This window comes from Microcebus murinus, chromosome 9, assembly GCF_040939455.1.
Source record: "Microcebus murinus isolate Inina chromosome 9, M.murinus_Inina_mat1.0, whole genome shotgun sequence".
Taxonomy (NCBI): Eukaryota; Metazoa; Chordata; class Mammalia; order Primates; family Cheirogaleidae; genus Microcebus; species Microcebus murinus.
Window position 1 is genome coordinate 97,965,902 of NC_134112.1, and position 60,948 is coordinate 98,026,849.

The window sequence follows — 60,948 nt, forward strand, 5'->3', positions numbered from 1 at the left end:
CGAATCCAGGTGCCGAGGCATCCGCACAAACCCAAACCGAGAGCGCACGGGCAGACCACCGGCCGCTACAAGAGCAGCGTGGCGCTAGCGCGTGCAGGAGGAAGAGAGGGGAAAGAGTCGGGTCCCTGTGGGCCGGGAATTCCAGCATCACAGCCCACCGGCCTTGTCCCAACGCTCTGCAGCCCAGCTGCACAGCGGCCAAAGCTGGGGAGGGATTTGCAGGCTCGAAGTCACAGGCGAGCACAAAGAAACCTCAGTACGCTCGAACTGCGGGAGGAAAGGGAAGAGAAGGCACAGTTAAAGGTGGGGAGGGGATCGGAGGAGACAGCTCTCAGAAGCAGAGAGGCTGGACCTTACGGACCCTTTTGAAAGGACAGAAACAGGCTCTAGAGTCATAAAGTCCAAAAAAGCTATGCTGGCCCAACCTTCTTCCCTGAAAGTGCAGAACATTTGTTTTACTTTTTTTTTTTTTTTGAGACAGAGTCTCCCTCTGTTTCCCCAGCTAGAGTGCAGTGGCATCATCCGAGCTCACTGCAACTTCAAGCGATCCTCCTGCCTCAGCCTCCCTAGCAGCTGGGACTACAGGCATGAGCCACTACACCTGACAAAAAATATATATATTTTTTTTTAATTAGCCAGGCTTGGCAGTGCACATCTGTAATCCCAGCACTTTGGGAGGCTGAGGCGGGAGGATTGTCCAAACCTAACAGTTTGAGACCAGCCTGGGCAACACAGTGAGACCCTTGTCTCTGCAAAAGATTTAAAAAAATTAGCCAGGTGTGGTGGCACACACCTGTAGTCCTAGCTACTCGGGAGGCTGAGGTGGGAGGATCGTTCAAGGTCAGGAGTTTGAGGCTGCAGTGAGCTACAATTGAGCCAAGGCCTGGGTGACAGAGCAAGACCCTGTCTCTAAAAACAAACAAACAAAAAAATTAGAAAAGCTCCAAAATGAGATGATTGAAGAAAAGGATGGTATGAAAGAGAGGGGAGACTCAGACATGAAATAAAAATTATTTTAGAATGAAGGCTAAACTAGAAGAAATATGAATGCAAATAAACACAATGGGTAATGTCGTAAATGAAATAAAGGATGAACAAGGGAATCGTTTTAATAGAAAGTTATGAATAAGGCAATGAAAAGAATTCAAAAGAAAGTAACAGGAGGTAGACTGAGAAGATCAAATATTCATATAACACGAATCCCCAAGAAGAAAATGAAAGCCATAAAACAGAATAATCTTGAAAACTAAAAGTTAGAAAAATTTTCCTGAAATGAAAGTACTTAAAACCGCATACTAAGTGGCATGCTGTACAACGAAGAAAGTCACCCCAGGACAGCTAACACTGAGACATATGCTAGTAGAACTACTGGACTTTAAAAAGGAAAACAAACAAACAAACAAAAAAAAAAAACAAAACTCGTTGGGCATCTGGTTAAACAGATCCAGCCACTTTTGGAAGGAAGTAAAGGAAAGACGATTAGGTTGCGTTTAGGCTTTTCAACGGCCACGCTTTATGCCAGAAGACAATGGAGTGAAATATTTTAGGTACTCAAGGAAAGAAGACGTGAGCGAAGACAACCTCTACGTGGAAAAACCACAGACGATGTTAGCTGTGCTCTGCAGGCGTTTGAGGACTTGCTGACGAAGCCACTGGACAATGAGCTCAAACGCCTGCAAGGTCGTTGGTTCGTGGGCCAGCTGTGAGCTCCGCGCAGGACGGGACAATCATTGTAAGAGAGACCACCTAGGCGATGGCTGTGTTCTGACCCTGTGGACAGATTACAACAATCAAAAGCAGCAGAAGGAAATAATAAGGAAAATAATAATGAGAAAGAACACAAAAGCTTGCTAATTGCCTTACCTATAGAAACAGAAGGGCAAAGAGTATGACGACAGAGGATTTGTGGGGGAGAGCTGACTGTCTAACTTTAATATGGCTCAAAGCAGGGAACCAATGGAAAATCGCCAACACTAGGGAACTGAAAGTGTCATATAAAGGTATTAGAATAAAGGTACTCACTAGAACAAAATTTCAAACCTTTCTAAACACCAAAAGAGAGCTAATAGAATGGAACCCATTGGTATGCAGATAGACATAGATACATGAATATGACAATATGTATAAGAAAGCAACGTCACAGAACTGAGGTCAAACACAGAGATCAAACCAATAAATGTAATTGCACTCAGCTATTGAAAGAAAAAGGCATTCATATTGGCTAAAAAGGCAAAAAAATCTAATATTATGCTGTATGTCAGAGACACTCCTAACACAAAGAGATTCAGAAAGGGAAAATAAAAGGACAGAAAACTATAAACACAATGGAAAGATATAACAGGCAAATAAAAGCTGAAAGAAATCATGAGTTACTCCTCTGGTGCCCGCAAGGTAGGGTTCAGACGGAGACAGGAAGCGAGGCAGAGAGGGGACTGTGCGGCTCCAATGGCCGCAGTCACGGCAAAGATGTGCCGTGAGGACCGCTCGTGTGTGCAGAGAAAGAGCAACAGCTTTCACAAAGCGGAAACTGTAGATGACAGTAGAAATATACAGAAACATGTTTAAAAAAAAAAACAAGAATATTTAACACACCTATCTCAATCCAAGACTGATCAACCAGAGAGCTAGATTCGATAGAAATAAGGAGGCCCGTAGAAAACCTAAAACACAAAATCATTAAAGTAGATCTTATAGATAAATTAAGAGCTGAGAGCGAATGCTGTGATGGGACGCCCAGATCGTCCTCCAAAAATGAAAGACTTGATTCTCCTCCCGCTACGGTAAGTGCCACCAGAGGACGGCCCTCGGTTGTCAGCCCTCCCGTGGGTTTTCTTTGGCAGAAAAAAAAAACAACCCTTGCCCAAGGTCACACACCCTTCCCGAGCAGCCCACATCCAGTGACGGATTCTCGTGGGGATGGGACAGCCAGCCCATCCTTCCCAGTGCAGCCACCCCAGGGAGCCCAGCTACGCTCTCCGCTGAGACCTCATCATAGCCCAGCTTGTCCCGCTCGTCCCTCCCTCCGTCCTCCCTCCGGTCTCCGTGCCCGAGCGGGCTCCCAGGGAATTCAACCTGGGACGGAAGCATACAAATTAGAAAGACACTGATAGACCATTTTTCTCATCTATCAAATTGGGCACAAATCCCAAAGTGTGACAGCACACTCTGTCAGCAAGGTGAGGGAAAGAAGGACTCCCACATTGCCGATGGGAAAGTTAGCAATAGCTTACAGAATTACATATGCATTAACCTTGGACTCGACAGATCTGGGAATTTATCCCAAAGGTATACTCACGGAAACAGGAAAAGATTTATGCACAAGGCTATTTATTGTAGCGCCGTTTTGTAATAACAACAGAGAACTAGAAACCGATCACTATCAATAGGGGACTGGTTGAACCCACAGGCTGAATCCTGTGTCGCTACGAAAATGAATGAGGACTAGTTCTTCATACCAATGGGGACCACACTCCAGGTAGTAAATGAACAAAAAGCAAAGAAGAAGAAAATGTGTGTGGATGCTTTCGTTCATCTAAAAATAACAAATTGGGAAAGTAGATACCTACAAACATACATTTGCTTATTTTCTTTCTTTATTTTTTTATAGAGAGGGGGTCTCACTGTGTTGCCCAGACTGGATTTGAACTCCTAGGCTCAAGCAATCCTCTTGCCTCAGCCTCCCAAGTAGCTGGGATTACTGGCGCACACCACTGTGCCTGGCTCATTTGCTTATTTTAAAAAACAGTGGAAGGATGAAAAAAATGGTTATCTACAGGGGTAGAAAGGAATAGACTATATGAGAACAAGGATCAAAGTTAGAGTTCTTTGAATATGCCTTGCTTTGTAGATTCAGCTTTAGAATTAAACTTGAAAAGCAAGCCCTAAAAATGAAAAAGGAAATTACACAAATGAACCATAACTATGTAACGTAACCATCGAAGAAGGAATTATTCCAACTAACTTAAACACAGTGATTTGCTTAAACACATATCCCTAACTTAAACACATATCCCTAGCAGGATATACTCTAAGGATAAAAAGAACTTCGAAAATATCACAAACTGTTTCCAGCAATCATACTGTTCGTTGCAGTGGTCTGTGTTATTACTCTGAGACTGCATGTGTGTTTGTTGTGGGCTAAAGCAAATGCTAAGGATGTTGGTGCCACTCAGAGTTGGGATTTTCAGTGGGGGAAAGGGAGATAAAGATGTAAGATCAATGAAGTTAAATTGAAACTCTGTAGTTCTGAATTTGAATTAGTAATATCATCATGGACACATTATACATTTAATCTCTTAAAAGTAGAACATATTTCCTAGCAATCACTGCTGAAAGGACCTAGGCCAGTCTGGTAGCAATGAGAACCCCTGTCTATAAATAGATTTCCCATAAAAAGAACCAGGACTCATTGGAGAAATGGCTATTTCCAAGACCAGGACAGGGAATGTACAAAATGATTTGGTTTGGAACATCTTGTCCTATCATAAAACAAGCTACCAAGATCTCATGTTAAGTATTCGTAGCCACAGAAAGAGACATGAGGAAACTGTGGCAGGTGTTAGATCTATACCTTGATTGTGGTTATGGTATGCAGGTGTTCGCATGTGTCCAAACTCATCAAATTATACATATTAAATATGTGCAATTCTTTGGCAATTATATCTAAATAAAGCTTTTAAAAAAAATAGTCGACTAGGCTCATGTCAAAATAACTCAGGAACCAACCTGAATATAAGTTCCCACTGGCCATATATGTATTAACAAGGGCCATAACTATAAAGGACTGAAACACATTAGTTTTTCCAATTCGTGAGTTTACAGTGCTGTTCAAGGAAACTCATTCTTCACTTTTGGGGGATGCCAAGAGAACCATATTTTGAAAATTTGGCAAGTAAAAGGAAAGAATCACATGTTTATATTGCCTTTACTCCATGAACTGTACCTCTGGGTAACCACATAGTTGCTGATAGTTAGTTTCTTACTAGAAAAAAATTGCAGCTAACAAACGAAAAAGGAAGGTAGAAATAGAACATTACTATTTTTCAACTCCTAATAAATTAATAGTTTTAAGCAATGGTTGTTAGTAGTTGCTAATATCACAAAAAGAGAGGCAACCAGCTATTTTAATGTCTCCTGTTGGAATCACACGCTACCAACTAACAAATAATCTTTTGTTTTTAATTTCAAAATTTTTACAGGGGTACAAACACTTGTGAATAATCTTGCCAAAAATTAAACCTGGGTCTGATAAAGGCTCTCGATGTAACTGTCAACTTATAAGAAATATAGGTGACAGAGAAAACTGTAGAGTGATCAACCATTCTGGTTTGCTCAGGACTTTCTTGGTTTCAGCGATGGCTAAATTGGGTCTGTTGGCCACCTAATGTTAAGCCACATCACAAGGATGCAATCAGCAAAATTCAGATTGTAGAAAACTCTACAGGTGAACAACCTGGATTCTTCAACCAAAACAAACACAAGGAACAACTATGGAGGAGGAGAAGGCACTTAATAGTCATATCTACCGGTTACAATGTATGGGTCTTATTTGGTTTCTGGTTCAAAGGAAGAAAATTTTTTCAAAAACATGAAACAGGCCCGGTACGGTGGCTCACGCCTATCATCCTAGCATTCTGGGAGGCCAAGGCAGGTGAATCGCTCAAGGTCATGAGTTCGAAACCAGCCTGAGCAAGAGCAAGACCCCATCTATACTAAAAATACAAAGAAATTAATTGTCCAACTAAAAATACACAGAAAAAAAATTAGCCAGGCATGGTGGCGCATGCCTGTAGCCCCAGCTACTCAGAAGGCTGAGGCAGTAGGATTGCTTGAGCCCAGGAGTTTGAGGTTGCTGTGAGCTAGGTTGATGCCACGATACTCTAGCCCGGGCAACAGAGTAAGACTTTGTCGAAAGAAAGAAAGAAAGAAAGAAAGAAAGAAAGAAAGAAAGAAAGAAAGAAAGAAAGAAAGAAAGAAAGAAAGAAAGAAAGAAAGAAAGAAAGAAAGAAAGAAAGAAAGAAAGAAAGAAAGAAAGAAAGAAAGAAAGAAAGAAAGAAAGAAAGAAAGAAAGAAAGAAAGAAAGAAAGGAAACAACTGAAGAAGTTTGATCACTAACTGAATATTTGATATCAAGGAATTACTATATTTTAGGTGCAGTAATGCCATTGTGCCTGTGTATTTCTAGGATTTGTATCAAAATGATTTGGTGTGGGAGAGTGGAAGGTGCAGAGGAGACAAGATTGGATGATGACTTGATTGCTGTTGAAGTTAGATGACAGATACATAAAGGTCTATTATAGTCTTCTTTGTACTTTTGTATATATTTGAAATATTTAAGTGGAGCCCCGTAAACATCACTTTCCTCCAATTATTTATCTGTTTTGTGCTCAGAGCCGCACCCACCTGTCCCAGTTCCCTCTGGACCGCGAGGGCTGGAAGCCTGAAAACTACGGCCCTCCGGCTCCCTCGCCACCTGGCTCTGGCGAGGTTTCACCAGTGGGCATCAACGGCAAGAGAGCAGAGGAGAGGAGGAAGGGAGAAGCCACTCTGCTCCTGCTATGGCTGCAGCAGGCAACTGTGGCCTTCGGCAGTGCCAGTGGCTTTGTGGTGACCCCCAGAGGGGCTCGAGTCCAGCAGCTCCTCCAGCGGCCGGCAGTTACGTGGGCTTGTGGGCTCTAGCCCAGGGGCAGTAGCAGCCTTCTGACCCATTGGCATCCCACTCTCCTCCCATTCTTCCAGCCCTTCTTCGGCATTTGTAACCAACGTTTCCACTATTTCCTGCACTAAAGCCCTCTTTGATTGAAATATCTAGGGCAATGTCTGCGTCCATGGCTGCACGGCGGCTGACACGCCCTGACACCGTGTGACGGGCAGCTCTAGCAGGTGTGGGGTGGATAAGGAGCTTATGCAAAGAGACGTTGCTATGGGATTGACAGGCGCTGAGGGAAAGGGGCTGATGGCCATGGTTTCAGGGCAGAAGGCCGTGGGTGAGCTCTGGAATAAGCCCCAGGCATCATCCAGTGTGAGTGGCTCGTGGTTCATCCACAGACCCAGGAAGAAGCCCTTTGCCTTCCTCTGCTCTGGACAGAGAAAAGGGCGCTTAAGGAGGGAACGCCCATGGTTGGGCACACACGCTCCTCTCCCACTTCTCCTTGACAGCCTCTGGCCGTGGGGGTCTGGAAAACAGCACGTCTCTCATAAAATCAGTCTGAGATCGGCAGTCAGGGCCGGTGTGGAAGCTCTGCAATCATTAGAGACCCGGGGTCGTGTTGTCTCGTGGCTCCCCCATCCGTAGCATGACACCTCATGCTTCAGCCAGCAGGAAGGAGGAGAGGGGAAAGGGAGAACTTTCTTCCCCTGAAGGGCACCTCTCGAAAGTTACGTACGACATTACACTCCCATCCTGTTGGCCAGATCCTAATCACATGGCAACACCAAGCTGCCAAGGGGGCTGGTGAGTAGTCCTTATTCTGGGGAGCCACAAGCTTATCTCAAAATTGGGGGTTCCGTTTTTCTTTTCTTTTCTTTTTTTACAGGGTTTCGCTATGTTACCCAGGTTGGAGTGCCGTGGTATGACCATAGCTCACTGCAGCCTCAAATTCTTGGACTCAAGCCATCCTCCTTCCTCAGCCTCCCAAGTAGCTGGGACTACTGGAGGGCAACAGTGCACAGCTGGGCTGTGCAACATGCCCAGCAAATTTTTCTTATTGTTTTAGAGATGGGGTCTTGCTATGTTGCCCAGGCTGGTCTTGAAGGGTTTTATTATTAAAGAAGAAAAGAATAATGGACATTGGGGCAGACAATTAGCCTCAGCCATGAAGGGTTGTGGTTATATGTGTGGTTTGTGTGTCTGCAGTCTGCAGGGCCCCAGACCTCCAATGTTGAGATTGGTCTGTCTCCCCCATTCCTCCCAGCAGACCCCTTGAGAAAGTTACCTTCACTAGTATATTTGGGGGCCACAGGAATGGGAACGTGCTGCAGCAATGGCCTTGTGATGTTGCCAGCTCCTAACAACCTCTCTCTGCCCGGCCTCAGTTTACTTTGCAGCTGTGGGCTCCATTTCTTGGTCTGTGCAATGAATGGGTCGAGCCACGTGCTCTCCAAGAGGCCTCTGCTCTGCCATTACCGGCCCCACAGTACCTGGCCCTGTGCCCGTCCCACCCCTGGGGAGTTACTGCTTGTTCAATCTTCAGAACAGCCCACTTTTCCACCCCTGAGCTGTCAGCCAGCCAGCCTGCACTGAGCTCCGTGACAAGTGACAATGACAAAAATGGACAAAACTGAAGCCTCAGGTTTCTATTTCCTGTACTCAGGGACAAGGGTGCCCATCGAGATACCTTTAGGCAGCACCGTTCTGTTCTGGCCCTTCACGCACACCTTTGGTGAGAGACTTGCTCACACGGCCCTCACTTCACTCCAACTTCAATCTCAGCGCTGGCTTCAAGGAATGATAGTCGTGTTAGGAAGACAAGACTAACACACTTTTCTATCTTATTTCGCCAGGGATGAAACATGCCACCTTCTCCACAACAGCAACCAGGGGAATTTATCCCCAAAATAACTTGGCTTATAGCAGGTCTGTTTCATAATTTTTAACCCTTACCCTGAGCTTTGAAAATACAAAAAGAGCAAATCCGCTATTTTGCTGGCCGGCAGGCCCTCCCCTCTGCCTCTGGCCAGGGAGCACGTGGCCATCCGTTCACCTGGCTGTGCCGGCCGGTCTGACCAGAGCCCATCCTGGCCCTTCACGCTCCCCCGGGTGCTGGTGGCTGGACACCTGTTGTCCCCTCCACTCACTCCCAGGTGCTCTCACAGCCACGTCTCCAAGAGTCAAGGCCCCTTCCCAAACCTCCGGAGCCGCAGTGGCGAGCGGCCCCACCCCCACTTGCTGCTGTGCAGCGGTGTACGGCGTGAGCTGAATTTTCACCAGGCTGGCCCTGTGTGGGGACCCAGGGGAGAAATGGAACCCTGCCACTCTCAGATTCCTCCTCTATGTGGCTGGATTTTATGCCTTAACGACTTCTGAAAATGAAAACAACTCGATGAAGTGGCCATTGGTGGGGCTGCCGAGGCCCCGTGCAGCTCTCCTTTACAGCAAGGAGAGTTCAGCATCAAAACCACAGCGTGGGTAAGGGCTGGACTCCCCTCCCGCCCAGAAGGCCTTTGCCCCCTGCTGGCTTTGCGGCAAGACCTGGAAAGTTCAGTGCTTCCAAAAGTCAGCCTGGGCCGGGCGCGGTGGCTCACGCCCGCAATCCTAGCACTCTGGGAGGCCTGGGCGGGAGGATCGCTAAAGGTCAGGAGTTCGAGACCAGCCTGAGCAAGAGCCAGACCCCGTCTCTACTAAAAATAGAAAGAAATTATCTGGACAACTAAAAATATAGAGAAAAAAAATTAGCCGGGCATGGTGGCGCATGCCTGTAGTCCCAGCTACTCGGGAGGCTGAGGCAGGAGGATCCCTTGAGCCCAGGAGTTTGAGGTTGCTGTGACCTAGGCTGACTCCACGACACTCTAGTCCAGGCAACAGAGTGAGACTCTGTCTCAAAAAAAAAAAAAAAAAAAAAAGTCAGCCTGGAGCCCACCAACTTGACAAGGCAGCACACAGGTGGCTCTGAAAGGAAATTGCATCTAAATTGACCTAACTCCCAAGCTGGGTCTTGCGTGGGGCGGCTTCCAGCTTTCCTGTGGGAAGAAAGGCTCACAGGAGTTGGCACGCGGGTGGGCCCCTGAGAGAGTGAGCGCCCAGAGTGACCTGCGCTCCTTGAGCAGCACAGAGCGCTGCTGGGGGCAGGGGCAGGACACTGAGGCTCCTCCCGCGCATCAGGGGCAGCCCACAGCCAGGGAGAGGAGCGGGAACTGGGAGCACGGAGGATAGGCGCGTGCACAGGGCCGAATGAGCTCTCCCGCCACGCTGGACAACCGCCCCAGCCCAACGCAGAGTCCCACGTTCAGCAAGAAGCCAGGGAGTGCACGCCGGGTCGTTATTGCAGAGGGCGTCTCCTCAGTACCATCATCCACGTGAAATATCAGCCCTGTTACACAGGCAGTCTCCCGGTCCAGCTCCGCTCGACAACGCACAGCTCCTGCAGCTGAGAAGTGTCACCGGGCAGTGTGTCTCGGCATGCCAACAGAGGCTGCTGTCTGCAGACTAATATGGATTCATGCAGAGGCCCCATGGAGAAGCCACCGGGACCCGGGACTTGGAGAATGAGGGGGCTTGAACAGGAATAACAGAGGCTCTGTTGTGCAGAGAAGTGGGACCATCGTGATTGTCTTACATTTCTCCCGTGTGTTCCCAACTAAACTGCAAGACTCTGAAGGGCACGGTCGCGTCCTACACAGTCACCTTTGTACCCAACACAGCTCCCCGCCAGCAGCGGGGCTGGAAATTATGAAGCCCTGTTGCCCTTACCTCTTCAGCCTTCGGCAACTTTGGGCCTCGTCCTCCTCCACTGAAAAATGAGGGAGATGGGCTGTGCTCTCTAAGAAGACCCATGACTTGATTCTAGGTGATGCTCTAGGGTCTGGCTCTGCTGCCCAGGCTGGAGTGCCATGGTGAGGCATCTCCCTCAAAAATGAGGGAGATGGGCTGTGCTCTCTAAGAAGATCCATGACGTGATTCTAGGTGATGCTCTAGGGTCTGGCTCTGCTGCCCAGGCTGGAGTGCCATGGTGTCAGCCTCGCTCACAGCAGCCTCAAACTCCTGGGCTCAAGTGACCCTCCTGCCTCAGCCTCCTGAGTAGCTGGGACTACAGGCATGCGCCACCATGCCCGGCTAATTTTTATTTTTTTATAGAGATGAGATCTCACTATGTTGCCCAAGGACGGTCTTGAAGAAGGGAGATTCAATATTCTAATTGAAAATGATCCTGCCCTTGGTTGAGGCATAAAGCCAAGACATGGGACCCAGGGTTGGGCTAATCACCCACGCAGCCAGAGTCTGCTCTGCACAGAGGGAGACAGCAGGGCAGGAACCTCACCCGCACCGCGTCCGGGCTGCCAGGGCTGGGGGCTAACCCAGGGTCTAGAGCCAGGGAGCTGTCGTGCAATGAGAGAAGTATCTGTCCTGTTGGCGTCAGTCACTTCCAACTTGCTAAGCATTTTAGTTAAAGGAGCTGCCTCTTCGCCAAAGTCACTTGCAGCCGTTCTTCGTTTTATTCATTTCTGAACCACAAGTTTGACAGTTACCCAGAACATGCGATGTTTGCCAGTCAGTTGGCAAAAAGTCAGCAGGAAAGCTTGAGCAGTCTGTCCTCAGCAAGCAGCGCTGTGTGCCAGCCCCTGCCAGGCCGTGTCTGCCGTGCGCTGGGTCTCCAATGAGCAATGGCACTTATAGTCCCCTGGGGACCCCGATCCTCCACCAAAGGCCTGAGAGTCCAAGAGGGTGGCCCTGGCTAGCGCTGCTGCCATGCCCACTAGTGGGAAGCCACCGGGCTCGTGAAGGGATACTCGTAAGACCTCAGCTTTTCTAGCCCTGAGCAGAACAGCTCAGCCTACAGCCACCCACCACCTCCTGTGCCCTCTGATTGCCCGTGTCAGGGACGGGACAGGAGCCACCAAGGTGAGCCCGCCCTCAGGCCTGCACCATGCTCTGCTCTCCCGGGAGGCTCCACGGCCCCCATTCCTCGAGCTGCCTCTGGGTCTTCCTCACCTCGGCGCTACCGCCCCATCTCTGCAGCAAGATGCCTCACTGTGAATAAATAATTATCACTATGGAAAAACTGCTTGCTAATCAAATAAAACTTTACTACAGCCGTGTCTCCCTTCTAGGGGCATGATGGAATTCACCCCTGGGGTCCAGCAGAAGGACCGTGGCATGGCGTCCGGTGTTCTTGGCAGGACTGGGGAACAGGAGGCCTGCCGGCGAGAAAGGCGCTGGTGGGGGCTAAGAACTCAGGGCCAGGATGTCTGGGGTCATCTTTGAAGCTGTTCTGTGGGCTTTACCGTGGGATAACTCCCCCAGGGCTCACAGTGGTCCCCCAAATCTTCATTAATCACCTGCTGCATGCAACAGCCTCTGCCAGTGGTGCTCTGGGATGCCAGAGGAGGAGGGGAGTGTCCAGCTTCAGCCCGGGCGGCGTCGAAGAGGGGTGGCCGCAGTCACGGGGGTGTGCCGCATGCTGAGGAGCCGGGGGCCTGCAGAGTCACAGGGGCACTGACCCAGAACAGAAGCCTCGCCCCTGCCCCTCGGGCATCCCCAGAGATGCCGGGCAGCATTATGCGCCCCCTGCCCTGCGCGGGCGGGCGCACACCCGCCCCTCAGAGTCCACAGGGAAGGGCTCCCCAGGGCTGGGGACAGAGGGCAGGCTCCGTCCCATCCATCACTAATCGCTGCTATTTCGCCTCATCCTCATCCCCCACCCTCCTTCCTCCAGCCCTGAGGATAACTGTTTTTTAAGGTCACTCAGAGGCCCACAGAAAGCCAAACTTCCCCGCAGAACAGCCATCAGCCCGGAGCGCCCGCCCGGGGCAGCTTGACATTAAGTGAAGCACTCATTCTCCCATCTGCGAAGAGTTCCGTTCCCCTTGGGCTGCTTGAGACCAGGAGACCACCCTCATTTGACCTCCCCGGCGTCCCTAATCAGCGAGTGCCATCTGACTCTCCAGCTGTCATCACCTGGTGGAGCAGAGGCGGCTGCAGCTGTGAAAGCCCTCTCCAGACTGTCTCCCCGATGACGGATTCTCTTGCCAGTGAGCGTCGAAGTCTTTTGCAGCCAGACCTTATGCTATTGCTAATTTTAAAATAATGGCAAGACAGTCATGCTCAATTCTTCTGCTTCTGGTTTCTTAGCAATGTCTCTTTCAGACTTCCGTCTCACTTATAAGGTGTGATTGTAAAATAATGAAGCCGATGATTTAAATGAACGCTTCAGAATGCATTCCTTTTCTCAAGACAAAAGTTAACAACAACAACACAACAAAAAAGCTGGAACCGTACTTAGACTTTTAGGTCATAAAGTATTAAGAATCACTTCATTTAAAATGCTACTGCTGCCACCAGGTGCACTTTGGGAGGCCAAGGGGGGAGGATTGCTTGAGCCTAGGAGTTTGAGACCAGCCTGGACAACCTAGTGAGACCACAAAAATTTTTTTTAAAAATTAGCTAGTGTGATGGTACACGTCTGTTGTCCTAGCTACTTGGGAGGCTGAGACAGAAGGATCACTTGTGCTCAGGAGTTTGAGGTTACAGTGAGCTATGATCCTGCCACTGCACTCCAGCCTGGATGACAGAGCGAGACCCCGTCTCTAAAAAAAAAAAAAAAAAAAAATTTTAATTAAATAAAATGCTACTGCAATAAGATGATCAAGATAAATGGAATTTTATGGCTTAACACCATGCATATATGCAGCTTTAAGTAAACAATTACTATGAAATCTTCTACTAAATCATTAACTTTCACACTAACCACTTTTTTATAATATATGATTAGCTAAAAATGCCTCAAAACAGTCACGTTGGAAGGTCCTGTGTTGAAAATCTATTTCAATATTTTTGAGCACTTGAAGGAGACTGACACACCACGTGTCCTCTTGAGGTCCTCGTGTTGCCAGACCAGCAGGACACCTGCAAGGAGAATACCTCTCCCTGCAGGACAGCGTGAGCACGCCCTGAAAGGCAAGGCCCAGTCTCGGTTCTCGCAAGACTGTCCACCACCTGGGGAAAAGCGTGTGTCGCACAGACCTGAAGCTGGAGCTGCAAAGCCCTGGGCGTAGCCTCTCCCAGGCTTGACCACCAAAGGCCACGTGAGCAGCCACAGAGAGGACAGTGAGCTGGAGCCCTCCACACAGAGGCCACCTGGGAGCTGGGAGCAAGCCCAGTCCTCTCCAGCCCCACCACGGAGCCCTCTTGGAGCGCGGGAATAGGACGGAGCCCATGGGCCTGCAGACCGGGGCCGCCGCAGAAAGACACACACGTTCACATTGTCAAAGGGGTGGTCTCCAGGCTTTTGGTCCAAGTCCCCAGATTACCATCACCGCCTATCCCATTTTTCTCTTTCGCATATTTAATCAAGGCATCCTGAAAATGCCTGCCTACCTCAGCTGTGCTAAAGTGAAAAAGCAAGAGAAGCATTTGCACCTATGCTTGCTAGTGAAGGCATGCAACCTGTACCCCGGGGGACCGTGGGCAGGGGGAGGCAGCCACAGTGCAAGAGGCCAAACCCCCAGGAAGAAAGCTCCAGAGACAGAAGCAAGTCTCAGCCCAGCCAGCTCTGACCAGGAGACATTTCTCTGCTCAGCACAAAACCCTCAGACACTGGGGCCTGTGGATTTCCTAGTGGCCACATCAGGTGCTGAGTGCTGTGCTAGATGCAGGGCAGGAAGGACACAAAGATGACAAGCTCTCAGCCTTTTCCCTTTTCAGGGGACAGAGAAGAGTGCAGGCAGCATGTGGGAAGGGCGATGACAAAAGCATGAGCAAGTGCTAGACGGGGCCACAGCAGCTGTGAAGCCTAGAGAAGTCTTCAGGATTAGGGGACATCTGAGCCTGTCCTTGGAAGATGGAAGTGTCTCTCCAGGCCAAGAAGGAGGGAGTTTGCATCACAGAAAGGGGAAGACTAGGCAGATGCAAGAGAAAGAGAGCGGGGGCACAGGGCACGTGGCAGAGGAGGGCTGAGGGCAGGCAAGTCCGGAAAGGAAGTTGAGAACCCCTGTGCCAAGCTGGCATGGAGGGCTGTGTCCTCCTGGCAAGGAGGAGAAGGCCATCTGTCCCTTCAAGATCTGGGCATGCTCTAGTTCATCTGCTCATGGGCAGGTAGGTGACAGAACCGACCCTGGGAATAACAGCCGGGCTGCAGGGGCTGCCTCTGGAGGCAAGGCCAAGCTAGTGGCCTGGCTCCTGAAAGGGTGGGACCATAGCTGTTGCCGTCACAGGTGTCCGGCCATGCCCCAAGATGCCCAGTGAGAGCATTGCAGCCCCAGGGGGCACCAGAAACATACAAAGGTCTTCTGGCCACTCTCCCTATAGCAAGGGGGGCAGTGTGCCTGAAGGTTAAGCCAACAGCTTGCAATTGAGGCCACCTGGGTTCACACAGCGGCTCCACTCCCAGGAGCAGTGGATGCTCGGGCAAGTGGCTCAGGCCTCGGGCTTTAGTTTCGGCAGCTGGAATGGTGCTTGCCGCAAAGAGCGTGCTCAGTGAAGAGCAATCCCTGTTATTTGTCAGTGAAATGTGAGAGCTGCTCCGCCTGGCTGAGCGGGGATGGAAGTCCAGGTCAGGGCAGGTGCGGGGCGAGCGTGCACCTGGACAGGTGGGCGGTGGCCGCCCGCGGCTCCTGGAGCTCTGAGGGTGGAGGTGGAGGTAAGAGAGGGTGTGCCGCCCTTCCGTCGCCACTCCCAGCCCTGGCTACACCCCAGCTCGGGGCTGTGCTCCAGGCCTCGGTGGGACCCTGCTCCTCACTGGCCACAGCCCCCTCCACCTCCCCCCTACCCCCTGGCTCTTGTGGTTGCGAGATCCCCAGCTCTGGATGACAGTCCCCAACAGCTGGGTGCCCACGCCTGCAGGAGAGGGGGCTGCACCACCATAGCTTGCCACTGCCCCCACCACCAGTGGCCCCGTGGCTCTGGGAGTCTGGGTGAAGAGAGGAGGCCAGGGAGCAGCCCGAGGCTGAGCGGTGAAGGCCCAAGGAGGGGTGTGGAGGAGAACATGGGAGTTAGTCATGCTTGCCACCTACCTCTGGTACAACCTCCGGCCCGTCACTGAACCATCCTGAGCCTGACTCTCCTCCTATGGACCAATACTACCCGCTCCGTGATGGTAGGAAGCAAGGACACTGGAGCAAAGCACCTAGCTGCAGTCTGGCAGGTAGTGACCACCTGGCAAATGGAGCCACCCACCCATGCTCCAACCTCGGCAGGTGGCTCCTGGCAGGGACCTGGCACAGGGCGTCTAAGCTAGACTGGCCGATCTTCTGTCCAGACTGAACAATTGACACCTTCGGACAGCCACGTGGTTCAATTGAAGACAAGCATTTACAGGTTCCCCACTGCCCAGTCTCCATCCCAAGCACAGACTCACGCACACACACGCATGCACAGCCATCCCTTGGGCACACCAAAGTCCTCCACGGCCCAGGCAGTGCCCTCACCCAGTGGCAGGCAGCTGCTGCCGTGCTGGCATGTGCCCCAAGGAAATTGCCAGCATCACGATCTTGATCCAAAGCCTCAGTGGGGACTCATAGAAGCAGGGGCTCTTTCTCCCTCCCCTGTCTGTGCCCCCGACTTACCAGGCTGCCCTGGCTCCTGGACACTGAGTGGTGGACTCCAGACTGAAACCCCAGGATGACAGTGCTCTAAGGACAAGGACAGACCGTGACAAGGAGGCAACAGTGCCAGGGAGCAAGGACTTGGCATACAAAGCACACGGAGCCTCCCACGTACCTTCCCTTCTCACCGCCAGCCACTGCCTGCGCTGTGTCCTGCCCCAGGCTGAGGTCCCGAGGTGCGGCTTCATCTCTGGAGTCCACCAGCAGAGCCACGCCCTGCTCACACTGAATCTAAGCCACCCCCAGCTCGACCCCCCACCCACGTTCACACACACGCCAACCCGCCAGGAAGGCCTGTGTTGAACTTGCAAACCAGGAGCAGAGGCACGTTCACAGTCACGTGTACACACGTGTGCAACAGATCCTGATGCAAGAAGCCCCCCTCTCTGTCTGGCCCGCCTTGTGCCACCCCTCCCGCTCTGACCCATGGGTCTCGTCTCTTCCCCTTCTCTCCCAGGCCCAGCCAGGCCCTGGGCTGGGAAGATCCTGCCCGTGTCCTGCCTGCTCTGGGCACCAGGAGAACCCTCTAGGCTGCTCAGAGACCAACTCCCACCCCATCCCAGGCAGGGGCAGTGAGAAAGCCACATTCGTCTCTGAAGCAGAGTTAACAAACCCACCCCAAAGGGTCAGAGGTCGTGAAAGCACTCTGAGAGCTCCGGAGGCCTGTGGCAGCACCCCACCTTCAAGCCGGCCCACCTGAGTAGCACCTGCCCTGCCCAACGGCTTCCCCAGCTGGCCGCAGCCACTGCACTGCGCTCCCCCAATGCCGCGTGTCCTCGTGAGCCCAGCGGCACAGGTGCACACATGTGTACATGCACACACACGCACATAAGAGCACGCATGTGCACACACATACATACACAGATGAGCACGCGTGCACATACACAGATGAACAGGCATGTGCACACACAAACACACCGGTGCACATATCCCTCATGGTCGCCAGAATGTCTGCTTTGACTCAGTGCCCCAATAATGGCAATGAGTCACCCTGAAAGTTCTACCCTCTTCAAGCAGCTTCTCTTGTGATCAAGGATCACAGGGGACCATGGTGATCAAAGTGAGGTCCGTCTGCAGCCAGCCACCAAGTGAGCTCTGGTCAGGGCTGGGCAAGCCAGCGTGTCCGGAGTGGGGTGGGGTGGGGCCCAGTTGCATAGACTGAGGAGAAGGCCAAGATGGGGGTGCAGGGCTCGGGCCAATTACAGTCCCAGGTTGGGGTCGGTGCAGGGCGGGGCCCATGAGTGTGCAAGGACACAAGTGTATGGCTGCGTTGGCAGTCAGGGTGGGGCCAGTTTGGGGGCCAGTGTGCCAGCAGCAAAGCAAGGCTGGCAGGACTGGTAGGACTACCTCCAACTCAGGCAGGCCAGGTGGACCTTTGTTGCCACGAATGCAGGGCCGCACAGAGGCATCTGGAGATGACCCGCGTCAGCCCGCAGGGAGCACCCCACTGAGCACACAGACGCCGGATCCCGGGCAGCCCACAGGCCCTGTGCACACAGACAGACCCGGGCTCCTGCTCGGAGAGGCCAGTACCTATGTGTGTCCAGATGTGAACACAGGACACATGTGACAGCTGCACGCTCCCAGCACACTGGAGTCTCCTCAGGATAATTATTTATTATTCATAGTCATCAGCATCTTCATTAATTATTCATATGATCCTTAATTATTATCCTTAACAATAAGAGCAGTAAATAGCAGAAAAGTCCTTGAGGTGCCTAAGGCCCAGGGCCGGGTGCCTCCGGGCAGTTAGACCAGCTAATGCCCTCGGGCGGTGGGGGGACCACAGGCCCCTGTCCACTGCCGGCCCTGCCCCCGCCCCCTCACTGGGGCCCAGGGGACTGCAGGAGGAGATGTCCCAAGGGCTGGAGGAGGAGCTGTTCCTTCGACTTCCTCTCCCCTTCCACGGCCACGGCCTCCTGAGCAGGACCTCCTAGGGGAAGGGCCCGGGCGGTGCCCTGATCCCTGGGTGAGCCACGTGTCCACACTGGGCAGCCCCACTAACTGCCAGGATCTGAGCCGTGTCTGTGCAGGGGCTGGGAGGTGAGGGCCCCCAGCTGGCCCGGCAGGGAGAGGCGTCGAGCGGGGCAGTCTTGGGGGAGCTCTGGGGCCCCCGGGGGAAGCTCCTCGCACGCCATGAACTGGGAAACCTGCAAAGAACACAGAGCGTGAGCAAGCACGGAGGCCGTGGGGGGCGGGGAAGAGCAGGAGGCAGGAGAATCCCAAGGACAGAGGACAGACAGGAGGACAGGAAGGAGGGGAGGAGGGTCAGGTGGGCACAGGGCGGTCAGGAGGGGACAAAGCAGGCAGAGCAGGACAGGGATCACCAAGAGGAGGCCCTGAGGTGGGCAGTAGAGAAATGTACTCTCGGAATGCAGGAGCCAGGGGCGCTGGGAGCAGCTGGGGAGCTTCTCCCTGACACGGGGGCCCTTGCCCCCAGCCCAGGGAACACTCAAGGCCATGGCCTCTTCCCCAGGGAATGTGGCAGCTGAACCCAAACCCAGCTCTGGGACAGAAGCTGGGACAGAAAAAGACAATCTAGAGAGAACTTGGAGACCTAGAAACAGAGGCAGGCTGGCAGCCAGGCATCTGAAGGCCAGGGAGAGGGCCGGGCCCGGGGGGCGGGGGGCGGGGGGGGGGGAGCTGCGGGCGCTGCCGAGCCTGCTGGTGAGAGCAGTGCGGGCAGGCTGTGAAGGAAGACTGGCACATTTGCTGACGTGGGCCCTGGTGTCTGCAAACAGGAGCAGGCAGCATATGGGAGGGGAGAGAATGCCAGGGGAAGGGGGGGCCGATCCCAGGCTGCCTCTGGCAGCCAGAGAGTCCCTTCAGGGCCGCCCAGGAACTGGTGCAGGGGCACAGACGCAGCTATCCCGAAGAGACCAGGAATGCGCACATCCACTCAGGAGGGGACAAAGGGCCCATCTCTAGCCGAGGACAGAAATGCAGGCTCTGGGGGTCCTGCCCTCAGAGCTTGGCCTCGGCACCTGGGGAAATGCCAGAAGCCTTCAAGACAACCCTTTCCGTGGCTAGTGCTGCGTGAAGGTGGCGGGACAGTCAGACCAGGGCAGTGTCCGTCACAGCAGGGACCTGGGACCCTGTCCCTAGACACACTGACACACAGCCACCTCCCCAGGCACTCAGGCTTAGTCAGTTCTCCTTGGAGGCCACCCACAGCCATGACACGAACATCATGGTTAGACCTGGCCCTTCAGGTGACACTAGGGGAGCCCAGGCCACTCGGCCTGCTGGTTCCCTGTGCCCAGCTGTCTTGGTGCTTGGACTGGGGCTCTCCTGCCCTGCCCTGAGCCCCCAGCTCCTGAGGCAGCCTCCTCTAGCAGTGCAGGGGAGAGGGGAGGCAGGAGCAGGGTGGGGGAAGGGGGGGCAGAAAGGGCAGCACAGCAGGTCTGGGTGGAGGCTTGGCAGAAGAAGCAGGGATGGGAGTGCCCTGGGGGAGGGGGCTCAGGAACTTACCTGAGAAAGCGAGTCCAGGGTGAGGGTAGGGAGGGGGCTGACGGGTAGTAGAGGGGAGGAGGAGGCGGGGCAGGGCCCCGGGGTGGTCACAGCACTGTAGGCGGGTGGGACCAGCGTCATCTGCCTCTGTAGCAGCTGCAGCACGGTGGCCATGTCCGCACTCAGCCGGGTCTCCAGCCTGGGGCAGGAGAGGGAGGAGGATGCTCAGGGAGGTGAGGACACCAGTGACTGACTCCACCGGAGGAGGGGCAGCCAGTCACCACAGGCCCCCTCTGCACTCTGGGTGGCAGCCCCGGGCTCAGCTGCGAGTGGAAGGAGAGGAACCAGCTGTGGGACACACAGACAGGCCCGGACAGAGCAGACACTGTGCCCTCCCGGCACCGGGAAGGGCACGAGCCGCACCCGCGCCGCGCGCACCTGTTGAGCTGCCGCTGCAGGGCGTCCAGCCTGCTCTCCACGTCGCCCCGCGGCCGCCGGCCCGGGCTGGAAAGGGGGATGTTGAGGAGGCTGGGGGCGGGGGCGGGGCAGCGAGGCAGCTCCTGGTACTGGCGGCCGCGACTGTCCCCCCAGAAGCTGAAAATGTTGGACACTCCGGAGAAGGCGCCTGGAGCCAGAAAGTCGGGGTGAGGCGGCGCACAACACCCGCACCCCGCCCGCACCCCGCGGCCGCCCGCCGTACCTGACAGCGGGTTGCAGGTGTCGCTGCTCTTCTCGCAGTCCTCCGTCAGGGGCTCCCCGCCCGGCGGCTCTCCGGGGGGCCTGGGGCTGGAGAAGGGCACCAGGCGGAGGGGGCTGGAGCTGCGGCCTGGGCCCTCATCCTCACTGCTCTCGGGGCTGGAGGGGCCGCTGGACGGGCTGTCCCCCCACGGCCCCCCCGGCCGGCCCCGGCTACTGGGCCCTGCCCCCGCCCGGCCCGGCCCCAAAGCCGACACCTCCCCTGGCTGCTCCGTGTCTGTGGGAAACAGAGAACCGGCCTCAGAGAGGCGAAGGGACGCGGGAGAGGACGCGGGGGAGGGGAGGGGACAGGAGTGAGCCTCCGGGAGGACTTGTCCCCAGCTGTGTCCTCTGCTAGGCTCCCCCCTCAGTGAGACCCCTGGCTGCAGAAGCGCTGGCGACGGCCCCTCATCTGTTTAAGGCAGCGCCCACCGAGACCACAGCCCTGAGAAAACCAAAAAGCCTAGGCATGCCCTTGCCCTGGAGAGTGGGAGAGGGCTTCCTGGAGGAGGTGGCAACTCAAGCGGGCCTGGAGCGCAGGCTCTGGACAGCTGGGGTGAGGAGTGGGCGCACTGGAGGAAGGCATGGGAATGTCTGGAGGCCTGGGTGGAGCAGACACCACCGGACCCGCCCTCCGCTCTCCTCCCCCTCCCCTCGACCCGCCACTGCGCCGCCTCACCCTTGTCCGTGCGCCTGCGGAAGGACAGCTTGCGCTTGCGCTGCCGGTTGAAGCCGCCCTCCACCTCCGCGCTGCCAGGGGAGCCCGGGATCATGTTGGTCTGGAACCAAGAGCGCCCTGAGGCGTGAGGCGCGGTGCTCTCCCGCCCCGCTCTCCCGCCCCGCCCAGCTCAGCCCACCGCCACGATTCAACATAGAAAGGGTGGGACTGCGCACTCCTCGGGAGAAATGTGCTCCCCCAACCCCAACTGTGTGACCTCTGCCCCAGACAAAGGCTGAGGCTGGGACTTTCATAGCCTGGTCTATGATACCACTTGACAGACAGGGAAACTGAGGCCGAGAAGCATTCCCATTCAAGGCCACACAGTGAAGGGGCAACTGCACATTTGAGAACAGAAGGCAGGTTTCCTGGGGATGGGGACCGGCTTGGGGTGGCCCACTCACGTCTCGCAGGTTGAAGGTGATCTCGAGGCTGGACCAGAAGTGGTCCGAGAACTCCGGGTACATATCCAGCACCTCCAGCAGGTCGTCCCTGTGGATCTTGTGCAGGTCGCAGTAGGTGAGGGCCCGCACATCCCCGTTGGACTTGCCGGGCCTCGCGTACAGATTCAGCGGCTCTCCAAAGATGTCATTCTTCCCTGAAGAGGGAGAGGACAGAGGGCTCAGCCCCATGGGGCTGGCACTGAGGCAGCAGGCACCTTCTCCAGGCACCCCCTTCAGCCAGGCCACCCACCAGCTGGCCTGAGCCCACACGGCCAGGGGAGCATGTGCCAGCCCATCCTCCCTCAGCTGCCAGCGGGCAAGACGGGTGTTGGCAGTGCCTGGGGAAGAAGGCGCCAGGAACCTCGGGTCTCCATGCCACCAGCAACGGGGACCTGGACAGCAGGACGAGCCTGGATGCCCCAGCTCTGCCCACGGCCCTGACTTGCTCAGGTTGTAGCTCCACTTCCACCCTCAAACCCCACATCCCAAACACCCTTCTGGCCAAGTGCTGCACCCTCATGAGCCATGTCCTTCACACTGTAGCTCAGAACACAGTAGTGAATCAAGTCCAGCATTTTTTTTTTTTTTTACTGAAAGAAAGTGTAATAGCATAGCTTAGCACAGCAAAAAACAGAAAATACCGGAATACCAGGTAGTACATGTACTAAGGCTGAGGGCCGTGTGGTGAAACTTTGGTTTCCGTTGCTGGGGGGAGAGGTGTTTATGGAGTGAGCGTATGTGTTTGTACCGAACTGAGAAATAACAATCTCGAATATCCCGCCTTATCCGCCCTAAGGTGTGCAGGGCCCAGGGAAGGAGAGGCAGAGAGCAAGGGGCCCCAGCTCCCGGGCACACCTCCCCATGTGTACAGGGAGTGGAAAGGAAGGGGCTGGAGGGGAAGGGGGCAGGACACCCTTTGTTTTGGACATGGCAAGGGGACAGGCGTGCTTATTTTGCATGAGACTGCGGGGAACCACATGGCACTTAGTAAAATCAGACGCACAGCCACCATGTCAGCCCACTGCCCACCCTGGAGGGTCTAGATTTGATGATACTTTAAGAAAGAAAGAAGTGTCTGTCTGTGGGGAGATCCTGAAGGGAAGCAGAATGTGGGAACCCTCAAATTCAGCAGCCCTGCCCCGAGTGGGGCTCCTCTCCGCTGCCCATCTCGGAGGGCCTGTGCTTGAGCAAATTAAGGAGCCCAAAGACCCTGCAGGCAGCGCCAGGTCCACAGCCCCAACACAGGCGTCCTCAGAGGGCTCAGCCCTCTCCAGACCGCCGCGGGCATTCCCAGTCCAGTGCCCTCGCCCCACCCCATACCCAGGATGGCCACAACGACGTCACCCCGCAGGATCTCGATGGAGCCCCGGGAGATGAAGTAGAGAGCGGTGAGCAGGTCCCCAGCATGCACCAGCGTGTCCCCAGGTGGTGCGTGTGTGGTCTTGAACTTCATGGCCAGCGCCCGCAGGCAGCCCTTGGTGGCCCCTCGGAAGGGCTTGCAGTGCTGCAGCAGCGAGCGGTTCAGGTGCAGGCAGATGTCAGCCTGCAGGCACTCAGGGAAGCCCTTCAGCACCTGGGGGTGGGCGGGGCCAGCTCAGCACGCCTTCCTTGGGACCCCACCCCAATGCCGCCCCACTGCCCCACTCCTCAATCTCAGGGAAACCTCATCCTCCAGGCCTGGAGGCTACCACAGAGCAGCCTGGTGTTTCAGGCAAGACTCCCGCTTTGCCACCTCTGGCCAGGCACCCTTGGGCTGTAGACCTCCATGTTCTTATTATGTTTGTAAAGTGTGGAAATCAATTCCTGCCTCTGGTGTGGAGGGCCCCATATATAGCGCCTGCCCCTAAAGGGAGAGCTGTCCAGTGAAGGGGCTCCACGGGCTTCAGCTTCCTCGTGAGCAAAGGGGGAGCAATGTGCCCCTCGGGGTCCTTTTTAGCTCTAACCAGGACCAGCCGAGACTTGCTCACTGCACCAGGAGGGTCCCCGCCACCACTCCCCGCTCCAGCCTGCGGCCGCCCGCCTCACCGCATTCATGTCGATGCCGTTGGTGTAGGACCAGGCGTGCTGGAAGTACTCCTCCAGGCGCTGGCGCAGCGGGTTGGGGATCTGGTGGAAGCGGATGAACTCCCGCACCCGCAGCATCTGCGTGTGGTAGCGCGCCGTGCCCGAGTACAGCCGCTGGATGATGGCCGACACGTTGCCAAAGATGCTGGCGTACATGAGGGCTGGGGGCACAGAGGAGGGGCCGTCAGGGTGCGCAGGCCCCGCCCGCCCACAGGGAGCCCGCTGGGGCCCTGCACCAGGTCAGCGACCCCCCAGAGACGCCCGCGTACACACGTGCTCCGCCCTCCGGCACGTCCCGCCCTGGCGTCCCAGCCCCCAAGCCGCATCACGACAGTGGCCCCAGGGAGGCCTCACTCGGGCCCCTGCAGCAGCCTCAGGCGGCTCCCCCTGGGGCTGCCCCGCACCGCCCGGCGCCGGGCACACTCACAGCCAATGAGCATGACGCAGATGGAGAAGATCTTCTCGGAGTTGGTGTTGGGGGACACGTTGCCGAAGCCCACGCTGGTGAGGCTGCTGAAGGTGAAGTAGAGGGCGGTCACGTACTTGTCCTTGATGGAGGGGCCGCCCAGGCCGCTGCTGTTGTACGGCTTGCCGATCTGGTCGCCCAGGTTGTGCAGCCAGCCGATGCGCGAGTCCATGTGCGGCTGCTCCATGTTGCCGATGGCGTACCAGATGCAGGCCAGCCAGTGGGCGATGAGCGCGAACGTGCACATGAGCAGGAAGAGCACGGCCGCCCCGTACTCCGAGTAGCGGTCCAGCTTCCGCGCCACGCGCACCAGCCGCAGCAGCCGCGCCGTCTTCAGCAGCCCGATCAGCTGGGGGGCAGGGAGGGGGCACGCTCAGTGTGGGGGTGAAGGAGGAGTGGGGGCACTGTGGCCCTGGGAGGGGGCATCAGAGGTGAAACCCCCAGACTTCCTCCCCGAACCTCCCTCCTCTCAGTTGAAGCCACCTGGTAGGAAGCACCTCCCACGCCAGGCCCAGCACAGGTGTCTCATGAATCTCTGTGCTAGCTTCGGGACGAGGGGTCCTGGTCCCCAAGGTGAGAATGAGGAAACAGGGGATCCAACAGGTGCAACAAGCACCCTGAGGTGACTGGCCACAACTCCCACTGGCTGCTAGGGCACTTCCGTGTGACTTAGAAAACGGTGGCCCCTTTCAGTGGACAAAGCAGCAACCTTCTGGCCTCCAACACCCCGTGAGCTCATATGGAGAGCGGCGGGCGGGGAGCATGGGTCTGCTGGGCCACCTGCCGTGCCTCTGCCCTGCCCCCACCTTCTCTCTCCTCTCCCTCTCTCTCTGCACCCCTGCACCCCACTGCCTCCACCAGCTCTCTCCCTCTGCCCACCCTCCCATCCTCTCCTCTCCCCTCCTCTCGCCCCACCTCCCTGCCATCCCCACCTCCTCAGAGCCAGAGCCGAAGATGAGCAGGTCGAAGGGGATGGCAGCCACCATGTCGATGAGGAACCAGCCCTTGAAGTAGTGGACGGCGATGCGGCCAGGGTGGCTGACCACCTCCTCGTTGGCGTTGACGTAGGTGGTGCGGAAGTTGATGAGGATGTCCACGATGAACATGATGTCCACGATGAGGTCCACCACGGCCAGCGGCTGGCAGGCGTAGCCGCAGTCGGGGGCCGGGGGCCCCTCTTCTGTCTCCTTCAGCAGGAAGGCGGCCGAGTAGGGCGTGAAGACGGCCGTGTAGATGACGAGCAGCAGGATGAGCCAGTCCCACACGGCCTTGAAGGGGCTGTAGTGCAGGATGGTCCAGCGGTGGATGCGCGGCGCCTGCAGCTTGTACTCGGGCAGCACGTCGGCGCCCAGGGACAGGACCTGGGCGGGAAGGGAAGGCGGAGGGGAGGGTGAGGGCAGGCCCTGGGACCGCAGCGTAGCAGCAGGTAACATCTCTGCTGCGGCCAACCAGAGTGACGGGGTAGAGGCCAAAAAAGTTTCCGTCGGGACGTGCTCCCCTCCGCCAAGCGACCACAGCAACCGACCACCCCTAGACCTAGGGGTACAGCTCCCGAAATGCCACGTAGCACAGGACCCGACAGACCTGTGCCGGTTCCCGACAGTCCCAGCCGGTCCCAGCAGACCTGGACGCTGGGCTTTCTGCAGTGACACCCAGCGCTGCCCCACCAGCCACGCAGCCCCAGCCCCACGGACGGTGACTGGCACCAAGCGATCGTGCCACAGCCCAGACGGCACACATTCTCTCTCACGCCCCGTGGTCTCTGTCCAGGCCCCCAGCCCGGGCAGGGGCCTCGCGTACAATGGTAGTCACTGCAGTTCCCTGCCCGTCCCTGTCACGCCACTGGCCCGAGGACACCAGCCACCCAGTCCCAGGCCCCTTGGCCTTCTTGGGGGTGGTGGGGAGAGATCAAGACATGCCCACCCTCTGCTCCCCCAGTCCCCCCTCCACCCAGGCCTGGGGCGGCCCACTGTCCTCCCCCTCCCTCACTCTCACAGAGGGACACGGAAGACAGCACGACCCAGAGGAGACGCGCCCAGGGCACACAAGGATGGCTCGGGAGAGACACACAGCCCCGTGCAGGTGCACACGAGCAGACCGGAGGCAGGCCCGCCATCCAGACCAGCTGATGGCCACCACGGCACTCTTCTCCCGAGCCTAACTAGGGAGAGCTCAGGCCAGCTCCCCCACGCTGTCCCAGAAGCCCCCGTCTGACCCTCGGTGCCCCTCCCCCAGAATCTTCTCCCGGACATGCAACTTACCCAAGAGCCCCCTCCCCAAACTCTCCCAGCCTGGCCCCCGCCACCCCGGGCAGCCAGCCGAACCCGAGGCCTCACCCAACCCCCTTGAAAGCCAGAGCTGCCGGCCCAGCCCCCGGAAGCACTGGCTCGGGGGCCACACAGCCCCAGCTTCCATCTTGGAGAAGACCGTGATGCACAGGGTCCCAAAGACTCCCCTTCATGTTTAAGCTGGGACATCCTCAAGCCACCTTCACAGATGGCACATTTGGAGAACACATCCTTAGAGGAGTAACGAGGAGTTAAGACAGGTCATAATTAGGGGTGTGACCACTCTGCGATGCACGCAGGGCTTCCAGAGGTACCAGACTGGGTGGGGGGCAGCCGGGAGGAGCCCGGAGCAGGCTCCTAGTTCCCATTTCTGCTCTGCCTTCAACCCCAGCAGCCTGCTCCTTAGGGCAGAGAGCACACGCTTACGGGGTGGGGGCCTTTCCGCGGTCAAGTGGAGATTGAGAAAAAGAACTGCAGACAAGCGGGCAGAAGAAGGTAGCTGCGCCTGGATGCAACGCCTCCCTGAGCCCGAGGCCGTGCTGGAGCACCCCGGGCGGCAGCACCCCAGGGCACAAACTCACACATGCGTGGGGCAAGCCTGGAACACTAGCCTGGACACGCAAACCCTGTCGTTGCAGGGTTTGACCATATGGCTTTGGGCCAGGGACGCACCCCCCCTGACCTGCTGTCCTATAGAATACTGAAGCCAGTACATTTAAGCCAAGCCCTAGGTGCTCACCTGAGGTAGGAAGACTCCCACCTGTACCTGTCCCCTGGCTGGGAGGAGCGTAAGAGCCAAGACAGAGAGGGCTGAGGTGCCGGGGCAGTGGGGCGGGAGTGGGATTCTCAGACTCTCCCCTGAGCCACCTCCCACACCTTCTCCACCACCACCCAAGCCTGCTCCAGGCTCTGTGATAGGAGAGCCACTAGGGGCACAGAGGTGGCTCCCAGGAGGTAACAGAGCAGCGCACGGCCCAGCCAGCACCGCAGGCCACCCCTGAGGAGGACAGCCAGACACCCAGCTCGGCACGCCCTCACCACCTGCACGGTGGCTGTGGCACCCCCGCAGATTCCAGCCTCCTGGACCCCCGATAGCAGCCGGAGCCTCCCTCGCCTGCCACAGGGCCCACCCCCGGCACATAGAGCGAGGAAGCCCGGGGCCTCTGTGCCAGGCCTGGCTGCTGCCCGCCAGCCCTCTCACCAGCCTGCCCGCTGGCTCCTTCTCCTCCCTCTGCCCCCCTGCCATCCTCTCCGGGCTCCCGTCTCACTCATGTTGTCTCTCCTCCTTTGCATTCTGAGCTTGAAGGCTGTGGGCAGCGGAAGCCCCAGGACAGGGGAAGCACCAGCAAGGGGACCACTGTGATCCTAACCTGGGAGCACTGCGGGCAGGAGCCCAGAGTGGACAAGCAGGGAATGGACCCCACGGACCCCCAAACCCTCTTGCTGCCCAGAAGCATTCTTCCCGGCCTGGAGCCAGAGCCCTCCAGGCTGTACCCCCACTTGCCAACTACCTGCCTGGTGCCCCAGCCCCGGAAAGGAAGGGGAGGGGCCAGGGGTCACCTACCTCCTGGGCCACGAGGCTGGAGATGCGCACGGCCCGCCTCACCCGGCCTTTCTGGGCCCTGGGCCGCAGAGCCCCTGTCCCGCTCGCCTTCCCTGCTGGGGCCGCCATGGAGGACTTGGTTCCCCCCAGCCTGCCTGCCCTGGGGCCTGGGGGCCCAGCCAGAAGCTCACCTGCACCCCAGCAGCAGTCCCAGCCCTGGCTGCACCCCAGAGGCTGGCCGACTGGCAGCCAGGGCAGCCTCTGGCATGAAGCCAGCGTGGCTAGGGCTGGACCCCAGGCTGGGGTCACCCTGGCAGGGAGCGTGGGCAGCAGCCTGCCTGGCCTGGGCCACCCATAGCCCCCGGTGCGGGCCCTGCTGCCAGGGTACTGCGCTCTGCCCGCCCGCCTGCCCAGCAGCCGCGGCCGCGGCCAGCTCCTCCAGCGGCCCCTCCTTCTCCCGGGTCCCCACCCCCACCCGCCACACTGGGCTCCCCCGCCCTGCCCGCCCCCTCCCCGCCCGGGCTCCTGCGCCGCTCCCGCAGCCCGTGCCCCTCCCCCTCTGCCCGGCAGCCGGCCTGTCACCGCAGATTAATGGTCTCCCCGACACCCCCGCCCGGCCGGTCCAGTGCTGAGCCAGCCAGAGTCAGACAGAGACACCCAGAGATGGAGAGACCGCCGGTGACTGGCAGGAACACACGCGCACGCGGACACATACAGGCGCACACGCACCAACCCACCGGGACACGCACGTCAGGGCACACGCTCGGGCAGGGGAATGGCAGTGCCAGGGGCTCAGGTGGGAACCAAGAGAGAGGCAAGGGAGGAGGGGGAGAAGTGAGGCAGCCAGATAACGGCCCGGGGTGAGGGGAATGTTCCGGAGTCAAGGCCAATGGGCTGGAGCCCTGGCAAGGGCCCAGAGAGCTGGAGGCGGCGGGAGCAAGGCCAGGAGGCCGCCTGGGGAGTGGGGCAGCGCTCACATGGGCCAGCCCAGGCATCTGCTGTGGAAGTGGCAGGAGGGGACAGGAGTCCCCGGCTGCACTCACTGCATGGGCCACTCCTGACCCAGCCACTCCCACCCCCACCCCCAAGGCCAGGATGTAAAGGAGCGGGCGGGAGGGGGATGACTGGGCAGTGGAGGCGTGCAGACCATCTTGCCACCAGGAAAGCTCCAAGCCTAGGAGGGGACAGAAGACCAGACTGGCCCTGCCACTATATGGTGCTGGCCAATGCCCCAGAGGCTAGCGGCCTCCGGCCCAGGATTCAGGGTGTTGACCTCTCCATGTCTTTGTGCCCCCGCTGCTCCACTCTCCCGACATGAGAAGGAAACTCTCTAGCTTTCAGACATCTCCAAGCCATCCTCCTAGTACCAAGTGCCTACCCACTGCCCAGGTGGGCTCATCACCTGCCCTAGGAGCAGCAGGACCCTCCTGGCCTGACCTCTGTGGCCTCTCCTAATTTGAAGCCTCCTCCTGTGGGCCTGCCCCGCAGCACTGCCCTCACATACACCCTGTGACCAGTCATGTCCCTGAAGCTGCCTGGCCCCCTCTCATGTCCCCTACTTCAACCGCCCTGTCCTCCCCCTATGGGAGGCATGCCCCTCATCCCCCCGTCCTCTGCATCTGCCTGCTCCTGGCACCTCCCAGCCCCCTCTCTCTGGGACCTCTCAGAGGGTCCCCATTCCCCACCCTGGCCCGTAGTCTGCCCCCCCAGGAGGCTTTTGCTGGCCGCCCCCCCACCTCTGCACCACAGCCACTCCTACCTCCTCCCCTCCAAGCTCCACCAAGGTGAGGGGAGAGCCAGGCCCACTGGGCACCTACCTGGGTGACCTTCTCGGTGACATTGTGGGTCCGATCCTTTATCTTGGGTGCTATGATTTCCCGGTCGCTGGTGGGCGAAGCCAGGAAGGGGTCGCCCTTGAGGTCCACAAAGTTGAGGGTGATTTGGGGAATCTTGCTAATGGTGCGGTAGCGCACGAGGTCCGAGTCTGAGGTGGAGTTAAGCAGGCCGCTACGCAGGGGGTGCATGGCCCCTGGGTGGAGAGGCAAGGCGGGGTCAGGTCAGCAGGCCAGGGCCTAAGGGTGGGCAGGCCCTGCACAGGCTGCAGCCACAGGGCACAGTGAGTCAATGAGGCCGGCACCAGGGGCTGGGGAGGTCACAGAGACACCAGGGAGGCCAGACCCCTCCCCACTCTAAGGAAGCACACCACGATACACCTAGAAGACGAGGGGGAAGAAGGGACTGCGCAAGGACAATTGGGCCCTGCCAGAGGGCCAGGTGGTGCCAGGTGCCCTTCACAGTCCCCAGAGCCATCCCTGCTCCAGGACGTCCTGGGACAGCCAGCTCCATGGGCCAGCCAGGGCTCTGGGAGTGGGAGAATGTAATGGGATGAATGGACATTTAATAGCGTAAAAGGCCACTTAATGGGATTAAATAAGCACTTAATGGGATTTCCATCTCCCAGGCACCCAGGCTGGTGGAAAGGTCGGAAGCTGAGGGCCTGGCAGGGGGCAGGCCGGGCGGGGCGGGGAGGAGGCTGGGGCTGGGGCTGGGGCTGGGGCGGGCCAGTTCCCGCCGTCGCTGGGGGCCCCTCACCGGTGCTGGCGTGGCGCGGCGGCGGCGGGGGCAGCGCCCCAGCGCGCATGGCCTCGATGTCGTCCGCGGACGAGGCCCGGCGCACGCTGGCGCAGCTCTCTCTGGAGCGCGTCCGGGCCAGACTGCAGCTGGAGCCTGATGCCTCAGGGTTGAGGCTGTGCGCCCGGGGCGACGGGTGCGGGCCGGGCGCGCTGGCAGGCGGGGAGCCGGGGGCCACCAGCGCGCGCCGCTCCTCGGCCGGCCCGAGCCCCTCCACGTGGTTGTCCATGGCCGTCACCTCGTCCAGGGCCAGCGACTGGCTGCTCGGCGCCGCGGGCGTCAGGTCCACGTCCACCACCACGGCCCCCGGGGTGCCCGCGCCGCCTGCACCGCCAGCCCGCACCGACGACTCCCGGGCCGTCAGCGCCAGCAGCGCGGGCAGCTTCAGGCGGAAGGTCTTGGCGCGGCCTGCGGGAGAGGGGAGGCGCGTGGCCGTGTGGACCGGGCAGCAGGGAGGGGGCCAGGCCTAAGAGCGGGAGCCCCAGCCACCCGGCCAGGAACAGGGGGAACCGGGGACTCTGACAGCCAGCACCCCTCCACCCCACCCACGCACAATTTTTTGAACTCAATTCTCAAAAAGCATTCTAGAATAAACCTTATCTAAGACTCTGATCACAACAAACTGACTCTACATAAATCATCCCTGATTCTCACACCTGCAGGTGGGTACCATTGTCCCCATTTTAGGCAGGAGGGAATTTAGGCATAAAGGCTGGTGTAACCTGGGGGAGGTCACACAGGAGGGGCCTGCGGGGGAATGAGTGACTAATGCTTCCTCCCACACCCTGCCACCTGCCGGATGGCATCTGTAGGACAGGTGAGGACAGCGTTAGTAACTTTGTCATTTTATTTTATTTTATTTTTTGAGACAGAGTCTCACTCTTGTTGCCTGGGCTAGAGTGCCATGGCGTCAGCCTAGCTCACAGCAACCTCAAACTCCTGGGCTCAAGGGATCCTCCTGCCTCAGCCTCCCGAGTAGCTGGGACTACAGGCATGCGCCACCATGCCCGGCTAATTTTTTGTATATGTATTTAGTTGGCCAATTAATTTCTTTCTATTTATAGCAGAGACGGGGTCTTGCTCTTGCTCAGACTGGTCTTGAACTCCTGAGCTCAAATGATCCGCCCACCTCGGCCTCCCAGAGCGCTAGGATTACAGGTGTGAGCCACCGCGCCCGGCCTAATGTCATTTTAGAGCTTGAGAAACCAAGAGGTGAAAGCTTTTGTCATGACTCTGAGGGAAAAATTAAAATTAAACCCAAAGAGGCCATCCTGGGGTGGTGTCTGAGGCTTGGCGTCAGCACGTGGGGGAGGGGAGCATTCCCTCAGACTGGGCCCTCAGTCAACTAAGACCAGCGGGGAACTTGGCCAGGCCAGGAACAAGGACGAGAGGACAGAAACAACACAGAGAGTTGAGTCCATGAGACAGAACTTTCCAACGAGCAGAGGGAGCCACCCCCAGGTGGCCCAGGCCCTCTGGGAAGGGTGAATTCTGGGCTGCTCAAGGGAGGCCGGAGCGAGGCCCACTCCCAGGGGATGCTATGGGGGACCCAAGCAGGTGAGGCTAGGAAAACAGGTGCTATGCCGCCCCTAAAGACCTCACACTCTGGGCCTGTCACTCCACTGCTGTCTGTCCCTCCTGGTGGGAGCAGGCCACATGCCTGGTGTACTCTCCCCACTACTACATCCTCCCTCCCTGCAAAGCATTGACCTTGGGCAGCTCGAGGCCCCAGGGAAGTGAGACCAGGTATCCCTGGGGCAGCCCGAGGGTGTGGCTGCACTTACCTGAGGCCAGCCAGCTGGTGGGGGGCCCCCGGTGATTGGTGTCATGAGCCGGGGACCCCACCATGTCCTTCTCCATCACCACCTCGAAGTTGAGGATGAACATGATGACAGCTCCATCCTCGTTCTTCACGGGCACCACGTCCACCAGACACAGGAAGCAGCTCCCTGCAGAGTGGGGAGGGCACAGCCACTGTGGCACCAGGCAGGATGGACCCCAGAACCCATAAGGGCCTGTTCACTTTCGCTTCCTGCCACAGCCCCCACAAACTGTTCTCTGCCCTCCTCTCCAGGGTCTCCTGCCTGTCCCCGCATCCAGCTGTGCCCGCCCGTTGCAGGTCTGCCCTGGATCCGTCTGCTCCAGCTTGGGGCTTGTGGAGCCTCTCCTTCCCTGTCCTTCCCACGTGCAGGTCCTCGCACTGGCTTATCGCCCCTTCTCCCTCCGTGTTTCCGCCTCCTTTTCCCTATCCCCCAGCGTGGCTTTGCTCTTCCCGCATGAGAAGCAGTGCAGTGGTTCCTAAAGCCCATGGACTTTTAAGCCCAGAATCTCTGGGTTCAGATCCTGGCTCTGTTTAGTCATTTATGCATTTTTCTTAAATTATTTAGCATCCCTGTGCCTCATTTTCCTCATCTATGAGATGGGAATAATCACAATCCTTTCCTCACGAGTTGTAAAGATGAACTAAGTTGACACATGTAAGTGCTTAGGCATATACAACACACACAACACACCATAGGCAGCTGGCTGCTGCTGTCTGTCTCTGTCTCCGTCCTTTCTAGAGTAGCACCAGCCTTTGTGTCAGTCCACAAGATAAGTACAGACATTGAGAGCAAGAGTTTCGAAAACTTTACAGCAATTTGGCAGTGCCACGATATCCAATTTATGTGCTCTTGAATTTCACAAAAGTCCCAGTCTGTATTAGAATTAAAGAAAACTGATCCTTCACCAAAGAGTCTAAGATGAACTGCTTCTAGATCTTTCATCTCCATCTCTCCTCGTCTTTCTCCTGGTCCTCGATCCTTTCCCTCCCTGTCTCTCTCTGTCCGCCAAAGCCCCTATACCAGGTGAGTTCATCCACCAGGCCCGTCCTCATTCCATCCTAGCTCCCTGTCCAGCACATGGACCCCCACACCCTCTCCACGCTGATTTCTGAAAGAGACCTCTTTAGGTCAATCTCTCAGTTCCACCTAAGGTCCAGGAAACCTGACTCTTGGAACTCCTCGATAAAACAAGAAGGTACAATGACATCCTGCTCCCCCTCCTATGACCCCATGGGCACCCTGGCGTGTTCCTCTTCTCCCATTCTTCCCGGGTGGAGGGGAGACTCTTTCCTTATCTCTTCTCCCACCCCCTACTCACCTGTTCTCTCTGCTTCCCGGTGTCCACGTCCCCACTGAAGGACCTGCTGCCTAGAATAATGTGCCCTGGGAGCCAGCGCCGGCCAGCGGTGTCAGTGATGGGGCAGTCATGGATGACAGGCAAGCACAGGGCGATGAACCATGTGGCCCCACGTGGGCCCTAGCAACCCAGCCTCACACGTCCTTCCTCCTCACCTTCGCACCTCCCAGAACCTCCTTGGGCTAGTCTCCTTCCCTCTGCACGGTCCACCCTCGCACCCCAACCCCAGCCCCCAGACCCACAGCAAGGGATGGCGGTGGTGATCTGAGTCAGGCAGAGGCTGGCCACCTAGAGGGGGCGGCACTTGAGACTTGCTGCCTGCCAGAGAGGCCTGAGGAGCTGCAGGCCGGGGAGCAGCCCCAAGCAGGTGCAGGCGGGTGGGAAGGGCCTGACCTGGGAGAGGCTGGCCCGGCCCGGGGCAGATGTGCTGGGGAGGGGGCCTGGAATTCACAGCAGATCAGCCATTCCAGCAGCTGCAGGGTTCACCTTGTGAACTGAGGTCCTATGGAACCAGCTTAAACAGGCTGGCACTGAGATGAGGGGCTGGGCGTGGGGCAGAGGAGACGGCCAGGAATTCTCCGCCCCACGCCCAGCCCTTATGCTCATGGCATCCCAGGCCCTCCCGCTCTGCCCCAGGGCCCTGAGCTTGGTCACTCTGTCTGGGTCTCCCTCCAGCAGCCCTTCTTGTCCCCTGACCTCCAGCCTCTGACACACAGCTGTGGTGTTGGGAGCTGCAGGGGGCCGGGCTCAGCTGGAGACCATCTGGCACCCAGACAGCCCGCCTGGAGTTTATGTCCTAATATGGTGATGGCCGGCAGCGGCCTGAGCAGGGCCTGGCCTCCGCAGGACTCAGGAGAGGCCGGAGACAGGAAACCTTAGCCCCAGAGACCCCAGCACCCACCCCGGCCCCCCAGCGATGCAGACCCTCGAGCCTCATTCCTCACCAGGAAACTCATCTCAGGAAGTCGAGTCCGGAACCAAGATGACCTCAACCCCAAGGATGGCTTGGGAAGTCTGTCCCCTACACAGGGCCCCAGAAGGTCTGAGTTTGAGCCCTCAGCACCCCATCCCCACTTCAGTTCAAGCTACTCAGCAAGACAGGCCAGAGCTGCATTCTAAAGCCCACCCAGCCCAGGACCCTGACACCTCACATTGCTGCCCCCGGAACCTGGCATCTCAAAACCCCCCACCCAGGTGGCAGAAACTCCAGGTATAAGCCACCTGGCAGCACAGGCCCTGTCCCCATGTCTAGACACACACACACACACACACACACACACACACACACACACAGAGTCCCCTTGGCCTCTCCCTTTGTCGACATTCAAGAAATTTTTCCTTTCAAATAACCCTGTCAAAGGCCTGGTCATTCCAAAAATGTGACCTGGAGCCCTGCCTTATGGCTGGGGATGGGGTCGAGCTGGTTTCGTGGAGACATGGGAGGAAGGAAAGCCACGGCTCCACACGGCCTGCTCTCTTAGGCACTGCCCTGAACCCCCTGCCAGGGTGGCCACCTTTTCCACAAACCACCGCGTCACCCACCCCCAGCTCTTCAGCCAGGCCTGCCAGCCAGACCTCGTCCCACCACTGGCTGGGGTGACAGGTAGCGGGGATCCCCGAAGGCCAGGGAAGCAGGCCAGGGGCAGGACCGCAACAGCGGAGCTGGGCAGAGCTCAGAGCAAATAGCAGCTTGCGGGCGGGCAGCTGGGGCCTGACCCCACTCGACTTCCAGCAGAGAAGACACATTGAGAGCCAGCATCGGGCTGGCCCAGGCACACACTTGCCCCAGTCCCACCTACCCCTAGACCCCAGCCCCACCCTCCGCCCACCGTCCCTCCCTCACGGCCCCCCAGGCAGAGGCTGGCCTGGGGAGGGCCCAGCGCAGCAGGCGAGGTGCAGTTCCGCTCGGAGCCACTCCGTGGCAGGCGCAGCCCACACTCCTGAGCCAGCCAGCGCCGGGAGCGCTGGGGAAGGAGGGGTGGCAGGACAGTCTGGCGGGGGCAGCCGGGTGTGGGATTCCCGGCCTGGCCTCGAAGGGAGGGGGCATGGGCTGTGGAGTCAGGTGGCCAGTGCGCATTGCGTTAGAATGACTTCGGGCCAGTCGCTGAGCCTGCTGGGCCCCAGGGCACTCATCTCCAAGGCAGGGGAGCGTGCCCACCCCACAGGGCTGTAATGAGATGACACGATACATGTGAAGCCCAGAGCCTGGCTCAAGGAGGGCCCCATAACTCGAGCAGAGAGAGAGGCAGACAAGGGTGGAGGGGTCTGAGAATGCAGAGGGCAGAGGCCCGGGGCTTGCCTGGCCTGTGCAGCTGATCCCCAAACACACCCTGCCCGCCCCACCCCCTCCCCCGCCCCAGGCCCAGCGCCAGCTGAAAAGACCTGGTTTGGGGGAGGAGGCCCTCCCTGCCCGCCTAGGCCTGCCTCCTGGGCCCCTCTGGGGACAGAGACAAGGAAAGGGGAGGCAGCCATGGGGGGCACCGCCCAGGCGCAGACGCCATGGCTCCTACACCCCTACGCCTTTTGCCAGCCAGTCACCCAGCAGGCCTCCAGAGGCCACACAGCTCACTGCAGGGCACTGCAGGGCACTAAGGAGGGGCAGGGAGGGGTGGGTGGGGCAGATCCAGGCCTGGCCACATTCCAGGTGCAGCAGGTACTGCACATCCTGGACCCAGAGAAGGTCAGAACACAACGCCTAGCTGGCTTTCATCCGGTGCTAACCCATACCCAGCAGTCCCCGGGCCATGGCGGAGGCACCACTGTCCTGCCCGGCATCCCAACCCACTCAGGGGTCAAGGGCTCCACCCACCGTCCCAAACCCAATTTCCCACCTCTGGATCCCACTGGCCTAGGCCTAGGCCCCAGGCAGGAGCCACACTTGGCTTTAGCAGGGACAGACCTTATCTCTCACGGCAGTACCAGGCAGTACCGGGCAGAAGAAGGAGGCCGCAGATGACTCTGAGTGGCCTTGGGCAAGTTCCTCAGCTCAGAGTCTTTGTGTACCCATCTGTAAATCTGGTGTCATCAAGGCTTCTTCACGGGGGGCTCTTCATCACCCCATGAAAACCACTGAGCACATAAATGCATGTGAGCATTTGGGCCAACGTGACTACAGCACGGGCTGGCACCGGCCCTCCTCGGGCCAAGTATTCAACGGGCCCACATTCAGTGCATGGGGCCGGACAGGAAGAGGTCACGCCGGACAGGTGGAGGAGCCCCGGCTCTGAACCCCTCCCCCCAGACGTCGAACCTGGGCTCTTGCCCTCCCTGTCGTTTGCTGTGGCTGTGGGTAGGTCACCCACCTCTCTGAGCTTCGGACTCCCCGTGGGTACTGCGGGGACAAGTGACGCCTGCCCTGGGTGCCAGATGAGATGACAGATGGCCTTGTGGAAGCATCCAGAGCTCTAACGAGGTGAGGAGCCGGGTCCCTGCAGGGAAGGTGACCTCGGGGAAGCTGCCATCCTCCCCACCTCGCTCTGAACAAGAGGAGCTGTGCCCCGGATGGGCCCAAAGTCACTCTGAGGGCAGGAGGCTGGGGCTGCAGTCGCCTGTCCGCCCCCAGGCAGAGAGGCTGTCTCCGGAGCAGCAGCCCAGGGCTGTGCAGTGTCAGGTTATATTTAGCCTGGTGGCGGCGACAGGAAGATGCAGCGGGAGCTGCTCCTGGCCGGGGGCCACCGTGTCGCTAACACAGCTCTCATGGGCAGCATGGGGCTCAGGGAAGGCCAGGGACCTTGCAGGCCCAGGGACAGAGCGGGGGAGCTTGCCAGGCCAGCCAGTGAATGAGTGTGTGTGTGTGACAGAGAGAGACCAATCCCCACTCCCAACTCTAGGAGCTGAGAAATGCAGAGTTCCAGGGCACACTTGCTGCAGGGTGGGGCTGGGGGGCATAAGCCGGACCCTGACTCCCACCAGACCAGCTTCTCCAGAAAGACTCCTCCTCCAGCCCGTCCAGCCTGAGACCCAGCCAGCAATCTATGGGGCCATATATAGGGCTTCGGGGGCCTCTGCAGTGATCTAGACCCCCACCCAAACTCCCCGCATGTAGCACGTCTGAGCTGTCTTTGCCCCAGACTACTGCAATGGACTCAAGGGAAGAGCTTTACCTAGAAAAGCTCAGGGCCCAGCTCTGCCACCCATCTGCTAGGTGCCACGTAGCCTCTGGGGGCCACATCCTCCTCGGTGCATACACTGGGAGTCCCTCCCCTCCTCTCCTGCTGAGGAGCCCTGGGAAGGTGAAACAAGGGCACAGCGACGCAGGGAAGCCACCTCCACAGCTCCTGCATGGACGTGCTGATGCCTAGGCAGGCTGGACCACTCTGCCCCCCCCACCCCTACCTGCTGACCTCCGGCTCCTCCCATCCTTCTAGCACCCCTTCATCAAAGGCTTTCTTGACTGCTCCATCTGGCCCGCACAGGTGCCTCTCTTTGAGAACTTCTAACAAAACGCCCCTCGTCCAAGAGACCGTTGCGTGCTGGCTTCTGGGTGAGCGAGCATCCTCCCTCCGGCCAGGCAGGGCTGGCAGCTGCGGAAGGACTGATGGTGGAACTCAGGGGTAGTAACCTGCAGTCGTGGCAGGTGAGGACAGGCCATGGCCCCACCCTCGCACCTCCCTTCCGGCTCCAGGAGCACAGACCACCTTTTACAGCAGAGTCTGCCCACTTCAAACCCATGGGGCCTCCACCCTGAGTCTGGGTGGTACACCGAGCCACCGTGGGAATTAAGGTGTCTGTCGCTGAAGCAAGATTCAACCTGATCAACAGTTAGCCTGAAACACAGAGCTGACCACCTGGGAAGCCGGGGGAAGGGCAAGGGAGAGCAGGAGCTGCAGCACATGGACATTCCTGAGCCTCGGGCTCCTCAGCCCCCTTCACTATGACCCCACACCCAGCCCGCCACGGGGCAACAAAGGCACCCAGAGCTGCTACTGTCCCCCAGGAGACAATCTGGGGGGCCCTGTCCTCCTCTAGTGCTCTGGAAGCTTCTGGAACTACGCTCTATCTTGGGTCCCAGCACACCCCAGAGAGCCTAAGGAGGCATTGATAAAGCCCTGTCCCAATTCCAGCTCTGCCATGGGTCACTGCTTAAACCAAGAGTTTTATCATTTGTCCCTGACTTGTACACCCAGAGGACACTGTGAAGGACCAACAAACAAATGCAAGTGCCAGTGAACCCCCCCCCGAAAAGTCAAATGGAACATTCGAGCTCAAAACACATGACAGTGACCCAAACAAACTGAGAAAACTGGTATTATTTGCAGATGATAGAATTATCTCCCTAGAGAGAACAAAAAAAAAAGCAAAAAATAAATAATTAGAACACACAAGGGAGTTCAGCAAGGTTGCCAGATACAAGATCAGCCCACAAAAATGGAGAGCTTTGCTCTATACCGGCAATAAAGCAATTAGAAAAATAGCCAAAAACAAGATATCTTTTGAAATAGCAACAAAACTACAAAGTGTCTAGGAATTGACCAATAATACACAAGACCTCTATGGGAAAAACAAAACAAAACTGTAAGCTAATAAAGCATATAGAAATGATCTGGTAAATGGAGAGACCGTCCAGGCTCTTGACTGGGACAAATATTATAAAGACTATTAATTCTCCCCAAATTAATCTATAAGACCAATCCAATTCCAATCAAGATTCTAATGGGTGTTTTCTTTCCAGGAACTCAACAAATTTTCCCTAAAGTTTATAAAGAACAGAGATCCATGAATAGCTATGTCAACCTTTAAAAAGAAGAAGAGAAAAGATTTGCCTGACCGGATACTAAGACATACTAAACACTATAGGGTTTGTTTTGTTTTGTTTTGTTTTGTTTTGTTTTGTTTTGTTTTTTAATGTAGTTTTGATGCAAGGGCAGAGAAATATTTGGAACAGAACAGAGCTCAGAGACAGACCCCTGGCTACTTGGGAAATTAATCCATGATAAAAGTATCCCCACAAATCAATGGAAAAGAACAGACTGTTTACTAGATATGTTAGGAAAGTTGGCTCATTACATGGAAAAAATAAAACTTGATCCCTACTTGACACCACATACGAGGTAGGCTCAGGATGGATTAAAGATCCAACTCACAAAGGTAAAACAATTAAGTTAACAGAAGAAAATGTAGACCTTGGCAGCCTCAGGATGGTGACTTAACTTCTTCAACAAAACTTCAAAAGCACAAACAAAGCTAAAGATCAATGAATTTATATCAAAAGTTTTATCTTTGTTGAATAAATTGAAGAGAGAGTAATGGAAGAAGATATTTGCAATATCACAATTCAACAAGGAATTAAAACCTGGGACATATTGAATATTTAAATATACGCATTCGTATTTCTAGAGTACCCAGCTACCCTGCAAATCAACAAGAACAAAGACAGCAACTACAAAAGAAAATTGAGCAAAGGGCAAAAGCAAGCAATTCACAGGAAAGTAAACCCAAAGACTGCCGAGCCTTAGATACTCAGACTCACTAGGGATCGAAGAAATGTGGCCGGGCGTGGTGGCTCACACCTGTAATCCTAGCACTTCGGGAGGCTGAGGCGGGAGGATCACTTGAGGCCAGGAGTTTGAGCCTGACCTGGGCAAGATAGAGCCCCTTTTCCACAAAAAATAAAAACTTAGCTGGGTGTGGTGGCTCCCAGCTACATGGGAGGTTGAGGCAAGAGGATGACTTAAGCTCAGGAGTTTGAGGTGGTAATAAACTATGATGATGTCACTGTACTCTAACCCAGGCAAGAGAGTGAAACCCTGTCTCAAAAAAAAAAAAAAGAAGTCAAAGAAATGCAAATTAAAGCAACAAGAAATCACAGCCACCTATTAGGTTGGCAAAAATTAGAAAGGTAGATAATGTCACGTGTGGCAGAGATATGGAGGTATAGGAATCTCATGCTCTGTGTAGGAGGGCGGTGATGGGTACAGCCGTCCGAGTGCACAATCTGGCAGTACTTAGCGGAGTGTCTACCTATCCTGTGATCCAGAATCCTACTTCTGGGAATGTGTCCCACAGACATCATCACACAAGTCTGGAAGAGACCATGTCCGAGGATGCTCATGTAGCATCGTTTCTGGTGGCAGGAAGTTGGAGACAATCTGGGGTCCCTTCCTGGGAGAGTAGGCAGGTGGCTACGTACCATAGCATGTGACGCTACAGGCTAGACATCAAACAGCAGCCCAGCTGGTCCTAAAGCATACCCATGAGTAAGAAAAGCGAGCGCCAAAACACAACATATAGCACAATATCATTTACATAAATTAAATCTATATGAATATATCCAGACAAAATACACATTTGCAAGAACATATGCAAGCAACACATTCACAGTAAGTACATTTGAACCGTTGCCTGTGGGGAGGGTAATGAGACTGGGGAGTGAGATAAAAGGGAAAAGGAAAAAATAAACTGAAAGAAAGGGGGAAAAAACAGCAACACAAATGCTGTGGTTTCAGTTATTTGGGGGAGAGGCAGGAGCTGGGGCCGGCAGAAGCCCAGAGAGGGGTGGGGACAGGTGGGCGGGTGCTGAGCAGGGTGCAGGGTGGGGCGTGCACGTCGTAGGAACAGGGGTGCTAAGGCCTGGGTTGGGCTCACTTCCACAGTCACAACAGCACTGTTGTGCTGCAGGGCATCACCCCTGCAGGACCTGCAGCCACAGGGGTGATGCCCTGCTTAATGGCCAGTAGAATGAGCCCTAGCACCGCATGCTGCACTGTGGGTGTCTGTCATCTTGTTCCAGGAATGCCCTTGCTCCCCGCAGTGCATGGGGGACAGGTGCTATGGTTCCACCTAGCAAATGAGGAATTGGGACTCCCAGACCCAAGCTAAAACCCACGTTTCCTGAGGCCCTGAGCCCCCCATGCCCCAGAAGGGCCCAGCCTGTGCAGTGCTGTTCCATGCTGGGCAGGGCTCTGGGTTGGCAGGGACAGCTGGGTGAACTTGGGCAAGTCCCTTAGCCTTTCTAGGCAAGAATTTCCCTCCTGTAAAGTGGCAGAGTTAATCCCGCCTTCCAGAGGGCCGTCAGGACAGCGTGAGCCCCCAGTTTGCAAACTGTGAAGTACAATCACGTGTCTGCATGTGCTGCTGAGCAGCTGCCATCACCCCAACCCTGGCTGTGCTCTTCGGCAGCTCTGAGACTCTGCCCCCCAACCCAGACCTCCTCCGCCCACCTCCCCAGGTGAGGAGGCTGTGAGCCCCCAGGTGCCTTCCCTAACCCCACAATGTCCCCCACACATGGCAGGACTGGGGGACTCCCAGCTCCCTCTGAGGCCACTTTTCCCTGGTCCCACCTTCCTCTGGCCCTAACAGCCTTCTCATCTTCTACGCCCCCTCCCAGACCTGGCAGTCTACCATTCTAAGACTTTTCACAGAGGGGGAGACCGAGGCCCAAAGCTGGGAAGTTATTTGTCCAAGGTCACACAGCAAGTCTTGAACCAAGCTGGAAATTGCTCCCAGGTCACCCGACTGCCGGGGAAGCTTCTGCAACATAGCACCCTGCCCACTTCATCCATTCGGCCATTCGGCCATTCGGCAAGTGCGCGCTGCGCTCTCCACCGTCCGACAGGCACGCAGATACCACAGAACAAAGCAGGCAGGTCGCTTTGCTGCCCTCGTGGAACTTCCAAGCTAGTGGGGGAAGATGGACATGGCAGCCTCGCCCAGCACCATAACTGAGGCAGAGGGTGGGCCAAGAAGACACTGCCTAGCCCTTAAGGTGCTTCCGACCTGGTGGACAAATGACCAAAAAGGAGAGGGCTTCGTTTGAGGCCAACCACAGCTGGCAGCATGGAGGCCCCCACAGGCCGAGCTGGAGCTGCTCCTGTCCTCCCCTCTCTCCGACCCCTCCTCCCCTCCCCTCCTCCCCCTGCCAGGCAGGGAAGTTCTGTTAAACGCTCACACTACAGGGTGAAATATTTTCCACCTATATACAAGGGGGCGGGCAATGACAGACAACGTGTTTTTAAAGAAAAAGGATCCTTCTCAACCCAAGTGCAAAGTCCCCTAAGGGAGACAATCCAGGGCACCGTTGGGGAAAACATCTAAGCATGAAAGGGCTTTCTTGGAACCTCTCAAATCACACCACATAGGGAGCCACCTCTGCGTGGAAAAGAGGCCCCGTCTCACCCGATCTCACACCCCCAGCTGACCCTCCTGCTGCCCCACACCCCCTCCCCAGAGCCCAAGGCCACCGGCAAACTCTGCTCCCTCCCAGACAGCTCTGCGCAAATATTTACATAGCTCCTCTCAGGGGCTACAGGAGACACAACAGCCAGGAGCCACCCTCCCGACACTCTCCAGACCCCAGGGTGGGCTGAGGAGTAGACAGCACCCTTCCATCGAGTCATGCCTGCCTCCCCCTGGGTGGGACTGGGACAGGAGGTGTCCCCAGCAGACGAGGGCAGCCAGTCCCAGCTCAGGAATGACCCCCGGGAACCCCCGGCCTCCAGCAGCCGGCAGTCTAACCGGGGAGGGGGACCGCAGAGGGAAGGCGCTGCGTGGGGAGAGGCAGCTGCCCCGAGGCAGGGCCACGAAGGAACGGCCCCTCAGGCTCCTGTGCCCGCACCTGGCAGCCATGAGGATGCTCTCACCTGGCCCTGTCTCCAAGCTGCGCCAGGCCCTGGCCAGAAGGGTAGGGACACTCCTGCCCCTAAAACGAAGGGAGCCCCCCACAATGGCTTCAGCCCCATGAGAAAAGTACTCCTGTGTCTACACTCACGCCCTCCTGGGATCGCTCTGTTCTGCTTCCCATCTCAAGGAGACAAAACCCCCTGTCCCACCCGCCTTCCCAGCCTTAAGGCTTCCCATTTCCAGGCAAACCTTCTTTTATCACCAGCCCAGACTGATGGGAGGCCTGGGGCCTGCGAGGATGGGGAGAGGTGTCTGAGATGGGGAGGGGTCAGCCGTGAGGGAGAAGGAGGGACTTGGTGGTGACAGGGCAGGGATTCTGACTTAAGGGGGGCAAGGAGGGATGGGCAAGGTGAGGAAGAGGACAGGAGAGACGTCTAGGGGTGGAGGGCAGAAGGCCCAGAGGAGTGAGGCTGACACCAGCAGTGCCTGCAGGAACACCTGGGAGGCTAGGGTCTGAGTCCCGGCACAGTAGCCTAGGGGGCACGGGGTCACCTCTGGGGCACTGGGTGCACAGAGCACTAGGGAGCAGACTTGGATGGCAGGTCCCCACCCCTCCCCCAGCCGCAGCATCAGCTGTTGCAGTGGGGGCCCTCTGACCCTGCTACCATGGCAACCAGCCTGCAGCTGGAGTGGAGAAGCCGATAGACTCTTCTCTAGAGACACCCCCATCCCCACCCACGCACAGGCTCCCGGGGACATAAGGACATGGAGCCAGGCCAGGACAGTCTGAGGTATGGGGAGCTAGACAGCCTTGGAGATAGAGGCCCTGAGGGGCGGGGGACACTGGGGAAGAGGGAAAGAGGCACGGAGGAGGGCTCAGGGGTGCTGAAGCAAGGGACTGAGAGAGACAGATGCAGGGAAAAGGCGATAGAGAGCAAGGGCACAGAGAGTCGCCTCGCGGGCAGGGAGGGACAAAGTCGCCATGCAGGCAGCCAGAAACAAAGGCAGGGAGGCTGGAGATGGGGCAGTGGGGAGATGCCCTAGGACGGGGCACAGGCAGACTGAGCACAGCAGCGGGGAGGCGAAGAGGGGAGCAGAGATGGAAACAAAGAGGGGAGAGAGAGAACACAGAGGACAGGGGACAGGGGACAGAGAAGGGGACCTCCTCGAGGGCTGGTAGAGGAGCAGCCACAGATCCCCCAGGGCAATGTGGGAGCACAAGTGTGCACGCAGCCAGCACCTGCTGCCCAGAGTGCCTCCTCAGGGCCCTGCAAGGGTGTCACCACCAGCCAGCCCCACTGGGCTCTGCTCCCAATTCCATCTTAAGCCTGGGTCTGGTTTTAAGGGGATTTGGCACAGAGCCAGTGAGTCCCAGGCACCCCGTGTCTCTCCCTCCAGCCCATACTCCCCCAGTCTAGCCTCTCCACCTCCCAGCAGTCCCAGCAACTAAATAATGGGGCTGTCTGGCTCCAGGCCCTGACACTGCACAGAGCTAGGCTGGAGGCACCGACACAGCACAGCTGTCCACTGCGGCGCCTGCCAGCAGAAGGCCCCGCCTCCTGCCCAGCTCCCCCTTCCCCAGGGCTGGCCCAGGAAGAGACCCCGAGAAAGGCCTGGACAGGACAAGAAGTGGCACTGGCATTCCTCATCTCCACCTCTACCTGGCCCATACGCACACACATGCATACAGCCCAGCCCGGGTCCCGGGGATCGCACAATGGGCTGAGTGTTTCCGTGCCGAGGAAGAGGAGGTTAATAAACTCTGTCTGCATCGCCCTAGGCCTAGAGTGCCAGGAGAAGTGGGGTCCTAGGTGCCCAAGGGCCAAGGCCAGCCTTGGCCAACAGGAGATACCTGAGCCCCATGGAAACTAGGTGAGAGCAACAAAGGGGGCAGGCAAAGATGGCTGGCATGGGGCTTTCTGGGTCACAGCCCCACTTGGAGTTGTAACCTGGAGAGGGGAAAGAGTTTGAACTTGACCGGGGGCCCTGGGCCCTAGTCCCTCTCCCTCCACTGATTCGCTGGTAATCGGACCTCTGCTTCTCAGCTCCTCCATCTGTAACTTGAGCAGGCTGGATTAGGTGATCCTGGAGGCCACCAAGATTCCACAGTATCTTCTTTGCAGCAGGAGTCCCATGAACATCCTCTCCCCAAGGAGCCAGCCTGGACCAGGAGGGAGGGACAGCTCCACCTAGGTGGACCCCATCATCACCACATACTAAGGCCAAAGACAGAAACACTCAGACCTTGCTGCCAAGGGGCCAAATCCCCCGGCACAAGTGACACCCGCAATGGGACTGGCACGTTTGTGGAACGAGGCCCACTGCAGGCACTCAAGAGAGAGCTCAGCGTCCTTGTGAGCTTCCCCAGTGAGCCACATTATCCCAGACGCAGAAACAGGCTCAGGAAGTCAACCAACCTGTCCAGTCGTATGTCATTTCCAGTGCTAGACATGAACCCAGGACTCATGGGAGCATATTCCTTCCATTGCACCAGTGGTTTGCAAACTTTTAAAACAAACTTTCACATAAAATAATGTACAGCATACAGATAGACCTGTAGCTATTTGGCATCATTTGCAATATGTGACAGCAGAACAGAGCAGGTAGGGCTCTAGTCAAACAGCCGTGGCCTGTGTCCCAGCACTGTCACTTTCTAGTTGTGTGACTGTGGGGAAGTTGCTTAATTTCTCTGAACTTCAGTTTCCTCATCCATACAATGGAGATAAAAATAGTATCTACCTCCCAGGGTGGTTGTGCAGATTGCATGAGATAATTTAAGGGAAACATTGAGCCCAGAGTCCAGCCCCTAGAAACCATCCACTGCCTTCAGGGCTTAAATCTAGCCTCACAGCCCTGGCCTCCTGCCAGCTAGAGCCCTGATTTGCTGTGAGCAAACCCTTTTCCACAGGGCCACCGATGCCGCAGACTGAACCCTGCACAAGCAGGGCTATGGAGGATTTGGGCCTTCCCGGGACAGCCTCCACCAACCCTGAGCACACAAGGATGGATGGGGCATGGGGCATGGGGCTGGCTGGCTGGCTGGCTGGCTCCCAGCAGGAGGCAGAGCATGCTCACCTCCTGCAACAGGCAAGCTCCTGGAGGGCAGAAGCCTCGTGGGTCCTGCAGACTGCTCCATCTCTAAGAGCCTAGCGTTGCGTGGGCTCAGTAAATGCTTATCAGAAGCACACTGGTGAGTAGCAGGGTTTGGGCAGTCCAGCCCTGTGGTGCCCGCAGGCCCCAGCCCTGCTGCACTGCCCTGCCCGAGCAGAGCCCACCCCAACAGGGCAGCTGTGGCGTGGGAGCAGCCCCGCCCCAGGCTCTGTTTATCTGCTCTCCGGAAGCCCAGAGCAGCAGGGCTGGAAGGCGGTGGCTGAGCAGAGACACCTGGCGCAGGAGGGGGTAGCAGGGCAGGGCGCTCAACAGATGAGACAAAGGGAACTGAGGTGCCAGGAAAGACACACACGTCCTCCAGGTGCCATTGAAGTGCAGAAAAGAAAGGAGCTAGGAGAGGAAGGCAGAGAGCAAGCCAGAGTCCTGCAGCCCTCCAGGGCCTCACCTTCCCTGACATCTTCTCAGACTAGTCACCTGGCAGGGACTGCCCTAGGATAGCCAGAGGCCTGTGGCCAGAGGTCAGTCTCTAGCTGCCAGCCTGACCTATTAACTCCATCCACGCGCGCACCTGCCATCCCAGCCTGGCCTAACTCTAGACCACCTTGTTCAATGTGCCCACACCTGTCCAGAGAAGAAGGAACCCGAGGCTCCAGGCCCACAGCCTAGCAGACCCCCTGGAAACCCCGAAAACCATCTACCAGAGTGAGGTGGGGAGAGGCAGATCACGCCTCCCACCTGGCACACCGCAAGAGCCCCTCCTAACCCACCTCACATACCTCCAGGCCCCGCCCCGGCCCGCTAGGCCCCGCCCCGGCCCGCTAGGCCCCGCCCCTCCCGTGGCCCCGCCCCGGCCCGCGCCTACCATCTTTACGGTAGAAGGCGATCTCCACTTTGCGCTCCTCGGCGCCCAGCAGGGCCTGCGCGATCTGCGCCGCAGCGCGGCGCTGCGTGCGCGGCCCGTGCAGGAAGTCGCAGGTGCAGGGCCGCTGCATCACCTCGGCCCGCGAGTAGCCACACAGCTCGCAGAAGCCGTCGTTGCAGTAGATGACGGCGCAGTTCTCCACCCGAGCGTTGGCGATGATGAACTTGCGGCCTGGGGGGTGGGGAGGAGCCGGCACGTGAGCTGGGACCCTGGTCCCCGGGTCTCCCAGCCCTTACCCACATTCACTTGTCACACGCAGCCGCCCGGGGACTCCCCGCCCCAGGGAGCACAGCAGGGACTGGGGTCCCCAGCAGGGGGCGAACGCAGCTGTGCCCAGACACAGGTGCCTCGGCGCGCCCCCTCCCCTGCCTGGCTGGCTGCGTGGCTTCCCTCCGGCTGGCCGCCAGCAGCCCGCCGCCCCCTCCGCGCCCGGGGCCGAGGCCAGCCTGGGCGGGTGTCAGCAACGCGTGTCAGCAGCCGCGGCGGAGGGATAAACACTGGGCCTGGAGAGGGAGCCTGGGAAAGGCCAGAGATGGCGGCCAGCCTTCCCTTTGCACCGGCTCCTCTGGATTCTTCCTCTAGACCCCTGCTCTCCAGACTAGGGGGGCGCTCCCTGAGCCACTCCTTACCGGAGGCTCCCTAGGAAATCCCAAGTGTCTGAGGATCCTGCCAGGTCAGTACCTCCTGGGACTTCCGAACCCCCTCTGAGGGCAGCTGGGGGCTGGGAGGGAAGTAACACATTGAGCACCTACAACCTTTGTCTCATTTGATGCTCTGATAACCCTCTAAGTAGATGTCCTCATCCTCGTTTTATGGATGAAACTGAGGCTCAAGAGAAGTTCGGCACCATGCCTAAGTCTTGCCAGTGCCAGCTTTTGAACCTCGGTCTGGCAGAGGAATAGGCTGAGGGTCACAGGCAGAAGTCCAAGGTCAGAGGGAGCAAGGAAAGGGACCTGCAGCTCCAAACACTGACAATACCTGGAGCCTGGGATGAGCCTGAGACACTGGCCCACTTTAGAAAATAGACCCAGGAAAGGGGACCTTTTCCCAGGGACGTAAGGCCTTTCTCAGTTTAGCCCCATCAAGGAGAGGAGCCCAGTGGCTCCATTTCCACTAGACTTGGCTCCGAGGCTCTGTGCCCGCCCCAAGAGCCAGGCTGGCAGGTGAGCAGCAGGCAGGCAGCCTCAGCTTGTGCCAGCCATCATGCTCGGGGGATAAAAGCTTTTTTTATAAGCAGAAGTTTCCGGCCACTTTGGCCATTAATGCCAGGGATTTCTGTAGCAATTGGAACCCTCCCCGTCCCCTCCCTACAGGCACAGCCCTTAGGCTGCAGCCCTGGGCAATCCAGACAACAAGGCCATGCTGCTGCAGGGGTACCCTGAGACCAGCCCAGCCCATTAGGCTCTGGCCTCCTCCTGCCTTTCTGGGCCCTCCCTTCCCCTGGCTTCCAGGAAGTTACTTTCTGGAGTTGAGTCATCTTTAGGTCAGTTCCTGAGGCCCCCTAAACCTCCCAGGCAGCCACCGACCCCAGGAATGAGAGCTTCCTGTCACATGAACAGACCCCCAACTCAGCCTCCATCTCCACCTCAGCCCAAGGCAGTCCAGAGTACCCGCAACACACACACCAGCGTCACAGAAGCAAAACTGCTCCCATCCTCACTCCCAGGCCTGGGAGAGAAGAGCAAATTTCTTCGAAGGCCACCCCCCCCCACGGAGATCCTGGAATACCGGGACCAAAGGCCTGCCCCTCCTCCAAGAGGTGGAAACTGAGACCTAGAGGGAGCAGAGAATCCCTCAAGGTCACAGGACAGTGGGTGGCAGAACCGGGGCTAGAAGCCAGCACCCCCCCCCCACCCAGCACAGGTTCTCTGTCCCTGTGCCTGCACAGCCTCCCCAAGCTCGCGGGAAGGAGAGCCCCAGGGTGAGGTCCTCCACCAATGTGACTGTCTCCACCCCCTCAGGATCATCTTGTTCCTCGCTTCAGACGATACTGCCCATCGAACAGAGCCCGCCCTCCCCCTACCACAGTTACAAGCACACACTGTCCTGTGTTCACAGGGTCATGGGCAAGGAATGTCACCCTCTCCCAACTCCCAGGGCCCTTGGCAGTCACACCCACTGTGGCACATGTGGCCTTGGGGACAGGCACATGAACACCGGGTGGGTGCAAACACCCACACCCAGAACATTTACTTATCATGGGACACTTCTAGAAGCCTCCCCTACCAGGTCAGCATTAGAGGTGCTTGTCGTCACCACAAGGGGCTTGGGGGACGGTGCCCAAGGCAGGAAAATCCACAACATAGGGACACCAAGGGAAGCAGGTTACCTTCAAAGCAGAGCTTCAGCCCCAGGCCACCCTCTCACCACAGGGCCCACAATCTTGAACCTTGTTAAAGACACCTCCCACTGCCTAAGCAGGGTCTAACTCACGGGTGACACCCCACATACACACTTGAGCAGATTAGGCACTGACCCTACATTCTTAGCTTTCAGTCCTTCACATTGAACACAGTCAAGATTGGTACGCTGGCCAGGCACGGTGGCTCATGCCTGTAATCCCAGCACTTTGGGAGGCCAAAACAGGAGGATTGTTTGAGGCCAGGAGTTAGAGACCAGCCTGGGCAACACAGTGAGACTCCCACCTCTAAGAATAAATAAACAAATAATAAGAAAAGATCTGCATGCCCACTGTACTCTTAGGGTCCCACAGTTTGGGTTACATACACTCTCATGTCCTTGCACGAACAAAGCGCCATCCACGTCCAGGCACCCAGAGTTGGGGACACCTGCACTCTCCCATGCCACCCTCCCTTTCCTGCACACTCGGAGTGTCACATTCTCCGACCCCAAAAACCTGCGCTGAGCCTTCTGCTCCAAGCTCCAATACTATGCCCCTTGGCCCCATGCCTACGGGCCCCCCAGCACCAACACTTGTCCCCGCGTCCCCTGGCCAGGGCCTGAGGCCCACCAGCCCCCACTGATTGCACTTAGCGACGCACACGGCCCGGGCACGCCCCCCATCCACACTCCGAAGAGCTCGGCCCGCCCCCAGAGCCCCTTCCCCGCCCGGCCCCCTCCCCCACTCACTCTGGCCCTCAAACTTGCGGATGATGGTGTCCAGGAAGGTGTTCTGCGGAGCGACGTGGCCCCTCCGCACCGGCATCCTGAGCCCATGGGCGGGCCGGGCGGGCCCCCACCCACCCCGGCCCGGCCCGGCCCAGCACTAGGCTTCGGGTGGCCCGGCCGGGCCGTGGTCTCCGCACCCCGCGGCCAAGCTGAGCACGGGCGGGGCCGAGACTAGACTGCGGGCGCGGGGTCCCCGCTCGGCTCCCGGCTCTGGACCGCGGGCCCGGCCTGGAGCCGCCTGAGCTCGAGCCGCCCGCCGCCCGCACACCTGTCTGCCGGCCCCCGCCGAGCCCCGAGCCCCGCTCCGCCGCGTCCCCGCGCTGCGCTCCGCCCGCCCGAGCGCCGGGCTCCCGGCGTCCGCCCGCCCGCCAGCCCGCCGCCGCCGCCGCGCCGACTGCCGCTCCGGCGCCCGCGGCTCGGGCAGCGCCTGCGGCTCAGCCCGGCCGCGGAAGGGTTAATGCGGCGCGCGCCCCTCCGGCTCCGGCCCCCGCCTCCCGGCCCCCTCCCGCCAGCCGCGCGCCCGCAGCGCCGCCCTCTCCCCCCCACCCCGCGCGCCCGCCCTTCCCATTGGCTGGGCCGCGCCGAGGGCTCCCCCGCCCCAGCCCCCCGCTCTGCCCAGGAGCCCCCGGGACTCGCGCACCCCGGAGAGGGGGAAGGGACCCTTAGGGGGTGGGAACCGTGAGGACAGGTGCTCCAGCCCGCTTGGAGGCGGCCAGGGAGGTGGGTAGAGATTCCATGCTCATCCCTAACTGGGGGCCGAGAACCCTGGTTTGCAGGGCAAGGCCCGTGCCTGTGCCCTAGTGCACCACCGCGCCAAGCGCTGGCTCGGTACACACAGCCTGCGCTCAGTGCCTACTGGCGGTGACAGGGGCAAGGCCTGGGCCTTGGGGAGATGAGCCCAGGGTCAGGGGAGACTCGGGAAGTGGGAAAGGCAAGACAATCTGGAGGCCCCAGGCCAGCAGTGATTTGACACAAGGGTGGGTGAAACTTAGGAGGGGCACGCCCCCCACAACACACACACACACACACACACACACACACACACACACACACACCCTGAGGTTATGCCAGGCTCTGCATGGGGGCTACGCAGAGAGGGACATTCTGATAGGAGTTGTGGCCTCCTGGCTGCGGGATCAAAGAGAGGCCCTGAGCATGAGGTTCTAGCCAGGGGATCCCCGCGTGCGGGCGGCCCGCCCTCCTCCTGTAGCGCAGGGCCAGCCGTGCGGGCCCAATCCGCGGGCTCCGGGCCCTACGGGCGACGGCCACGGCCCAGCCCCTCGGAAAACCCTGGCCCAGCCGCAGGCCCCTCCCCCGGCCAGCTGGCTCACTCCTGCTGCAGCTCCCTTATTTAGGCAAGGAGGCCTGGGGACGTCAAGGCCAGGCGGGGTGCCTGCCCGCCGCCTGCCTGGGTCTGAGTAAGGGTCTTTGGGGTGAGGTGTCCAGAGCCGGAGCAGCCAGGCAGGGCCTCGGGAAGGCCAGGGCGGGGAGGAGAGTGCTGACAGCTGAGTGGGCGGGCAGCGGGGAGGGGTTGCCGCTGAGCAGCCGGCCAGGGTCCCCTCCCTGCAGCCCGATCAGAGACCTGTCTAGATGGATGGGGCCATGTGGGGGCTCCTGAGGGCTTGCAGCTGCCTCTGTCCTTGGAGCAAGGGACTGAGTCTTGTCACCAGCAAGCATCATCATGGGGTGTTGGGGGAGGGGAGGAAAAAAGGGCAGGGAAGGAAGCCGAGTCTGGAAGGAAGAAGGCACAGAAAGAAAGGTCGTGGTGAGACCACCCTACTCAGACTCTCACCTTCCACCCCAGAGCAAAAAGATGCAAATACTGGGGCCAAATGGGGCCACTGTCCAGCAGATGACACCCTTTTTTATTTGCTGGTGGGTGGGCAGTGACTCAGGGAGGCAGCCAGTGGGAGAGAAGGAGGTGGCTCCACCAGCCGGTGCTAAAAAAGTCCAGAGGCTCTTGCCTGTGCAGTCATCCCTCAGGCCGTCTCCACCGCCAGCGGCTTCCTCGCTCTCGCCGGCATGCCCAGGGCCCTCAGTGGCACAGGCTGCCCCTCCTCTGTGATTTGGCAATCAGGTGGCCCCAACACATCTGGGTTCTGGGGGGAGCCCAGTCCATGACTGGCCCAGCCCATGCCCCACCCCATGGCCACCCTTGGCTGCTAGGTTGCCTGCGATAAGTTGCAAGTGATTCCCATGTGAGTGGACTGTCCTCCCTCCAGGGTATTGGTATCAGGGTATTGAGAGAAAGTGAGCAAAGGCCAGCTGAGAATGGGCTGAGAGGGGGACAATGGAAAAAGTTCTCTCCAGACCAAGGGAGAGGGAGCCAGGCCCTGAAGGGGAGGGGCCACTCATCTGACCTGGCCAGCTGTCCTCCCACTGCTGTGCCCACATTGTTGGTTCAGCCCTCTGCTCTTATCCCAAAGGGAAGACAAAGGACGTGGAGGGACCCTAAAAGAGAGAAGGCCAGGCACGGAGTAGCCCTCCTTCTGTGCAGAGAGGCAATAAGAGAGTTGTTCCTTCAGGCTAAGGAGAGCCAGATATCTCCCTCTCTCTCCCCCTCCCCTAATGACTCCCCTACACACTAACACACACTCACACACACACACATACTCAGAAGTCCAAGCCAAATGCACATTTCTGACTTCCTTAGAGGCTTCCGGGTAGAGCCTGAAGGCAGTCCTACTCAGCCACCCCCACAGTCAAGAACTGAGACGAGGAATTGAGGCTGTGAGATGAGATGAGACAAGCTCTCCCCAAGGTGTCCTTCCTGCGGTCACAGATGCCAGGCACTAGGAGGTAAAGGACAACAGAAGAGCTGATGGAGAAGCCTCCCGCCAACTTCCCACCTCCGCTACCCCCACATCTGGGACAAAGAGAAAAGTGCTCAGTCCTGCCCCCAAGAGCTGGGCTGTTGAGCATCTAGAATGTGCCCCATCTGCAGCTCAATCAGAGCCACTTTTCAGGGACCATTCTTGGGAAGAGCTTTCCCCAGCCCTTCCTGTGACTAAGGGAAGGGAGAGGTTGTATCTACAGTGAGACATATAAGCTCCTCCAAGTTCCCAGAAAGAGATAATTTAGGGAGAAAAGTCTACAGAAAACATTGTGCCCACCCCACTCTGCTCCTGCTCAGTCTGAAGGAGTTGAGCCAAGACACCTGGGAGGAAAACAATGGAAGACTTCCCCTGCTATATGCCCCCAAGGAGCAGGCCAGGCAACATACAGCCAAAATCAGGCCCAGGAGAGCAAGCAACACTCACAGGGGACTGGGCAGCAGTTCCAGTCAGACGGGCGCAGGAGAGACAGCTCATGGAGGAAGGGTTCCTCAGAAGCCGCAGGGGAGGAAGAACAGCAAGACCGGCCCTAGCGTTCAAAGGGAAGCGTACACTCCATGGTGGGGCTTTGTCTTCTGTGCAGCTGTGCCCTCAGAATAGACATGTTTTCAGATATGATCTGGAGTTGGAGGAGAAGAGAACCAAAGAAACTGCTTGTTTCCCCTCCAGAAGTGTGTCCTCGGGGCTATAGACAGGAAAAAAGGGAAGGAAGAGAGGGAGGAAGGGATGTACCTCAAACCCATAGCCAGGAGCTGGGCTCTCTTCACTCACTGCCCTCTGTGGCTCCCCACACAGCAATCCTGTCTGCCCCTGGCCCATTCCAAGGTCTTCTTCCGACAACCAGATACCCACTATTGGTGGGATATTTTCCCTGGCTTCATGGTATCAAAAGAAGCCAGTAAAGTCCTGGAGACAGGGATTCTGGAGACCAGACTGATCTGGTTGTGATTCTGGTTGTGCTATAGTTGCAATAACGAATGTTTACTGGGGGTTTCTAAGCACTGGGCCCGGTGCCAGACACTGCTGGAAGACAGGAGGGAGAGACCAGGATCCCTCCTCCAGGGAGTCACAGTCTAGAGAGTTTCAAGAGAGGTGGAGGGCAGACAGAAACTGTGCAATCTGGGGTAAGCGCTGTGGGACTACAAGGTGGTGTCGCTTCATTTTAAGGGAGAAGTCGGGGAGGGGGGCCTTGCCAGGGCGAGAGTTTTCACAGCAGGTCCTTGAAGGTTGAGATGGGGCAGAGCAGAAGCATTGCAGGTGGAAAGGACCACATGAGCGAAGGCGTAGAGACTGGAGAATGGAGAGCAAGTCAGGATGACACAGGTGTGGTGACAATGGAGCAGTAGAGTGGCACCATTTGCGGAGAGCCGAGGAGTATGAATTTTATTTTGCATGCAAAGGGGACACACTGAAGGAACATGGTGGCAGCTGAAATGTATCATCCATGAATGTAGAAATCGTATCTGTACTGATCCTAGCACAGAGTATTCATCCAATAAAGGTTTGTTGAATGAATAATACGTGTATAACAGTTTGGAGAAACTGAGGTGAATATAAGGTTCTTCAGTTATCTGTTGCTGCATAACAGCCATCCCAAAATCCAATGGCTTAAATCAATGTCAGCGTTTATTTTGCTCATGGATCTGCAACTTGGGCAGGTTCACCTGGGATAACTTGTCTCTGCTAGGGACTCGAGGCTCAGCCACTCATGTTTGGTAGTTGATGCTGGCTGTCAGCTGGAACCTTAGCTGGGACCTAGGACTGGGGCCAGACATCTACATGAAGCCTTTCTGAGTGGCCACCTGGCTTCCTCACAGCATGGTGGCTGGGTTCCAAAGGCCAGTGTCCCTAAGGCAGATCAGTCATAAGTTGCATTGCCTTTAATAACATAGCCTTAAAAGTCACATCAAATAGCTTCTACCTAATCATGGCCCACCAGATTCAAGGAGAAGGAACATAGACACCCCCCTCAATGGAGGAGTATCACTGTCCCACTGGAAGAAAAAAGTGCCATGGGATATATTGGGAAAATAGCATCTGCTACATTAAGCTATGCAATAGTCCAGAGGAGAGATATCCAAGACTTGAGCCAGGTCAGAGTGATGGAAAGGGGCCTATTTGTTGTGTACCTATAGGAGTATCACTAAATCTCACTTTCCTTACCTATAAAATGAGGAGATCAAACATGCTGGTCACCCAATGGCAGTCTCCTTTAAGATTGTAAAAAAAAAAAAAAAAAAAAAAAAAACAAGCTTGTCTCTGAGATACCTTCCAGCTCCAACAGTGAGTGATTCCTTAATTCTACACAACAATATGCCCACCCATGGGTGGTTCCTCCATTTTCCCTCAATACTTACCTCCACCTCTACCTCCACCTCCGGCCTTTGCTCCCTCATCCTGGGGGCCAATGGCTACTCCACAAATGCACCATGGTCCATCCTACATATCTATTTCAGACTAAAAAAATAAGTGGAGTGGGAGACCCTTAAGGACAGGTGAGAAGACCCTGAGACTGGTCAGACTCCGACTCCACCTGCTGTGTGCTCATTACCATAGCTGCGGTCCCCAACCACCAGGCTGCAGATGGGTACTGGCCCATGACTTGTTAGGAAGCAGGCCACACAGCAGGAGGTAAGTGGCGGGTGGCCAGCTACAGCCATTCCCCAGTGCTCACATCACCACCTGAGCTCCACCTTCCCACTGCCCCATCCATGGAAAAATTGTCTTCCATTAAACCAGTCTCTGGTGCCAAAAAGGTTGGGGACCACTACTATAGGGTCTACTGAAAACAGCAAACATATGATATGGCCTCCACCCACAAGGAGTTCGTAATCTGAGGAGAGAGAACAAATGGCCATGAAATGTCACAAAAACAATCTAGTGTACTGATGGTATGTGGAGTGAAGTTAAAAGAAGGGAGGGCTCTGAGTGGGCTGGGGGAGCCAGGAGAACTTTCTGGATGAGCTGGGACCTCCTGGATGGTAAAGGTTTTCTTAGGCACAAAGGAAGGGGGTGAACATCTTCAGAAAGCAAGATCCCAATAGGAGTCTGGTGTGGGTCCTCCCACCGATATATACTTACCCCCAAATGAGAAAGAAAAGAGTCAGTTTAAGCTTCCTCTGCCTGACAAATTAACAGCCATGTGTCCCCTTGATTTAAGGACTGGGATCTTTAGACACAAGATAGGGCTTCAAGTGAGGCTCCAGAACTTAGTGAGCATTAGAAAATCCAGAATTACTATATAGCAGGGGCTGATGGGGAGGGAGAATTAGATTATAAGGGGGCTAGGACATTTATCTGAAGGTTGAATTTGCATGTATTCCTTTAAAAAATATTTATTAAACACCTAAAATATATCTAACACTATTCTAGGAAATAGGTTGGGTTTTGTTTTGGTTTGGTTCGGTTTCTATAATACCCTCAGAGTTTTCAGAACCAGTGCATTATTTTGACACAGACTGGGGGTTATTTTGGAGTGGCTTTTAGGTACTTAAAAATATTAAGGATCAAGCCAAGCCATGCTTTGGGCTACCCTGCCAGGGAGGCTGCTGGGGAGAAGATTCCAAGCTCATTTGGCTTCTCAACCGCTCCAGCCAGGCAGGAGCTCTGTCTCTGTCCAAGGTGCTGAAAGTCCTTCATGCCAGGCTTGGCAGGAAACCAGGAAAAGACAGCTCAGGTGAGCAAGTCTGGGGCTCTTTTCGAAACACAGTGAAGTAGATGGCCACCCCAAACCAGGAGAATGTTTCTGGAGCTGAACTGTAGCTCCAGGAGGCAGCATGAGGTGAGGCAAGAGCCGGCTTTGACAGTTTGTGTTGAAAACCCCAGGTCTCATTTACATGTGTCCAGAATACGCCTTCCTCCCTCAACCCCACCACAGCCATCAAAAAAAAGATATGAATACACTCCTGAACTTTACACTTGCAACTCTGGGGATTTCCTTTGGGAGTTTCTGTTGCTTTATGAAATATTGGAGCCAGAAGCGGAGACTTTCATATATTAGATGATAAAACAGAGCTTTGGAGTGGTGAGAACTCTTCCTCAAGGTTGTGTCACAAGTTATAAATAGAGCTGCACAAGAAGTGAGGTCTCCTGGTTCTTAGTTAAGTGACTTTCCTACCATACCAGGCCAGGTGGGGGGTTATACACCACATGTAACAAGAGCTAAAGAAGTAGGGAAATCAGGGTGTGTGTGTGTTGTGCTCACTTCAGCAGCACATATACTAAAACTGGAATGATACAGAGAAGATTAGCATGGTCCCTGCACAAGGATGACATGAAAATACCTGAAACATTCCAAGAAAAATAAAAAAGATGTGTGTGTGTGTGTGTGTGTGTGTGTGTGTGTGTGTGTGTGTTTCAGAGAGAAAGAAGAAAGGGGGGAGAAGAGAGCTCTAGGTACAGAGGTGGCTGTGTCAGCTGTCCAGAACCATGACCTGTTCATTCTGCTAAAATGCTATGCTAACATCAGGCAAAAGTCAGAGCCTACCCCAGCTTGGTGGGGAGCCGGGGTGCAGAGAGAATGGAATGCTAACCCAACACTAGCTCCATATCCTGAAGGGTAGCCATCTCACCCTACAGATCATGAGCTCCTGAGCCATCCAATATCAAGGACCAAGGAAGAGAACTGGGGTCCATCTAGGTCTCCCACTCTATCATCTCCCCAGTCTACCCACACACAATTATCCACCATTTTCCAAGTGCCTTTCACTGTGCAGAACTCCTAAGGAAATATAAGATGTACAATCCAGTTCCTGACCTTACAAAGTTTGCAATTAGTTGGGAAGACAAGATGTTCACACCTGAATAGACAATATTCAGGAGCCAAATACAAATAGCAGCAGCTGACAAGAGAAGTCACACAGTCCTCAATTTCAAGTCCAAGAAGTGGTGCAGACCATGGATGCTTCAACTTTGGAGTAGGAAGGGATCGTTTTCAGGCTGGAAGGCTAAGGGAAGGCTTTCCAAGGGAGGAGGGTTTAGGGAGAATTTGGCTAAACTGAGAACTGTGGTCACGACCTCGTCTCTCTCCCTCTGGAGGCCACCAGTCCAGCCAGGGCCTTTGCAAGTGGGAGAATGGAGCTGGTGAGGGTGTGGAGGGAGGTGCCAGCAGAGCCAATTACAGTGCAGGGGCCCAGAGTGCCCAGGGAGCCAGAATTAGGTCTTTCTCCCCTGGAAAAGAAAGGCCCAGAGAGCTCCCCCTTCTGGACCTGGGAGGCAGAACACCATCTAAATGGAGGCTCCTCCAAGGACTGGGCTCAGCAACTCGAAGAGCAACATAGGCTGGAGTTTGGGAAACCAGACAACAGAAGGAAAACCCCAGGAAAGCCTCAGATCAGCAGCAGCAGCAAAGATATCAGGAACGTCTAGTTTTCTGATATCTTGGAAGTCACTGGGAGTCAAGGGGCATACGATCCACTTGGGAGGACAGGAAAAAAGGGGGGAAGAGGGTTCCACCCAGCTTATCCCCTTTGATGGTTGCTATGGAATTTCCACGCTGGGCACACTCGATGTTCAAAGCCCTGGTTCCCAAGAGACGTAGCACCACAGCAGCCACACCAGGAAACTGGGCCAGCCTGAGGGATTGAAGGAGAGGAGAGGGAGGCAGGAGGAAGGGGGAGGGCCTGTCAGACTGATCCCTGACAGCTGTCTGGCTCGCGTCTGGGGCGAGCGTACAGTCTGGCACTGGCAGATAGAAAGGCTGTCTGTGTGAGGCCCCGCAGCCTGAGACGGGGCCCCAAGTGTCAGCGTTCAGGAGACCTCAACCTGACCCCCAGAAACTCCTCATTTTCACTCTGGATCCCTGGAATGAGGGGCAATTTCAAGTCGCTGTGGATGTTAAAACATACTTGGCCCAAATGAGCTTTGGAGTGGCAGGGACCAGATGTGGAGGCAGGCCAGTGAGGGAGCCCCAGGACACACTACCCATGGGCACGTGCACACGCTACACTCATACGTACACGCTCACACACACTCACACATACTGCTACAGATGGAAACTTTGGGTGCCCCCAAAATTCATATGTTGAGATCTTAGCCCCCAAAGTGATGGTACCGGGAGAGGAATTAGGTCATGAGAGCAGAACCCCCATGAATGGGGTTAGTGCCCTAATGAAGTGGACCCCAGAGAGATCCCTCACCTCCTCCACCACATGAGGACACGGCAAGAAGGCACCAACCATGAACCAGGGCGTGCGCCCTCACCAGACATGGGATCTGCCAGCGCCTCCACTTTGGACTTCCAGCCTCAAGAACTATGAGAAATAAGTTCCTGTGGTCTAGGCCACCCAGTCCACGGGGTCTAGTTTTAGCAGCCCAAATGCGCTGAGACTCATGCGCACGTACACACATACCCTACAGGCACAAACTCCACGATGGTCAATCATCTGGAAGGGAGAGTCTGAACCTCAAGGTGAATCAAGACCTGGAGACACCTGAGTTTCCCTCAGGAAGTTAGTCCAAACTCCCAGGAACCTCCAAGGCTGACAGTCACCCGTCACTGTCAGGACAGGATCTTAGAATTTCCAAAGGCGTCTCGGCACACGACTTCCCCGTCAGTCTGTGGGCCAGCAGCAGAAGGGTCTCCAGAAGAGGGTCGATCAGATCCAGCCGTCCACCTGGCCCTGCACTCAGGAGCCCGCCTGTGGGACAGGGAGGCATCTCCAGTCACTGCTTCCCTGGCTCTCCCAGCTGCAGGAACTGCTGCCTCTTGCAGGAGCCCCCGGTCGTGCTGGACACAACTCTGCACCTTCAGTGCACCACTCTGCACAGGGTCGGCCTATGCATGAGGCAGGGAGGGGCAGGAGAGTTTGTCCCACCGGGAGGTATGTCTGCTCCTCTTGGGGTGGGCTGCTTACAGGGACACCACCAGAGCTTCAGGTTTATGCAAATGAGCCACTTATGCAGACCCGCCACCCAATCTGGGCTCAGGCGCACACGCCATTGGCTCCTGCCTGGCCTGGGTCTCTGTCTTTGAAGTCTGATCCCAGGACTTTGCTCAAATCTCTTCTCTTCAGCTCTCTGCTGCCTCCATGTGGCTGACTTAGGAACAGCCAGAGCTGCTAGGTGGCGCCTGCCAACAAGGGAGCCCCTTTCAGACACGAAGCCCCTTCCATAGCTGGAGGCCCTCAACACCCCAGACCTCTGCCTGGAGCCCTCCTCCAGTGCCCAGCCCCAGCTCTGCCATCTGGAAGCTGAGCAACCCTCTCCGCTCCCTGCGGCCTCCTGACACACAGCATGAGTTACATCCTGGGGCGGGGAAGGCCCTGGCCAGCACGGCTGCTGCCCTCCCCACCTCACTTCTCCCGCCTCCCTTCCCTGCTTGCCCCTCTGCTCCCCACCCAGTCCTTGCCAGCAGGCAGGAAGGAAGCCGCTCATAGTGCGGAGGGTGGGGCACTTCCAGCTCACACTGAACAACCCCGGGCTGGGCTATAAAGAGTCAGGGCCTTCCGCTCCGCCACCCACCACCCCTCCAGCCCCCCCAGCCCCAATGCACGCATCCCTTCCCAGCACAGGCCCCCAAGGTCAGGGCGTCCCCCTGCCTGGCTCTGCACAGTGCTCTGGTCTGAGAGGGCAGGCAGGAGCGAAGCTTGCTGCCCTCTCCGTGCTCGGGAGGGAACAGA

At 57.0% G+C, this 60,948-nt stretch overlaps 1 protein-coding gene and 1 non-coding gene across 3 annotated transcripts; one reads left to right on the forward strand and one right to left on the reverse strand.

The window, feature by feature from the left end:
- Positions 1–18,155: 18,155 nt before the first annotated feature.
- KCNH2 (potassium voltage-gated channel subfamily H member 2) lies at positions 18,156–50,581 on the reverse strand. 2 transcript variants are annotated; one of them, XM_012786147.3, is made up of 15 exons: positions 50,457–50,581; positions 47,307–47,537; positions 32,380–32,544; positions 30,557–31,003; positions 29,782–29,993; positions 25,066–25,494; positions 24,095–24,482; positions 23,629–23,828; positions 22,924–23,176; positions 21,565–21,758; positions 21,122–21,221; positions 20,408–20,680; positions 20,146–20,332; positions 19,729–19,906; positions 18,156–18,407 (listed from the first exon to the last, which is right to left on the reverse strand). In XM_012786147.3, exons 1-15 carry the CDS (start codon positions 50,530–50,532, stop codon positions 18,258–18,260), a joined length of 3,483 nt encoding a protein of 1,160 aa, XP_012641601.2. In that variant the 5' UTR covers positions 50,533–50,581; the 3' UTR covers positions 18,156–18,257. The 2 variants fall into 2 exon arrangements, with proteins under 2 accessions (XP_012641601.2, XP_012641604.1); XM_012786150.2 differs by lacking the exons at positions 29,782–29,993; positions 30,557–31,003; positions 32,380–32,544; positions 47,307–47,537; positions 50,457–50,581 and adding an exon at positions 27,986–28,244.
- A 6,944-nt stretch (positions 50,582–57,525) lies between these two features.
- LOC142873145 (U6 spliceosomal RNA) lies at positions 57,526–57,632 on the forward strand. The gene has a single exon (XR_012921193.1). It is a non-coding gene; the product is annotated as a U6 spliceosomal RNA (small nuclear RNA).
- The last annotated feature ends 3,316 nt before the right edge of the window (positions 57,633–60,948 follow it).

Coding starts and splice junctions, on each gene's coding strand:
- KCNH2 (XM_012786147.3), bottom strand. CDS start 50,532: ATGCCGGTGCGGAGGGGCCACGTCGCTCCGCAGAACACCTTCCTGGAC. Junction 23,829..24,094: donor CTGCGTCATGCTCATTGGCT/GTGAGTGTGCCC, acceptor CTGTGCCCCCAG/CCCTCATGTACGCCAGCATC. Junction 21,759..22,923: donor CGTCGTTGTGGCCATCCTGG/GTATGGGGTGGG, acceptor CTCCCTCTTCAG/GGAAGAATGACATCTTTGGA.